Source organism: Pinus tabuliformis, chromosome 6 (genome assembly GCF_031772625.1).
Source record: "Pinus tabuliformis cultivar Carrire ecotype Pingquan chromosome 6, CPIR1, whole genome shotgun sequence".
NCBI lineage: Eukaryota > Viridiplantae > Streptophyta > Pinopsida > Pinales > Pinaceae > Pinus > Pinus tabuliformis.
Genome location: NC_142292.1, coordinates 1,509,571,513 through 1,509,643,601, shown reverse-complemented (window position 1 = coordinate 1,509,643,601; position 72,089 = coordinate 1,509,571,513). Strand labels below are relative to the sequence as shown.

Below are 72,089 nucleotides of genomic sequence, written 5' to 3'. Positions count from 1 at the left end.
CAACCTTCTTGAAATAATAAATGAGTTATTAATCCATTCAACCAGTTCTGCATGAAGAGGAGCTTACCCATGGCTTTTCTACTTCCTTTATCTTCTTGAAGATATGGTTGAAAAGGGTGGAGGAATATTATCATCAACTATTTCTCAGGTTCAATCGCATCATTATAGAGAAAGGACAAGATCACTGCAGCCATCTCCTTTTCTCGGTTAATCCTGTAAAAATAATGTTGAACAATATTAGAAGAAAATATTTGTCATCACTTTTGATTATGTACTTCATGGTTGAAGGCCTGTAATGGGATGCCAAGTTCTTGTTTTCAAGAAAGAATATTCCTAAGGTACTTCTCCCAAGATGCCAAAGAGAGAAATCTATAACATCTCCATCCTTCATGAAATTGTTGCTTCTAGGGAAATCTTTAGTAGCATATGCTTTTGCCATGTTTTGTGAATTGAGTGTTTCCTACGAGCTTTTGGAGATTTTTGGTCTTTCTTATCATCAAATAAGTGTTCAACCTTCTACTTTTCATTTCCTTCACTCTGAACATGTTTGTATACAAGGGATTCAACACTTGCTTTTAAACTCAATGCATCTTTTTCGCCAAGTGTACCTTGTAGAAACTCAAATCAAGTGTGTCTTGCTTGTTGTCTATCATTGCCATGCCAAAACTAGTGTAGCTTGAAAGTCAAATTGACAACACTGCATGAGACATAGTCGATTAAACTTGACATCCAAGCAAAATTTCTGAATGCATTGCCTCAGTACCATATGAACCTCAGAGAATTTGTCATCTGAAACTCTAGCTTGGGCTTGACTTCTCCTAGCTCTGATACCATGTTAATTTTTGAGTTAACATGTTCTTTGCATAGTACAATTACTTTAGGGATCCATATTAGCCCAATTTTCATTAGCAATCACATAAGACATTATTATCATAATAGTAACTGAAGAAAGAACATAGACAAAAGGTGCAGAAGACAAGCCAAGACAAGAGTACACATGGATATGGCACAAGCCAGGGAAAAACCCCAAGACGGGGAAAACCCTTGATCAATTCATCTTATTATTATTATCAAATGTTCAACAGAAAAAGAGAGAGAGAATACACTTGAAGTCAAATTGACTTGCCAATATGTTGAGCAATACCATTGTCCAGATGTCAAGGAATTAACCAAGTCAAGTCTGCACTTTATGTTTCATGATCTCATCAGTGATTCATAATAGATAATGCAACCACATAGGAAAATTTCAAAGCAGCTCGATCCTGGATACCTATATGTGACCTTCTTTACTAAAGATGAGGAATTCAAAGTAGATTGATCTTGGGCTGAATGAAGACATAGCTAGGGCATACATCTGCCTTAACCTATAACAACAAACTCACGATATTGACCTCAAAACCATAGGATCTTATTAGCAGTGAAAGCGACTCGGTTTAGGCTGATAACTTAGCCTCTTTTCTTCCATTCAGCGGAGGTTTGAACCTGCCATACTCCACAAAAGGTCTGTGGACAACAAGGTAAGATGAATACAGTCTAGAACTATCATAAGCACCCATCGATCTAGTTTAGACATGCCACAACCAGCCTTCGTCTTCTGCCTGAGATACTTAGCCTGATGAAGGGAAGGGTTTACCATATAAAACAAGCCTAGAATTCCATCATAATGACATCGACCTCCTTCTTGAGGAACTCAACCCATGAAGAAGACCAAACAAACCCTAACCTTTCCCTTGATACCCATGCTAGAGAACTTCCTCTTTTGCGACCATTTCAGAGAAAATGGATGTGCCAAAATGAGGGTGGAGGCACCCCTATTTATACAATTCGGTATGGGCCAATAGACATGTCTATTGGACTTGTTGAGTTGACATAGAGATAAGGTCGACCTTGGTAATTTTCACATGAGAGAATAAATTCAAAAACCCACTTCTACTTATCCAAATTTGATGATCTTTAGATCGATTTTGGTCCTCTAATGCCATAATTATCTTCTTCAAATGAGCTACCCAAAGTGGAATTTGTCCTTAGTTTCCAATTTTAACAGAAAATTTATAAAAGCAATACGCAGGAGATTCTTGTCACATGTGTATTGATACCAGGCTTGTTTACATTAATTCAATTATCAACTTTTAGTATCAAGTTGTAAGAATGATTATTGTGGCATCAATGATGAATTTGTTCCTCACCGTGATGTGCGCTTCCATATGACATATGGATGAATATTGATTCCTACCTGTGTCAGTTTGGCAAACAAATTGGGCAGAAAACTGAGGCACAACAACTTTGTAATCAACCATAAATTGTTCCTAGCCTCCCTAGCTAGATCAATCCATGCTTAACCGAAATAGAGTTGTCATTTAGGTTGTTTTCTTGCCTAGAATTGTAAGAGATAACTTGTCCTTCAAACCAATGTAAATCTAACATGCTATGAAGCTCGTCCTTCCTTGGAATGTCTTTTGGATCAATAATTCCAATAACAAGAGGGAAAGTGATATTCATATTTTTCATTTCCTTTAAACATACATGTACACGAATGAAGGGTTTGCTTTATCTTAAATGTCTCTCGCGGAAGATTGAAGGCTTCTCTTGTTAAATGAATGACACTCATTGCTATAGAAATGACATTTCCAATTTTGTAGATGTTTTTTGCTCATCGATCCAAAATGGATATTCATTGTTGAAATGTTGAGAAATCCGAGGCTTAATTTGAGTGGTTCTTGTGTGGATTTCAATGGTAACCTTAGGTTGCATCATGTCATAGTAATTATACATATTGAACCGAAAACATATGGTCCATGGCCATTACATCCTAATTCTATAATTTTGTTACCAACAAAGTCAAGAAGATAAAAAAAATTCTCCAAGAGTTTGCTCCATTCTAGTTTGCTGAACAATGTCAACCTCAAAAATATCTAGGAGACTATGATCACCAACTTCATCAATGATCATTGAGAAATGACTTTTATTTTCAAATAAAATAGTGAAAATAGAGCCATTATCTTGTTAATAATCTAAGGTTTTTAATTGTTCACCTAATGCAGAGTATGGTAAAACCTTGCGAAGACAAATATAATTTTGTATATTGGTTACAACAATGCATGACCTTTCATTATTAGTGCTCTGGTATGTAGAGAAAGTAATAGGAACTTTAAAATAGAGATCCTATTCTTCATGAGAATGTGCAACACTGACAAAAGGAAATAAAGTCCTTTGTGGCAATGGTGGAAGAAGAAGCTCCTTGATTAAAGACAATTTTTCATACATCTATTCAGGAGGTCTGTTTAGAGCAGGAGAAATTGAAATGCTTGAAAAAAAGACCAGATCCAGCAAAAATGCCTTTAAGAATACCACTACTACCAAGTAGGAGCAGCGTCTTTGTTACTACCAAGTAGGAGAAGCGTCTTTGTTACTAGAGTTGAGCCACTCGCACATGTTGAGAGTAGCCTGATCAGACCCATGTAAGTTGGAATGTTGAGAGATGCCTGAGCAACACCTGAACTATTAATTGATATAAGTTTTGTAGCCCGTGCCACCAATCCATGTTTTCAAAGCTCATCTAGCTTGTTAGGAAAAGATGAAAATGACTCCGCAATTCGAGTCGAGCACACGCAAACATGTTCTAAGACCTCAAAATTGTGATAATGAAGAACATTTGTGAGCAAGGGCACAATTTCCATCACAAAATCAATTACATCAAAAGGTAATTTATTGCATATATTTGTTGAAGTTGACAATGCTACCCTTTGAACACCAGTCGAGAAAAAGTCTAGGTATGAAAACACTTCCATAAGAGCCCTGCATGAAGTCATGCAGTTGGGTGTTCTTGAGAATTATTTTTCAGTGCTTGCAAGGATTGTTCTGCAAGATCCATGTACAAAAACAAGTAATTGTTCCATAATGCACAATTTTGGCGCACGACGAGGGCAACACATCACATAGATGAGTCAAGGCACGCGCTGCAAGAAGCATTATATCACGTGGTTGAGAAGACTCACAAGCACTGGAACAAAATAATCCACGGAAAAGTTACTCAACGATTCCTCCGTTCCAACGGATAAAAGTTCACACACTTGCATAAGAACTTGCCAGCGTTCTTCCCCATCAGCTCGAAGCCTCAACAAAATTATTTTTAATCGACTGCTCTAGTGTGAAGATAGAACATAAGAGGGCTAACAGATCATCGATATTTGTGCCCAATTTTCTAAGAAGATCCTGCAGTGAACTGCTAGCAGAGGGCAGGTTCTGATGGAGTAGGCTCATGCCCTCACTATCATTATCATCATTCGGGGCTATGCCAGAAGCCTCTCTGCAACGGGAGTCAATATCCAACTTAAATTTAGACTTGATAACTAGAGCATGGATTTGGTGGCCTTCCCTCAGAGCTATTTCATTAGAATATGTCTAGAGAATGACAACAAAGGTCAAGTGGTTTGGCATACCTCCCACAATAGATTTTGCAAAAGAGATTAATTGTCTCCATACCCTGCTCTTTTGAGCATCGCTCATAAGCATCACAATCCACAAGATCGAATTTTGAACCCACATTTTGTCAAACAATATCCATGCTTCCTTCAACCTACTCACTTTGGATTGATGCAATAACCATGACAGTCCACGTAACTACGTTTCTCTCAGATGTTTCTTCAAACAGATGGTGTGCATTTTGTATCATCGCATTTTGGCAATACCATGCAACCATAGACGTCCATGATCACACATCTCACTTAGGCGTTATTTCAAACAATAGGCATGCATCTCCTTCAAGTGTTTTTAGGTTAGCACATGCCTTGAGAATGCTTGCAAATGTGAATTGAGTTTGGCCTCATGCCCGACACTAGTATTCGGCAAAAAAGTTCCATCACTTGTTCACTTTCTGCACCTCCTATTTTCGCACACTAGGTACAATAGGGTGACCATATTGGATTGTCCATAGCCTTTACCATGGTTTTGATCACTTGACTTCCTTGAACTCGAGACTTAAGTGAAATCTCAAGAGCCCAACCAAGAACCATTTGCATGGGAAAAGGCCTAACATCACTCCTGAAATAAAGAAATTTAGCAATAAACGTTGCCACTTTCATTACTCCAGATTTTGCTCTGCTCTTTTTTCTTAACATAATATTCTCTTATTCATTACTTAATCAAATATATTTACATAATATATGTTTAGCTAGGAGAGCAACACCATAAAACTACTATACTATATTAAGTTAATAGTCAAAATCTGAAAAAACCTATATAACTATGAATCTAGGTCTTCAAAAACAAAGGATCAAACTATAAAATGAGATTGACATCACAAAACTAGGAGTAGCAAAAAAATCAATCACTGGACAATATCTAAAAACCATTGCCCTTCAACAAATATGCCTTCATAAAACTGGACAAAACAGGGCCCAAGTGACACCAAAATCATAACGATAAGGAGAATTAAAACAACTGATAGTGACTAGCGTGAAGACTTTCTTCGACAAACCATTCTTCTAGATGAATAGTCCCATGTTGCATTTGAAGACCCTTTTTGACAGAGAGTAACCCTGAAGATTGAATTCTCTATAGACGTGAAAGAAAGATATATCTTGAAATTCACTGCGCAACTCCTCCACCTTGTCCTTCCAACAATAAAGATTCATGACTTGTAAATTGGACTTCTCGGAAAGCCAATCAATGATAACCTTGGAATCTCCACCAATCATTATATTGGAGATAAATAAAGACTTTGCTATCAACATTAAAGCCTAGGCAACCGAGAGTTTTGCTTTTGTATTCGTACCCATACCAAAACCAATTATGGCTTTTATGACATGCTCTCTACCAAGAAGGATGATAAATCCACCTGCACACTTATACTATTGTGTTGCACCATCAAAAAAAGCTACAAGGAACTGAAGATTAATCGTTGCGCTGATAACATCTCTTCTGCGATGATCTTTGATCTTGGGAGGATACTCCCTCCAAAGGGAATAACTTTGGATGAGGCCAACAACATGTTGGTCCTATTGTTTTCAAAGATCAACTTATTTCTTACTCCCCAAATTTTCCAAGCTATAAAGATCGGAATTGAGTAGAATCTTCTCTTGTTGAAATCCCAAAAATAAAGACAATCTACAAAGAAAATAAAATGTTCAGATTACTTGATTTCGAGCGTGTCTTGCACAAAGGACCACATAGATTTTTCCACTTCACACCTAAGAAAAATATGATCTGTACTTTCCTCCTCGCCTCTACAAAGGACACAAATGTTACGGCCTTGAAAACCCCTTTTCTGCAAATTGTCCCATGTTAAATTTTTGTTCTTCATAACAAGCCATAGAAACGTTTTTAGTTTTGTGGGAATAATCCATTTCCATATTGAAGAGTACCACCAGAAAGCGCCCACCTAACAATAGGAAGTAACAATGGTTGAATAAACTGAATTGGCTAAAACACTTTCTAAGGAATTTCCCCAAGGCCACAAAAGATTGTCTTTCTGCCTAGAAAGGCTTATACTATTAAGAGACAAATTGAGAACAAATAGATCCCATTCAATAGCTAACTTTGTTAAAAATAGTTACAAGAAATAATAAAAATAGAATCTAGAATATTCCAATTTTAATTTGTCATTGAATTAAAATTGTGAATTAAAATTTGAATTTAGTTTCACCGGTTGCTTGAAAAATAATTAATTAATTCATCTTGAGTTAATTAGTTGGAGAAATTCAAGTTAGAAGTATTTTTGAAGTCATGCAACAACTATCCCTTAAATTAAGGAGATTATCCCTTAATTAAGGAGATAAGATTGAGTTATATTTGAGTTGTAATTAGTTAGCTCAGTTTACTGAGTTAAGTCCAGTTAAATTAGTTCCAAACTGTTTGAGGAACTAATTGTGAGTTATCAGTCAGTTGATGCATGCATGCACTCAACTAGCGTACTCCAGATAACTGAATATTCCCTCATCAGAAACTCATGCATGTCTGTTCTGAGAAAGACCCAGTGGAGCTAAATGTCAAGGACAAGTTACTATCAATTGCATGTGTTTTCCTATAAAGGAAACTCATGCATGCAGAAGGAATAAGGTTCCTTGAGGATTGTGCAGTTTTACAGGGTGTGAGATCAGTGTGAGTGATCAGTGTTACACTTGGTAACAGGAGGATCACCCAAGAGAAACTGCGCAAGGAAATAGGAGGCTTGGAGGGCAGAGGAGAAGGTTTGTGAGAAGCCTTGTTTGCCTGTGAGCATCCAGGAGGATTGTACTGAGAGTTGGCTAGCTGTGAGAGCTAAGGCTTTGTGTAATTCTGATATATTTCCACCTTGTATGATAATACAGATAGTGGGGTTTTTAGCTGAGGCTTTCCCCTGAGTATTTTATGTGTTTTCATGTGCATTGATTCTTCTCTGGTGATATGTGTTCCGCTTGATCTTGCTCAAATATTTTAAGCTTCTGCTGATTGATGATAGAAGTAGATTATAGTATTTTGCTTTAGTTATATTGCATTATCAGGTTAATCTACAGTCAGAATTTCTACAAACTCTCCTTGCAAATTAACAGATGTGAGCCAATGGCCCTATTACCCACCATTTTGTGGGTGATATCCCTAGGAGAATTTTTTTCTCCAAGATGGTCCTCAGCCGGCAGCCATAAGCCCCTTGCAACCACCAACTAGCTCATTGTGCCATTTCTCCACCACTTGATCCAACCATGTGGTCCCTCACCCATATGCCATGATCGTATGTTTGAAGTGGGCCTCCCGAACCTAAAGGTATGCCTTCTCATTTGGTAATTAAGTATTGTAGTTTGCTTATCATGGACACTTCTGGGAATGGATTAATGGGGGGATTCAGCGAAAATAATGGGTTTGGTCTGTGCTCTTGTCCCCTAGACCCCTTTTGGATGTTAACCTTGGATTTGTATAATTTCCTGCAAATTCTCTACAAATCTACCTTTGGGATCTATGTAGAAAATCTGACTGTAGATTAACTCGATAATGCAATATACCAAAGCAAAATACTATAATTTACTTCTACTATCAAAATTGCAGAAGCTTAAAGATCGAGCTGAATCAAAGCAGAACATATATAACCATAAGAAGAAGAATCAATACACATGAAACATAGAAAATACTCAGGGGAAAGCCTCAACTAAAAACCCCACTATCTGTATTATCATACAAGGTGGAAATATATCAGAATTACACAAAGCCTTAGCTCTCACAGCTAGCCAGCTCTCAATACAATCCTCGTGGATGCTCACAGGCAAACAAGGCTTCTCACAAACCTTCTCCTCTGCCCTCCAAGCCTCCTATTTCCATGCGCAGTTTCTCCTGGGTGATCCTCATGTTACCGAGTGTAACAATGATCTCTCACACCCTGTAAAATACGCAATCCTCAAGGAACCTTCCCTTGACTGCATGGATGAGTTTCCTTTATAGGAAAACACATGCAATTGATAGTAACCTGTCCTTGACATTTAGCTCAACTGGGTCTTTCTCAGAACATACATGCATGAGTTTCTGATGAGGGAATCTTCAGTTATCTGGAGTACATTGGTTGAGTGCATGCATGCATCAACTGACTGATAATTCAAATTAGTTCCTCAAACAGTTTGGAACTAATTTAACTAGACTTAACTCAGTAAACTGAGGTAACTAATTACAACTCAAATACAACTCAATCTTATCTCCTTAATTAAGGGATAATCTCCTTAATTTAAGGGATAACAGTTGCATGGCTTCACAAAGACTTCTAGCTTGAATTTTTCCAACTAATTAATCCATAATGAATTAATTAATTATTTCCAAGTAGCTGGTGAGACTAAATTCGATTTTAATTCAAAGACAAATTAAAATTGGAATATTATGGATTCTATTTTTATCATTTCTTGTTGTTATTTTCAACACTCCCTCTCAACAAGAAAGGAATTCGACTCGATCCCGACCCTGAACCTTTGGAATGTTTTGCATGTAACATTTCTCTTGAGTGTTGTAGCTCCATCAACTCCATAAACAAAAAAAAAACATCCAACCTGAATCAGTATGATGCATCTGTCATCAAAGTCTCTGACTGCTATTGCCTCTGTTGACTAAAAACTATGCGCTTCTGTTGACTCATCCTTTTTGCATTGTTGTCAATCCTTCTCTGCACTCTTCAATATCTTACTGTTGTAGCCTCTGCCACTTTGATCTCTGGCTGCATCAATCCGACTGAGTCCTCCCGCTACATCCTTGTTGTTGTTGGTCCTTTCTCCCAGCACTGCACCTCCTCTCATCATGTTGCATCGTGTTGCCCACTGCTGCATTACAACTCAATTACTGAGAAGTAAGTAACTAATCTCCCAACTGACCTCCCTGTTGGACTAGAAACACCCTCTGATGCTAAAGCTCCCTCTGCCGCTCCATCCGCATTTGTCTCTACCCACTCAGCCAGTCCTGCTACTCCTCGTCAGGGCTCCTGTAGCAAGGTCTAATCAAAGAGGCTGGGTACCTCAAGGATCCTGCCCCTATTTCAATCTTCTTGGGACTATCACTTCACATTGCCCCACCTCACACCTGGAGGTATGGCTGCATGTGATCCCCCTGCCCACTTCTCCAATTGTGGCTCCTCCACAATTGTCTGAGACTTCTTTTGGGACTGCATGTTGAGAGGTAATTTACTTTCCCTCTCAACCACCAAGTCTCTAACATTTGCCTTGCTCCTCAAGGCTTTGCATGCATCTTGAACCTCAAGAGCATACAGGTTCTTGACTCGTGAACCGATCTGTTTCACTTGTCTCGTGGTGATGTGTCTAAGGAACACCTTTCCTTTATTGAAGACAACATCGTAGCCTTTGTCCTCCAACATCACGACTGATACTAAGTTCTTCTTCAGTCCAGGCACATACTTCACATCCGTCAAGGTGATAGAAGCTCCATGCTCCCTCTGAAAAGCAACCGTGCCCACTCTTGAAACACTATACCTTTCATCGTCACCCATCTCTATGCGCATCTTGAGGTCTTTCTCCTCCAAGGTACTAAATAAACTTTTATCGCCGGTCATGTGGAATGAGGCTCCACTGTCAAGATACCAACCACAACCCATCATCGATGACACCATGCATGCGATGAGGGTAAAGTCCATTTCGAACTGAGAAGCTAATGCCTCACCTTCCGATCCTTCCGAGGATCCCTTCTTGGACTTCTTCGATGGGCAATTAGTCGCATAATGTCCCATCTTGTGACAATTTTTTTTTTTTTTGGTATGATATGAATTCGATTTGCATCTGCAACACCGAACTTCAAACTTCAAATTCTCTTCTACGTAAACTGTTCACAACTTCGATAAACTTGGCTCTAATATCATGTAGAAATTTCTCTATAGATCAACTAGCTTTGATACCATGTAGAATTTCCTACAAATTCTCTACAAATCTACCTCTGAGATCTATGTAGAAAATCTGACTGTAGATTAACTCGATAATGCAATATACCAAAGCAAAATACTATAATCTACTTCTACTATCAAACTCGTGGAAGCTTAAAGATTGAGCTGAATCAAAGCATAACATATATAACCATAAGAAGAAGAATCAATACACATGAAACACAGAAAATACTCAGGGGAAAGCCTCAGCTAAAAACCCCACTATCTGCATTATTATACAAGGTGGAAATATATCAGAATTACACAAAGCCTTAGCTCTCATAGCTAGCCAGCTCTCAGTACAATCCTCGTGGATGCTCACAGGCAAACAAGGCTTCTCACAAACCTTCTGCTTTGCCCTCCAAGCCTCCTATTTCCTTGCGCAGTTTCTCCTGGGTGATCCTCCTGTTACCAAGTGTAATACTGATCTCTCACACTCATTTCACACCCTGTAAAACTGCGCAATCCTCAAGGAACCTTCCCTTGACTGCATGGATGAGTTTTCTTTATAGGAAAACACATGCAATTGATAGTAACTTGTCCTTGACATTTAGCTCCACTGGGTCTTTCTCAGAACAGACATGCATGAGTTTCTGATGAGGGAGTCTTCAGTTATCTGGAGTACATTGGTTGAGTGCATGCATGCATCAACTGACTGATAACTCACAATTAGGTCTTCAAACAGTTTGGAGCTAATTTAACTGGACTTAACTCAGTAAACTGAGCTAACTAATTACAACTCAAATACAACTCAATCTTATCTCCTTAATTAAGGGATAATCTCCTTAATTTAAGGGATAACTGTTGCATGAATTCACAAAGACTTCTAGCTTGAATTTCTCCAACTAATTAATCCATAATGAATTAATTAATTATTTCCAAGCAGCTGGTGAGACTAAATTCAATTTTAGTTCACAACTTTAATTCAAAGACAAATTAAAATTGGAATATTTTGGATTCTATTTTTATCATTTCTTGTTGCTATTTTCAACATGATTATAGTCTCATGGGATCTCTTTTACCGACCATTTGGCTTTAGCGATACTATTTCACGGGAAACCCTGATTTTGGTTGCATGGTCTCGCTTCTCCATCCACATATATTACCCCATTTCCACTCATTATTACCTTATTCATCATTTATCCCACCTGGATCCACATTCCTCCATTGGGTCCACATAGGGATAGCTCTCCCCTTCCCCTTGCTCACACCTTGGGTCAAGCCTGGAAATGATGGCCTAGAGGTTGATGCAACTAAACATAAAAGTAAAAGCATATTTGGCCACACTTAACAGGAAAATGTACCACAAAATGCAAAATATGGTCAAGACAAACACATTTAACACGTGGGAAAAAGCCAATACATGAGCTCTGCCCCATCATCATGCCCATCACCATAGTTCCTATAGGTTCTATCAACCTCCTTCATTAAATAGGAACCCATAATTTTCCCAACCCCTAGTGGGCGATGAACCACCTTACCTTAAAAGGGGGCATCCACTGCTACATCTCATACATCATTCTCTTAGCCCTTGAGCCTCGAGCAGTTAATCAAAGAAAAATCATAAAAAGGCAAAAGACATATAAACAAGGGTGGAAAAATCGAGGTTGGGGCACCTCATGTACCACGATTTCTCCCTTCTTTACATTATATACCCAAGTGTGGGCTTCCCTTTCATTAGCTATCCTTGTACCCCAACATGTGGCCCAAGGACGCCCCTTCTCATCCCCTACTTCATTCACCTCTCTATCACATACCACCACCTTTTGAAGGATGTACCTTAAACATATTATCCCCTTTAGAAGTAAAAACCACCTAATAGGATACTTGGTTAACCCCATTTGGAGTTTGGGAGACATTAACACATCTTGAAGCCCATTATGGAAGGCTAGGCCATTATGAAGTCCCCACCTGTGGTCCATGGTTGGTAAGCTCATTTTCTCTATTTATCTAATGACTTGTTGTACTGGAAGGTTAGGGGACACATTAGATCTTATGCAGGATTGTAGATGATCTCCATCTTGGGTTTGGTCTCCCTATACGGGGTCCTAACCCAAAGGGCTACATTGGTGCATGTAGGGTGTGTGTTGAGAGCCACGGGCCTCCACAACAGTAGAAAACACTCCATGGATCCCCAGGGATGTTTAGTGATTGCTTGAAATTCACCTATTAGACGAGGAAGATGCACTTCATTCACCTTTGCCCAGCCGGTCCCACAGATGTACCATGCACTTGATAGCGAACCTAGGACTTGTAGGATGATGTGGCATCATCTACACCATCATCAGAGCCTTTACAAATGATCTACAAGCATCTTTGACTCATTTGGAGACCCATGAGGTTATTATTGTGGCCCCACACCCACTAGGAGCACCACAAGTTTATTGTTTGGAAACAAGGTGCCAACGCCTTGTCCATCAGTTTTGAGGGTCCTATTCTTCATTATGGCACCCATGGACCTCATTAGGCCTCTTGGAGGGCCCTACAACATGTATTATTTATCATTTGACCTCTTAAGAGGCTTATTATTTCATTTGTGAGCTAGTTTGGTGGGCTTGTCACCAAAAGTTAGGTTATTAGCACATTATTTTATTTTTGGGGCTTATGTAGGCCTAAGAGACTAATTTGAACTCCTCATTAGTATATAAATACAAGTGAGATTAAATCAGTTTCTCGTCATCACTTTGGATTGGATCTCTTCTCTCTCTTGAGAATTTCACACATTTTCTTAGAGGATGAATTGAAGCTTTATGGATGAGTTTTGATGTTTAGATCTTTTTTATCTTATCTTGGAGATTCTTTATTGTCAAATTGTGGATGGTTGGATATGTTCTATTACATGTAAGTACATGCTTTTAATGCTATTCTTGTTTTACTTTGTCATATACATTGGATTGGGAATTTCGCTATTTTTAGGGCTAATTGTTGCATGCATTTACTGCTTAAATTGTGGAATTTTGTCTCTATATAGCATCTCTCAATGTATGGGCCATGTAATTTTGAATGAAATTTCCTAGGGATAATTCTATCAATGAATTCATCTTGACAAGCCATCACCTTTTGCAAGTCGAAGTATAAAGTTGTAAGGTTGCTTCCCTTTGCCCTAGAAGGCAAGCGAAGTAGTCTTAAGGCCTCCTTGACTAAGAAACAAGGTCCTCATTCATATTTATCCTAGACTCCATTCTCCCAAGACTAAGGCATTGATCTACCAAGAGTGGCCACTCAAAAATCAACTATTTTTTCACCTTCTTCTATGTCTAACCAATTTGGGTCACCTAGGGCATCATTTTCCCGACAAAGTAGCCCTCCAAAAAGTTTGATCTCCTAGCCTCTCCTGCACTAGTGTGTCCTCATGGCATCCTCTAATTTTGAAGCCATTCCGACGATGGAGTTGTGAGATAACCCAAGCCCTAGATCCAAGATCAAACTTTACCCTGGTATCCCTAAGGCTAGTGCCTCATAGGATCAATTTGACACCTTTAAGTAAAAATTCTTGCTTTGATCCTTTCCCCCTCCTTGTTTGGGCTAAGAACATCACTGGTTGCTAAATTATTGCCTCTTAACCTAGGCTAGGCCCACTTGGTCCCGTGTGGTCCCACTCCTTTGGAAAGACAATTCTTCAAGAACCATCTTGGATACCAATTTCAATAAGGATTTTCGGGATTGGGAAACCCTTTCACAAGTCATATTCCCTAAACCTAACCCTAAAATACCTGTATCCTTCTCCTAGAAGATATTGTACCTTGCTTAGAAAGCAAGAAAGCCCCATTCTTGACTCTCTTCTGGGAAGGGATTGTTTGGGTCACTTTATATCCATTTGTTGATTTATCCTTCATTTTTGACTCCATATATATCGAGTCTCCTCCCATCGGTGAAAGTCCGTAAATAGTAGGGAGCCTTAGCTGAGGTGACAGTGGGCTAAGTCTCCATTTGTTTCCCTTGGTCTAGCATTTGACCCTTTAGGAATCCCCTTTAGGTACCCTGCTAGTTTGAGCAGTAACAGGCCCCTTGAGAAATCATAAGGGAAAGAACTAAAGGCTTGCGTCAACATAAGCATGCCTTTGGAGTTGAGAGAATAGATCAAAGGATAAGAGAGAAAACATAAATGACTTCCACCGATAAAAAGATCTTTACCAAGACGAACTTGACACCCATTAACAACCTTCCACGATAATTAATTATAAATCCAAGGAAATGAAGCCATAAGACTTTTCCATGGTACATATCTAGGAACTTAAGAGGTTATAGCAATTGTTGTCGATTTACGGACCCATTCATGCAAAGATAGATATTTTAGGTACTTTAATGGTAGAGTTACATAAAATGTTAACTTTGAGAACTCCCCACATGCTCTTAATAGTAAGAGCTTTCCTAAACCGAAAGAGATTTTAAAGTCCTCGACCCCCCAAATCTCTTGGCTTCAAAAGAGACTCCCACCTAGTTAGGTGGATTTTGTCTTAATTTGCCTTACCCGACCACAAAAATTGAAACATTGTTTGCTTGATTATATTAATCACAAAGGAAGGAATTCTTATCAGACTCATCCAAAAGAAAGGGACGCTCTCGAGCACCGATTTGACTAACACTAATCGACCTCCGAGTGATAACCACCTATAACACCAACAACTAATTTTTTCTTCTCAACCTTCTTAAAAAGCCAAAACCAATCTTCTTTCCTGTAGTTATTAGGTTTGAGCCAAGGTATTTGAATATGGAGTCCATGTTTTCCTTCTTGCAGGGCCAAATACTTAGTACACTTTCCATAATCGAATCCTCAATCTCATGAAGAAGGAAGCATGATTTTTCTAGACTAACCTCCATCCCAGTTGTCAGGAAAAACATAAAGATGATTCCCTTGTAAACAATCCATTCGTTCAGGGAGTCTTCCTTCAAAATCAACACATCATCAACAAAAAGTAAATGGGAGATAATTATACTAGCTAAAAATTTGATTCCTTTTAATGTTCCCTCCCTTCTCTCCTTCAAAATAAGTCAACTAAGCCCTTCAAACAAAATTTTACCTTACCAATGTATTTAGTCATAGATGGCCAATTACACTGCAGCCATTAATCATCATGGTCCCAAACGAGTAATTTTAGCTTTGAAATTTTGTCAAACAATTTGTGAACATACTTTGTAGTTTTCACTTCAACACTTTATGCTTGGCCTTGGCACCATGTTTTTGGTCCATGCAAGCCTAGTGTTGGAACATAATGATCCCACAAACATATTGATACCACAAACCGGGGTGAATGCCACCCACAAACTTGTTGATACCACAAAGTAAAACAACATGTATATGCAACATAACCCAAAATAACATAATAACAAGCATGAGAATCATAAATTGTAAACAATAGAGATGTTGGCCGCTTATCTAATAAAATCTATTGAGTAGTTGTAGGTCTCAGGTGTACAACCCAACCATATACTATGTTGCTCCAACGCTCTTAGTAGTCGATCACTCCTTGAGTTGGGGCTATGACTCCAATTTGGCAATGCTTTTTTAAGACATGTACATATCCAGTATCGAATGCAACAGGGCCAAGGTACCAAACCCCAATAACCTCCAACCAATAGGCTCACATCTCCCATTATCCCCTACAACTAATTAGTCCACCCCCTTCTCTACACTTGTAGTTCCTTACACTGTGCCACTAGCTCCAGGCATTGTTATCAGAATTGGACTGAATCAATTAGAATTAGTCGATCTGATCGGTTAGAGGGAAAAACTATTTTAGATCTACGACCAAACTATTTTTGGTTGGTTTGGTACTGAATTGGTCAGTTGTTGTTCCGAATCGACATTTTGTCACTAAACCAATTGGTTTGATACTGAACAAGCCAATTTTGTACACTACTACCAAAGACCCTTTGAACACATTTTTTTTTTTTTTTAAATCAATGATTTATGACTGGGAAAGCCCAGTATTTAACCATCTTACCCTACTAATGCTATGTAATTAATGGTAATGTTAAATTCTTAAAATAAAAGTGACATTCTCTTTTATCTTTCATTTTCATCATTTTACTTACATTTTCAACATTACCATTAATTGACTGAGGATGTTTGAGAATAGTTTCAAACTCATTGGATTCATATGGACAAAGTAGAATTTTAGATCTCACTCAAAATCTAACAAATTTAACAGTTGTTTAGGATTTTAGAATTGGGGGGATTGTAATGTTTCCATTGGATTTTGTCATGTATGAGGGTATGGAACTAGCATTTAATCTGGAGCACCAACCCCTCTATGTACCTTGACGTTAGTGGCATTGGTTGTAGAACTCCTCTATCATGATCCTATTAAAAATGTACCTATCACTCAAACAAAGTCTTGACTTGACATGTTGAGTTTTTTCTATCTTATCTTAACGCTTAGAGGGTAATATTGATGACAAAGATCCCAATATAGACAACGATTTTGATGATATGTAGATATTTGTTGTAACATGATTTTATTTTTGGAGGTTAGAGGCCATCTAAGGCCTGTTTATTGACATATATTTAGTTCAAAGATGGATTGCACTCAGTGCTAATTTGTTATGTGCACCCTTACATGCTATATAAATGATAACTTTTGCTTACTGGAATATAAATGTTTTGGATTCATATGGATGCACATTTATATATACATTTTTCTTATTTGAATATGTTATGTGTTTTTGGTTGACCAGTTTTTTGGTCTGTTTTTTTTACCGGTTCTAACCGTTCTTGGTCTAGGGGATCCACCAGTTTGGTTATGATAACATTGCCTCTAAGGTTTCTAACTTAGGCTAGATATGGATGTGTCAAAGCCCGGTGGCTTCTAGGAGTTCTTGTTAATCTCAGGGGTCTCCAGGTATCGTCCAGACCCTCACATAAGGACACCTATCCCTTACTAATCCCCCTGTCCAACTGAATGGGGAACCACTTTTTTATAGGCATGGTGCCCCTTACTTTATATATCAGTAATATATATGTGATATTATATTATAATATTTATAATATATTTTCATATCAAGATATTTTTCTTATCGTGGAGCCCCAACCTCCCATGCTCTTTTTGTTCCCCGGTCCACAATTGTGGCGTTATTGTGTTAATCTCAATATATTTACATATTACATCTGCTAGGATCATTTTCCTTTTACCACATAGGCTCTTTGACCTGACCATACATGTACTTCAGCCTTAAAACTCATAAGTACTATGGCCCATCGGCCTAACACATTTTATACATGTATAGTCATGCAAACCTCAATAGAAGTTGGCCCAACGACCTATTTCAACTGCACCAACTCACTAGCCTAAATATCATATGTAAAAATTGATTACAACTTAGGGATTTATCCGGGGTATTGCATTACCCTTTTGCCACCTGCTAATTCAAATTCTTCTACCTGCAAAACTTTTTCACCTTGCATCATTTCTTCATTCGAGGTTTTATTCCATACCATTGATCCCTTTTGACTTTGACTTTGGTGGATCCTCATGGAATCAGGGTCCTCATAGGACCATAATTGTCACTTCTCTTATCCATGGTTCTAGATCGATTTAATTCTTGGTTCTAATGGGTCCCCATGGAACTAACTCGAAGGTAAAGATTCCATCAATCCACAAGGTTCCATAATTTCTAGTTGTCACTTGATTTACTAATTTGTCTGCTTTTAAATTTAGATTTTTAATAAAATACTTTACACTCGGAGAATAGATCAAGATATTAGATAATTTTTTAATAAATTTTAAGGTTCTCAAATTTACTAGTAATGTGTGCTAAGGTTCCATGCCTAATAACATTATTAGAGATTCCTATTATGATTCTGGACTAATTTTAATTCTTCTCCTAAAACATATAATTCTTCTTCATAGTTGGATCCTTGCCTAGACTCCATAGGATATATTATATATATTCCCATTTTATTTTTGATTCCCTTTTAAGTTTATTAATATTAAATTATATTACACCTTCATAATAACGTTTCAATGGAAAAACCTTTAATACATGTTTCATAACATAATTAAAATATTTTTCAATAATATTTATGGGAGAATCTAACGAATATAACAGCCTCCATCATCCACAGTTCTACTTTTATCAACGGAAAATTCCACACCTTTGATTTTCAACGCATATTTCTAAATTCCACCCACGAACCTTCCAAGGTTGACCAAGACTCTACAGTGATTCGAATAATGTCTTGACAAAGATTGCGAATGCACCAGATAAAGCAGGAGCTGCTACTCATCTGTATGTATGTGATCCAGACTTGGCTTTTTATCAGCCTTGCTGGAACATTTATACAAAGTTGTTTTTTCCACTAATGGAGACGATTGCCAGGAACATGCTGCCGTTTACCCAAAACTGCAGACTTTTAAGCAGTTGTAGAGATGAGGGTACGATGAGCACTGATTGACCAATTACCAGTTATTACACATTGTAACTACTGTCTATGGTCATAACGTTGGCATGATTTGGGAGAGCCCAGATTGCTTCGTATCCACACTTTCAGGCTGAGCAGAGAATATCGGCAATAGGAATGAAATCTTTGGTGGTTTGGATTTTCTTCCTATCTTCATTCTGCTTCTGAGGGTCAGGTGGCTAAAGATAGGCGGCCCGGAGTAAAAAATAGTTTCCCTGTACATCATTTGTCTTGTCTGCCATTGAGTCAGCTTCCGAGTTATGCTCCTTGAAGACATGCAAGATTTCATATGTTTAGGTTTTAACTCTTATATGAAGGAGGTTTAGGGTTTAAGAGTCGACCGGGGAGGGTTTTGCAGTTTTGTCCTCTGTGCGTGATGGGTGTAGCATTTTTCAAACAAATCATATTTGTTTTCCTATTATTGTTTTTGTGAATCCATCAACGAAGCTTCGCTTGATTGCTGCCGCGAAACATATGAGGTAAAACTGATCCCCATCGTCCTGTTATTTTTGTTTCGGCTTCGTTATAGTTATTACCATCATGGTGGTTCCAGCAACAACAAGTATACAAAATAATTCAGAATCAGTAAATATTCAAGCTGAAACTGAATCCAAAACGGATAAAAAAGACGAAACATCTTCGGTAGAAACGAAGAGCAGAAATCCTGAAGAAACGGATCAAAACCCCAAGGTTGGCATAATGACAGAGGGCAGCTATGAAGCAAATCAAAGCCCAAATGAAGCGAAAGCGGGCATTTTGACAGAGGGCAGCGACGAAACGGATCGAATCGAAAATGAAGGGAAAGGGGGCACTATGACAGAGGGCAGGCATGAACCAGATCAAAATCCCAATGAACGAGAGGGGGGCATTATGACAGAGGGTAGACATGAAACGGATCAAAGCCCCAATGAAGGTGAACAAGGAGGAGAGGAGGAGGGAGAGTGCGGGTTTTGCTTATTCATGAAGAGTGGGGGGTGCAGGGATCAGTTCATTGCTTGGGAGAACTGCGTTGAAGAAGCAGAGACAAATAAAGAAGACATTGTTGAAAAATGCTACAAAGTCACGTCGTTGCTCAAAGAATGCATGGACCTTCATTCAGATTACTATGAACCTGTACTCAGAGCTGAGAGGGCCATGGATGAGGAAATAGCAGCAGAAATGAAGGAACAGGAATCACAAGAAACTGCACAAGCCAAAGAACTGGAGTCACAGGAGGATAAACAAGAGTAAATATCATGTCACGTCATGTTATTCTTTTAACATCCTTTGAGATCTGCCTGATCTACACAGCATCTTCTCTTAGAATTATAATTGAGAGTTGAATTTAATCAGATTTCAATCAAAATTTGATTAGAAATTTGAAGTTATTACAATTTTGTATCTGCGGATAAATAAATAAGGAACTCTTAAGTCATATATTACATGACCAAAGCTCGATCACACATTTTCCATTGGTGGTGATAAGATCAAATAATAATTTGTGTTTTTACTGAATTCAAGCTTCTGTGATCCATAATGAATTAAGTAAAGTCTTTTGGTAGAAATCACATAAGAGAATTTTTGGTTCGAAATGCGTCGGCCAAAAAATTCTCTTATGTGATTTCTACCAAAAGACTTTGCTTAATTAATGAATTTGTGTTTTTATGTGTTCTTTAACTAGGTTAGAATTTATTAACCAAGGTCAAGGATGTTAGTAGCGGTAGGCACTCCACAGATACACAAATAGTTGTGATGCTCAGCCAATTTTGATTTGGTTGTGTAATTTATTTTTTGTGCCTTTGATGGCTCATTATTAAAGCACACCTGTGCAGATATAGTGACTACACAGCTTGACATAGCCCATTCATGTGGTCGGCTTGTGCCACGACTTAAGAATATTTTTTTAGCCCTTTAGGCATTCAATATGAGCAAGAAAATATCCACAATGGTTTTTTCTTCTTAGCAGAATGACTGATTTGCTGCAATTTTATGTCAAATGCAAAGAAGTTATGGGCTGTATTTGTCAAATAAAAAGAAACAAGTATATCTAGTATCCTGAATTCAAGCTGATCTATTGTGCTTTGGGTGTCAACATGTTTGCAGTGAATGTAATCATGTAACTTTATGTAGGGTCATTTGAAAAGGAACTTAATTTTATTGTTGTATCTTTGTGTGGCTTTTGCAACAGGTATATATCTTGAGGTTTGAGAGAGACCGCTGCCTCTCCATAATAGAACAACCATCACACCACAAAATAAATCATAAGTTAGCATGGGTATCCTTTGCATATGATTCCACTTATGCCATTTATCTATCTAGCTATTCTGGCATTTTACTTATAAACAACATATCTTGTTTTATTGTAACCAATGTCTTATAGCGATCTTTTTACAACTTCTGTAGGGTTCTGCTTGACTTGTCAAACAAATAGACAGAACATCAAGTGGCCTAGTTTTCAGCAATCTAAACCTTATGTTTCATTCAAACAATTGATCACCAAATTCTTATGATGGTCTTGCCATTTCATCCGAGTCATTTAGTAGAGGTTTCAAGTTTGGGCTTTCCCATTTGGTTTCATGTCCTTGAGCAAGTACATACAAGCATGAAACATATATGTTTGTAATTGTGTTCCATGGGGAGGCATCCCAAGGTGGGGGCCACACCCCCCATGTTTCCCATGGTCCAAGGGTGAGTGGGCATGCCCCCCATGTTTTCCATGCTCCTGGGTCAGGGGTTGCTTGGGGAAATGTTTCCCTAGGGGAAACTTGGGAAAACATGTGAGGAGATATTTCCCTAGTGTGGGGGATGCATTTCCCTAAAAGGAGGGTGTCTGGGTGCCCCCTCCCTCAGAAGGGGGATGCCTGGGCATCGCTGGCTCCCCCTACACCCTTCCCCCCGCTTTTCCCTTCGAGGCATCATTGACACCTTGATTTTTTTCTTCAATAACACTTTAAGATAAAACAAAGATAGGGGATGGAGCTTTGAGGAGTCTGTGACCTTGGTAATTGTGTCATTTTCCTTGATCTTACTTTTTCTATCATTTTTCTTAAAATTTTAACATTACTATTAGTTGTTTCAGGATGTTTTAGAGTATTTCCAATCTCATCGGACTTCATATGGAGAAAGTAGATTTCATATCCCATTTAGAATTCAGCAGACTTAACAGTTTTTGGTATTTTAGGATTGGCAGGATTATAGCATTTCCATTGGATTGCACAATGGTGAATTTGCATGGGATGAATTATTATTGTTGGGATTTTATCATTATTATTTCTATTTTTATATTTTTCGAGATGGGGACCCCTATGCTAGGCACCTTGACGGCCCCCTTTACCCCTGAATTTCCTTAAAATTTAGGGGTGCTCCCACACTTCTCCCTTGTGTGTCTTCCTGCTCCCCCGTCCTGGAAACTTTTGTAACATAGGTTTATAACTGAACAAACATAAATGGCTGTTCTTGTAGCGTTTTTCCTTTGTGTTCTTGTTGACACTTTTTCTGTTATCTTGTCCCTGACTTCTTCATGTTCCCTTCTCTTGTCTCTAGTAACTTTGTGCACAGTTATACGTATTTCATATGCCTGGTATGCCTCCATGTGAGGCAAAGATCACAAATGTGGCACCCTGCGCTGAGGTTCTTAGCTTGTCAATGTTTCATCCACTTGAAGATTATTAACAGACACAGGCTTAAATTAGGGATATAAGCTATTTGTACGGCACAAAATCTCTTCAGGGATTGAATGTAATATACAATACTATCTTATTATTATTATTGTTGTATTTTGTATTCAGTGCAATTTACCTTTCTATTAATTCGTGTCTTTCCGTCATCCTGGCCATTGTAAATTTGGGAGTATGCTCTAAATGACAAACGCAACATTCAGTTTTATTTCTGTTATCAGCCTACATATCTTACACGAATGGGTGAAATTTAAGGTGTCAAAAGTTTGTTTGGGCAATGTTTTTTAAATTATGATATTTTTAAACGTTAGCCCATAAAATATTGCTGGGATTGAAATCAAATAATATACAACTAATATATTTATATAGAAGGGAAACGCATGCAAATTTTTCAACCTCAACTTTCCGTCATTGCAATCTGCATACACCCTAAATATTTTGGAAAGCTTGTTTCACTCGACCTAAAATTTCTTATGAGTTTGTTTCACTTGCTGAAATTTTTGATGAGTTTGCTGCATTCATCCTGAAATTTTTGACATATTTGCTGCGTTTTAATGGAGTCTTCTATGGCATATTGTTAAAATTGGCAACTAGGGCCAAACTCCATGTGGGTCATCTTATTAATGGCAGCTGATATTTTTCTTGGATCCCTCTCATCGAGAGGTGCAGGATTGATCTAAAGATCATCCGATTCCGATAAGTATTCATGGAGATATGAATTTATTTGTGTTATGGGACAATTCGTCAAGGTCGGCCAGCAACTAAACTGCCCCACTTGTGCTCCACGTTTTGGTATAAATACAAGTGCCTTGCAAGTCATTTGAACACACGACTCTCTTGAGATTTCTTCTTCTCCACTTGTTTTGGGTTTTAGTGGAAAGAAGAATCTCTAAGGGAAAAACGCAGTCCTAGAAGATGATGCCCTAGCTGCAGAAGGTGGTCTAGCTGCAGTCCAAGAAGGAGATCTAGCACGGTGAAGGAGGCCTAACACCTGACCCTAATGCAGTCCTATCATGCCCTAGTCGCAGGTGTTATCATGCCCTAGCTGAATGTAGCCATGCCCTAATCCTATACGCTGTTTTGAAAGGGTTTGAGACAGCCCTTGGATGCAGCAAAAAAGGATGCCCTAACCGCAGTCAAAAGAGGCTCCTAGCCGCAGCAAAAGACAGATCATTGAAGCGAGATCTATCCACGTTTATAGGAGCTTATATACACAGCCTAAAGAGGCTCCTATACGCTGCCCAAACCTGCCCTAATTCGCTGCCTAAAGAAAGCCCTATTCGCAGTCTAGAGAGACCTAATCCAAGGTCATCGATCCACAGTCTAAAGACCCTATTTCGCTATCCAAAAGGAAGCCCTAGCTGCAGCAAGGAAAGGACTGGACAACGTGGACATTTGAGGGCTATTTCAGGGGTCTGGTTAGAGGACAGTATGACTGATTGGAGGAGGCTGCGACAAGGAGGGTTTGCTGGAAGGGACAGCTACTGTTTGAGGGTGACAAGTCCATACGTTAGGCCTGAATCTGCCCTAAAGGAACAGCGTGACAGCAACAACTAGGAGTATTCAGCGTGGAAGCTATTTCAGGAAGACAGTGAGGCTATTTAGGAGGGCAGAATTAGGGGAGCTTAGGATCAGATCCGTTGAGGTATCATTGGAGGATCAAGGATCATATTTGTGCTGCTTAGAAGCTACAGGAAGACTGTGTGTCAGGCCGCAGGCCATGACACCACAGTCAAGGATTTGATGACCGTTAGATAGGACTGTCTTGACATAATGAAGGCTGCCCTATCTGCTGTTAATGCAACAAATAGATAATGATGGGCATCATGATGAAGTGTAGTGCAACATTGATAAATAAATGCTACAATGAGATGCAGCATGATGGGCACAGTGAGGTTTAGTATGAGGCAACACTGGTGGGTGCAGTATGATGATAAGGTACAGCTTGATGATGCAGCAGTATGATGTGTGCAGCATGGTAATGAGGTCCAGCATGATGATTGAGTGCAGCACAGTGAGGAGCAGCATGGTGATGGAGTCACCTTGGATCAGTGGAAGCAATATGCCTTTTACTCAGCTCAGATCAGCTACCTCATATGCTATCTTCATAGAGAAGATCTCTGCTCTTATTTAGATAAGTCAATATGTTGACTTCTGATGTATATGTACTATCTCTCTCTCTGCTGTACTATTGAAGATCATATAAGAAGAATTGATCAAGGGTTTCCCCACATTTGGGTTTGTCCCTGGCTAACGCCACATCTTATGTTTTCTTGTCTTGGCTTGTCTTCTGCAATTTATATTTATGTTCTATTTGCAGTTTACTTTAATGCTGATGTGATTGCTAATCTGGAAAAGATATTGAGCTAACTGTGAAAATTGAAATAAATTGCTCTAGCATAGAACATACCTAAATTTAACATGGTATCGGAGCTGAGGTGAAGACAATGCCCAAAGCAAGAGTGAAAGAGCAATCACCGAAGACTGTTAGGAAAGGACAAAAGGATCAACGAGTTCCTCATCCCTCTTCAAATTCACCAAGGGTGAAATCGAAGCAGATAATATTATTAGAATGGCGTAGCGAAATATGGCCTACCTAAAGATCACGTCATTGGGAAGACCAGATCTCAGGGTGGAAGGAGAGGCAGATAACTAGTTCGGCCATTATGCGAAGGAGTGTCCGAATGGCAGGGACACGTCACTTGATGATGATAACAATCATTCCAGGGACATCTTCAATGGTTAGAGGAATGACAAGTAATGCAGGTCATCAAGGAAACGACCGACTCTTCAGAGAAAGCAAGGAACCCTAGGTATGAAGAATCAAATGTTGCTTCTGATAAGATAAAGAATCGCTATCTTGTATTGGCCCTCTCCTTCAGATTCTTTGAGAATCTGGCTTATCGATTATAGTGCTTCAAGGCACTTCATCAAATAGAAGGGTGCTCTCTCTAATTTGGTAGAGATGGAAACAATTGCGGGATTATACTTGGAGCTGATGCCACCTATCCCGGAAAGGGTGTAGGGAATGTTACCCCTCAATTGAATGCGGGAACTCGATTCATTTATAGAATCTCTTTTATGTACCTGATCACAAGAAGAACCTGGTGTCCATTTCGGCAATGGAAAACAAAGGTTACAGGGTGGTATTCATCGATGGAAAGGTACGTGTTTGAAAATGAAATTTTCAAAGATGCTTTTACTGATGGGTTTAGCTTTGGCAGTTTGTGTCAAGTTGCAGGATGGAAACAAAGGTTACAGGGTGGTATTCATCGATGGAAAGGTACGTGTTTGAAAATGAAATTTTCAAAGATGCTTTTACTGATGGGTTCAGGGTTGGCAGTTTGTGTCAAGTTGCAGGATGGTCCATTGGGGATCATGACATATCTTATCTATAACACCTGAGATCTACTTTATGAGGCCCTAACTGATGTGAGTCAGATGGTGACTCGGATACCTGAATTCAAGAAGAGCATGAAGGTACATGTCTGAGATGTACTGAAGGAAAATCTTACAAGGGGACCATTCCCCTCATGTAGCAGGTCCACAGGTTTGGAACAACCCGAGGGGTTTGAGGTTCATGATTGGGAATCTCATGTATACAGGTGGAAGAAAGCTCTCTATGGCTTGAAGTAAAACACCCCGGGCCTAATATGAGAGGATTGGTAGTTGTCAGATGAAGCTGAGATTCACTAAAAGTGAAGCCGATCCAAACCATTGTTTGAAGGTTGTGGATGATAGACCTCTCATATCATCAGCGCCTTCTGAGAAACGACCTATTTCAGACAGGTGCAGAGCCTCTCACTTGCAGAAGTAAGAGGGAGTTGGATTCTAGATATGGAATGGTAAACTGCAAGCCCGTGACTACCTCGAGGATCTTAACTTTCAGAAGTTATATGGTGGTGATGCTAGACCAGATTTGGGAAATGCCTCTGAGTTTCATAAACTCATATGCGTTGATGTTCTTGGTGAACTTCCGTCCGTATATATGCTTTGCAGTTAGCATGGTGAGCTCATATTTGGTTGAGCCTCACTAGATTGGTGCCAAGAATCCTCCGAGATATCTTCAGGGCACAATCTCTCATGGATTGAGATACATTGCCGGAAATATGAAGCTGCATGATTATTCGAATGCTGACTAGGCAAGCGTGTGGAGGATCGCTAGAGCACTTCTCAGTGTTGGTTCTCTCTGGATTCTGCTTCGATATCATGGATGAGCAGGAAACAGAAGTCGGTTGCTATAAGCAACGCCGAGACTGAATACATAGCTACGAGTATGACCTTGTGTGAAGCTGCCTGGTTGTGGAAGCTCATCAATGAGCTTACACATGATGAATACCACTGTGATCCTTTGTGACAACCAGGGGGGGATTCGATTATTGAGGAATACCGTATTCGATGATTTCTCTAGCAGATAGACATCAAATACTACTTTATTTGGGATACGGTAAGTCGATGAACGAGGAGGCTCCATCGCATTGAGACTGATGTACAGGTCGCAGACACTTTGTCAAAGCCCCCTGGGCAAAAGTCAAATCTGTGATTTTCCTGAACGACTTGGAGTCGTTGAGAGACCTTCATATAAGGGTCCTACATGTTGCATGCACTGAGCCCCGGGAGCTCTGGGGGGCTTGGGGTACTTACTGGAGCGACATACGACCACAGGGCGACTCACCCTCCCTTGGTGGTGCGTTATGTACAGGGTGGCAGGTTCAACCTTTCCTTGTGATACCTCGTGGCGACTATGGAACAGAATGATTAGTTCTCCTATGGGCCGGGATGATTAGTTCTCCCGTGGCAACTATGGAACAAGATGATTAGTTCTCCTGTGGGCCAGGATGATTAGTTCTCTCATGGCGACTATGGGCCAGGATGATTAGTTCTCCTGTGGCGACCAATGGACAGGATGATTCGTTCTCCTGTGGACAGGATGATTAGTTCTCCTGTCGAGGCATCCTACCCATGCAGTATGGGACTCATGGGAAGTACCTCTCATCTGATCAATGAGCAGGGAAATGGGGTTAGGGACCATAGTAGTACTATCGATGGACGCATCGTTGTATCTACCGTACTCCCTATGCTAGGATGACCTCCATTGATCTGGGATCAGTATGAGTGGTTTGAGACACTCTCTTGTGATATTGATTTGGGATTAATAAAACTGACTTCGGGTCAGTAGAGAATGGTATGAGACATTCTCGATCAATTCTTCTTCTTCATGGTTTAGCAGAGCAGAGCAGTGCAGGGCACTGATGGCAGAGATAGTACAGTCAGACATATGGATCAACGGATGGAGTTCTCCCTAGTTGAGAGGGAGTGTTAAAATTGGCAACTAGGGCCAAACTCCATGTGGGTCATCTTATTAATGGCAGCTGATATTTTTCTTGGATCCCTCTCATCGAGAGGTGTAGGATTGATCTAAAGATCATCCGATTCCGATAAGTATTCATGGAGATATGAATTTATTTGTGTTATGGGACAATTCGTCAAGGTCGGCCAACAACTAAACTGCCCCCACTTATGCTCCATGTTTTGGTATAGATACAAGTGCCTTGCAAGTCATTTGAACACACAACTCTCTTGAGATTTCTTCTTCTCCACTTGTTTTGGGTTTTAGTGGAAAGAAGAATCTGTAAGGGAAAAACGCAGTCCTAGAGGATGATGCCCTAGCTGCAAAAGGTGGTCTAGCTGCAGCCCAAGAAGGAGATCTAGCACGGTGAAGGAGGCCTAACAATTGACCCTAATGCAGTCCTATCATGCCCTAGCCGCAGGTGTTATCATGCCCTAGCTGAACGCAACCATGCCCTAATCCTATACGCTATTTTGAAAGGGTTTGAGACAGCCCTTGGACGTAGCAAAAAGGGATGCCCTAACCACAGTTAAAAGAGGCTCCTAGCCGCAGCAAAAGACAGATCATTGAAGGGAGATCTATCCACGTTTATAGGAGCTTATATACACAACCTAAAGAGGCTCCTATACGCTGCCCAAACCTGCCCTAATCCACTGCCTAAAGAAAGCCCTATTCGCAGTCTAGAGAGACCTAATCCAAGGTTCCACAGTCTAAAGACCCTATTTCGCTATCCAAAAGGAAGCCTTAGCTGCAACAAGGACAGGACTGGACAGAGTGGACATTTGAGGGCTATTTCAGGGGTCTGTTTAGAGGACAATATGATTGATTGGAGGAGGCTGAGACAAGGAGGGTTTGCTGGAAGGTACAACTATTGTTTGAGGGTGACAAGTCCATACATTAGGCTTAAATCTGCCCTAAAGGAACATCGTGACAGCAACAACTAGAAGGAGTATTCATCATGGAAGCTATTTCAGGAAGACAGTGAGGCTATTTAGGAGGGCAGAATTAGGGGAGCTTAGGATCAGATCCGTTGAGGTATCATTGCAGGATCAAGGATCATATTTGTGCTGCCTAGAAGCTACAGGAAGACTGTGTGTCAGGCCGCAGGCCATGACACCACAGTCAAGGATTTGATGACCGTTAGATAGGACTGTCTTGACATAATGAAGGCTGCCCTATCTGCTGTTAATGCAGCAAATAGATAATGATGGGCATCATGATGAAGTGTAGTGCAACATTGATAAATAAATGCTACAATGGGATGCAGCATGATGGGCACAGTGAGGTTCAGTATGAGGCAGCACTAGTGGGTGCAGTATGATGATAAGGTACAACTTGATGATGCAACAGTATGATGTGTGCAACATGGTAATGAGGTCCAGCATGATGATTGAGTGCAACACAGTAAGGAGCAGCATGGTGATGGAGTCACCTTGGATCAATGGAAGCAGTATGCCTTCTACTCAGCGCAGATCAGCTACCTCATTTGCTATCTTCGTAGAGAAGATCTCTGCTCTTATTTAGATAAGTCAATATGTTGACTTCTGATGTATATGTACTATCTCTCTCTCTGCTGAACTATTGAAGATTATATAAGAAGAATTGATCAAGGGTTTCCCCACATTGGGGTTTGTCCTTGGCTAGCGCCACATCTTGTGTCCTCTTGTCTTGGCTTGTCTTTTGCGATTTATATTTATGTTCTATCTGCATTTTACTTTAATGTTGATGTGATTGCTAATCTGGAAAAGATATCGAGCTAACTGTGAAAATTGAAATAAATTGCTCTAGCATAGAACATACCTAAATTTAACATGGTATCGGAGCTGAGGTGAAGACAATGCCCAAAGCAAGAGTGAAAGAGCAATCACTGAAGACAGTTGGGAAAGGACAAAAGGATCAATGGGTTCCTCATCCCTCTTCAAATTCACCGAGGGTGAAATCGAAGTAGAGAACATTATCAGAATGGCGCTGCGAAATATGGCCTACCTAAAGATCACTTCATTGGGAAGACCGGATCTTAGGGTGGAAGGAAAGGCGGATAACTAGTTCGGCCATTATGCGAAGGAGTGTCCGAATGGCAGGGACACGTCACTTGATGATGATAACAATCATTCCAGGGACATCTTCAATGGTTAGAGGAATGACAAGTAATGCAGGTCATCAAGGAAACAACCGACTCTTCAGAGAAAGCAAGGAACCCTAGGTATGAAGAATCAAATGTTGTTTCTGATAAGATAAAGAACCCCTATCTTGTATTGGCCCTCTCCATCAGATTCTTTGGGAATCTGGCTTATCGATTATAGTGCTTCAAGGCACTTCATCAGATAGAAGGGTGCTCTCTCTAATTTTGTAGAGATGGAAACAATTGCGGGATTATACTTGGAGCCGATGCCACCTATCCCGGAAAGGGCGTAGGGAATGTTACCCCTCAATTGAATGAGGATCACTCGATTCATTTACAGAATCTCTTTTATGTACCTGATCACAAGAAGAACCTGGTGTCCATTTCGGCAATGGAAGTCAAAGGTTACAGGGTGGCATTCATCGGTGGAAAGGTATGTGTTTGAAAATGAAATTTTCAAAGATGCTTTTACTGATGGGTTCAGGGTTGGCAGTTTGTGTCAAGTTGCAAGATGGGCCATTGGGGATCATGACATATCTTATCTATAACACCTGAGATCTTCTTTATGAGGCCCTAACCGATGTGAGTCAGATGGTGACTCGGATACCTCAATTCAAGAAGAGCATGAAGGTACATGTCTGAGATGTATCAAAGGAAAATCTTACAAGGGGACCATTCCCCTCATGTAGCAGGTCCACAGGTTTGGAACAACCCGAGGGGTTTGAGATTCATGATTGGGAATTTCATGTATACAAGTGGAACAAAGCCCTCTATGGCTTGAAGTAAAACACCCCGCGCCTAATATGAGAGGATTGATAGTTGTCTGATGAAGCTGAGATTCACTAAAAGTGAAGTCGATCCAAACCATTGTTTGAAGGTTGTGGATGATAGACCTCTCATATCGGCACCTTCTGAGAAACGACCTATTTCAGACAGGTGCAGAGCCTCTCACTTGCAGAAGTAAGAGGGAGTTGGATTCCAGATATGGAATGGTAAGCTGTAAGCCCGTGACTACCTCGAGGATCTTAACTTTCAAAAGTTACATGGTGGTGATGCTGGACCAGATTTGGGAAATGCCTCTGAGTTTCATAAACTCATATGCATTGATGTTCTTGGTGAACTTCCGTCCGTATATATGCTTTGCAGTTAGCATGGTGAGCTCATATTTGGTTGAGCCTCACTAGATTGGTGCCAAGAATCTTCTGAGATATCTTCAGGGCACAATCTCTCATGGATTGAGATACACTGTCGGAAATATGAAGCTGCATGATTATTCGAATGCTGACTAGGCAGGCAGTGTGGAGGATCGCTAGAGCACTTCTCAGTGTTGGTTCTCTCTGGATTCTACTTCGATATCATGGATGAGCAGGAAACAGAAGTCGGTTGCTATAAGCACCGCCGAGACCGAATACATAGCTACGAGTATGATCTCGTGTGAAGTTGCCTGGTTGTGGAAGCTCATCAGTGAGCTTACACATGATGAATACCACTATGATCCTTTGTGACAACCAGGGGGGATTCGATTATTAAGGAATCCCGTATTCGATGATTGCTCTAGCAGATAGACATCAGATACTACCTTATCTGGGATATGGTAAGTCGATGAACGAGGAGGCTCCATCGCATTGAGACTGATGTACAGGTCGTAGACACTTTGTCAAAGCCCCGGGGAAAGGTCAAATCTGTGATTTTCCCGAACGACTTGGATTCGTTGAGAGACCTTCATATAAGGGTCCTACATGTTGCATGCACTGAGCCCCGGGAGCTTTGGGGGGCTTGGGGTACTTATTGGAGCGACATACGACCATAAGGCGACTCACCCTCCCTTGGTGGTGTGCTATGTACAGGGTGACAGGTTCAACCTTTCCCTGTGATAACTCGTGGTAACTATGGAATAGAATGATTAGTTCTCCTATGGGTCGGGATGATTAGTTCTCCCGTGGCAACTATGGAACAAGATGATTAGTTCTCCTGTGGGCCGGGATGATTAGTTCTCCCGTGGCGATTGTGGGCCAGGATGATTAGTTCTCCTGTGGCGACCAATAGACAGGATGATTCGTTCTCCTGTGGATAGGACGATTAGTTTCCCTGTCGAGGCATCCTACCCATGCAGTTTCGGACTCATGGGAAGTACCTCTCATCTGATCAATGAGCAGAGAAATGGGGTTAGGGACCATAGTAGTACTATCGATGGACGCATCGTTGTATCTATCGTACTCCCTATGCTAGGATGACCTCCATTGATCTGGGATCAGTATGAGTGGTTTGAGACAATCTCTTGTGACATTGGTATGGGACCAATAAAACTGATTTCGGGTCAGTAAGAGTGATATGACACACTCTCTTCAGATGAAACTGACTTCGGGTCAGTAGAGAATTATATGAGACATTCTCGATCAATTCTTCTTCTTCATGGTTCAGCAGAGCAGAGCAGTGCAGGGCACTGATGGTAGAGATAGTACAGTCAGACATATGGATCAGCGGATGGAGTTCTCCCTAGTTGAGAGGGAGTGTTAAAATTGGCAACTAGGGCCAAACTCCATGTGGGTCATCTTATTAATGGCAGCTGATATTTTTCTTGTATCCCTCTCATCGAGAGGTGTAGGATTGATCTAAAGATCATCTGATTCCGATAAGTATCCATGGAGATATGAATTTATTTGTGTTATGGGACAATTCGTCAAGGTCGGCTAGCAATTAAACTACCCCCACTTGTGCTCCACGTTTTGGTATAAATACAAGTGCCTTGCAAGTCATTTGAACACACAACTCTCTTGAGATTTCTTTTTCTCCACTTATTTTGGGTTTTAGTGGAAAGAAGAATCTGTAAGGGAAAAACGCAGTCCTAGAGGATGATGCCCTAGCCGCAGAAGGTGGTTTAGTTGCAGCCTAAGGAGGAGATCTAGCACGGTGAAGGAGGCCTAACACCTGACCCTAATGCAGTCCTATCATGCCCTAGCCACAGGTGTTATCTTGCCCTAGCTGAACGCAACCATGCCCTAATCCTATACACTGTTTTAAAAGGGTTTGAGACAACCCTTGGACGTAGCAAAAAGGGATGCCCTAACCACAGTCAAAAGAGGCCCCTAGCCGCAGTAAAAGACAGATCATTGAAGGGAGATCTATCCACGCTTAGAGGAGCTTATATACGTAGCCAAAAGAGGCTCCTATACGCTGCCCAAACCTGCCATAATCCGCTGCCTAAAGAAAGCCTTATTCGCAGTCTAGAGAGACCTAATACAAGGTCATCCATCCACAGTCTAAAGACCCTATTTCGCTGTCCAAAGGAAGCCCTAGCTGCAACAAGGAAGGCACTGGACAACATGGACATTTGAGGGTTATTTCAGGGGTCTGTTTAGAGGATAGTATGACTGATTGGAGGAGGCTGAGACAAGGAGGGTTTGCTGGAAGGTACAACTACTGTTTGAGGGTGACAAGTCCATACATTAGGCCTGAATCTGCCCTAAAGGAACAACTTGATAGCAACAACTAGAAGGAGTATTCAACGTGGAGAAATAAGGCTGCTCTGAAGCTATTTCAGGAAGACAATGAGGCTATTTAGGAGGGCAGAATTAGGGGAGCTTAGGATCAGATCCGTTGAGGTATCATTGGAGGATTAACGATCATATTTGTGCTGCCTAGAAGCTACAAGAAAACTCTGTGTCAGGCCGCAGGCCATGACACCACAGTCAAGGATTTGATGACCGTTAGATAGGACTGTCTTGACATAATGAAGGCTGCCCTATCTGCTGTTAATGCATCAAATAGATAATGATGGGCATCATGATGAAGTGTAGTGAAGCATTGATAAATAAATGCTACAATGAGATGCAACATGATGGGCACAATGAGGTTCAGTATGAGGTGGGTGCAGTATGATGATAAGGTACAACTTGATGATGCAGCAGTATGATGTGTGCAACATGGTAATGAGGTCTAGCATGATGATTGAGTGCAACACAGTGAGGAGCAGCATGGTGATGGAGTCACCTTGGATCAGTGGAAACAGTATGCCTTCTACTCAACTCAGATTAGCTACCTCATATGCTATCTTCGTAGAGAAGATCTCTGCTCTTATTTAGAGAAGTCAATATGCTGACTTCTGATGTATATGTACTATCTCTCTCTGTGCTGAACTATTGAAGATCATATAAGAAGAATTGATCAAGGGTTTCCCCACATTGGGGTTTGTCCCTGGCTAGCGCCTCATCTTGTGTCCTCTTTTCTTGGCTTGTCTTTTGTGATTTATATTTATGGTCTATCTGCAGTTTACTTTAATGCTGATGTGATTGCTAATCTGGAAAAGATATTGAGCTAACTGTGAAAATTAACATAAATTGCTCTAGCATAGAACATACATACCTAAATTTAACACATATCTTTTGTCCTTAGATTTGTGACAGTCATCTATGGAGAATTTCTCACCATTGAAATTTAGGACTATCTTTAGGGATAAATTTTTTGTGTTGCATCACAAATCAAGATTCAAAATGAAGTTTTATAGTTTCTGCCCAAATTTCATGGTAAGGAAGTTTTTTATTTTGTTATTCTTGAATCATAACCATATTTTGTTATTTCATGAGTCATAAATTGGGGCATTCCATAGGGTTTTCTCTATTCTTCTTTTTAAATGTTGTGGGTCTTATTTACATCAATTTTCTGGTGGCGTTTTAGTGGATTTTATTTTAAAGTAGATTTTTGTGGATGATAATTCCTCCAGGAGATGCATTCTTTGGCGATCCCTGGTTAAACTGTATACCCAACTATTTTGTGGTCCTTATTTAGAACAATTTTCTAGTGGGGTTTTTAGTGGATCTTATGAATTGATTTTTGTCACTGTCAAAATTCCTCTAGGAGATGCATTCTTTGGTGACCTTTGGTTAAATTGTATGCTTGAAGAATTAATTAAAAAATAACACACTAGCTAAATTAGATTACATTAACAAAATGCTTCCTGTATAGCAATTTGTAGAAATTGCATGTCTTGGTCGTGTCCTCTCTCCTCGCAAGGAATTTTGGTTGTAGTATTGACTCTGGAGATTGTCATAACAGTCAATGTTGTGATATACTATAAAACATTCATGGAGACCAGAAGACAAATTTACAGAGAAAGCATGTAAGATGCTCACAAAAACCACTATGATGTTTTCTTCTCAGAACCTCAGAAGTTGCTGACAACCTTAACCCAGAGTGAGTAAATTGAATTTTGGTCAAGAATGTGGTAGGCATTGGTGCCATATCTGTTGGATTCTTTATGGACAGAAAAACCACTAGGGTTGTGCTCATTACCTCAATTCCTTCTGCATTCTCCTTCCCATGTTAGCAAATACAAACACGTTAGAGCTCTCAATAGTATGCATAGTTTAACCAGACCCAAAAACAAAAATAGCTCGCATTATCATGTTAATAAAGCAGTGGATGCTCTTAGTCAGGAATGCAGGAAAGACTGCATGTCCTCTGTTGTAGTATCAAAAGCTTTGATTCAAGCCTTTGTGGAGTCTAGAATGGTTTTAGAGGCTGTTGATATATCTGATAAGATACTTGAGAAAAATTCAAGGTGAGTATAAGGCCTTGCAATAGTCTTTTGAAAGCACTATTGGAAAAGAACTGGTGTATTGATCTAGGGCAATTTTTACTTAGGGTTCTCATGAACTAGGCATCTCTTCAACATAACACATTTATTCATTCAATAGTGAAATCAGAATTAATACAAGACAGACTAGTCGCACAGTAAATAACGCTGATCAATAAGAAACCCCAAACACAGAATTTGTACTAAACAATAGCTCTATTACTTAAGCAATTTACCAACAACAATGATCGAAGTTTAAACAAATTTGATAAATTCTGTTACGCTCTTATTAAAGCTGTACTAGTCCCCTAAAGCTAAGTTACCAGGATACAGATACGGATCCGGATCCGAATCCGTTAGTTTTTTGAAAATCCAGGGTCCGGATATGGCAAGGATATGTCAAGTACAAAAAAATAAAATATAATAATATTTTTAAAATTTTAAAAAACACTTTAGAGTTCAAAAATCAAATACTCCCTGAAACCATCAAACACTTTTAGAACTGAAACGATTAGATATATATTATAAATATCAAGGCTGAAACACTGAAATGATGCATCCTTCCTCATACAAAGTAACAAAGAGGATCATAATATCATAAATGATAATAGTAAATACATTTACATATCTTCAAATGGATCTACATTATCTTTTGCATTTTGCAACTCTACATCATGAATAGATGATGGGGATCTTGGAATGTAGGAAGTTGCATTAGTAGGCTGGATTGGTGGTGGAAGAATATCCTCAAGTAGGTTGAGGTGAGTCATGACATTCAGTGTTAGGTTCAAGTCAGAGATCTCAGGCTCCACATCCCACATCCTGCTCAGACCTTTTTTATACTCTGGTTCAACATGTGATAGAAGACGAAAGTTGGAATGAACATACACAAGATCCTCAGCCTTTGCTGCTCCCAGGCTGTTTCGCATCACTGAGTGGATGAAGCCATATGTACTCCAATTCCTCTCAGTTGATGAGGAACTAGCAACCTGTGATAACAACCTGGTGACTAGAGTGGAGAGATGAATGCTATCCCCACCATGGAAGCCCCACCAAGTAATACGATCAAGATGCCATCGATCATCCATAGCTACTGGATCTGAAAAGCTACCAGTAGATTGTACAAACCCTCCAAATTGTTGGCGTACTTCCATTGCAACTCCCATATCTCTATAAGTTTTCCTCAAAGTTGTCTTGTATCCTTGTACCACTTCAGAATCCTTGTTTGACGTTGTTCTATCAGGTAAAGACAAAATTTTGGAATGATAATATTTAGGGTGCAATGCATAGGCCAAAAGGTGTAATGGCGTGGTCATTTTGTTCCACCTTTCTATAACTATGTCCTTCACTAAATAATTGAATGTTTCATAAGGCTCATTTTCACTTTCCCTGATAATTTCCCTTATCCTTTCCAACATACTATCAATGTTTTCATAAACTTCCCCCAAGCAAGGTGTATCTGTGTCAAATGCTCTGATCAAGGTCAAGATTGGTTCAGTAAACCGCAGAAGGTATTGGACCTTGTCCCACCATGCATCATCAAGAATGATGGACTTGATTTTTTGCCCTCTATCAGAAGTGGAAGTCCTCCATGATTCCCAAAGAGGGTCAATGACCATTGCTTGTAATGCTTGTCTCACGTTCACAAGCCTCTTTATGACAAGAGTGTGGGAGGCAAAATGAGTTTCAGCAACCTACAAGTTTCAAAAAGTCAAATCTCAAATGAGAAATCATATATAAATTTGTAATTAAAATTAAGAATTTCCAATACAAATAATATTGATTAAAAAAATAGTACCTTCAGTAGCTCCAACTTCTTAAAACCCCGATAAATGGCTTGGGACATTGAATGATTGGTTATGAACATTTGGATTTCTTTTGGTGCTACATATATTTGATTAATCCATTCAATCTCACCAATTTTGGCAAACATAAGGTTCAATGAATATATTGCACATGGAGTCCAAAAGATGTGATCATATCGACCCTCCACAATAAAACCTGCAACTTTACAAACCTGTGCGTTGTCCGTAATGACTTGGACAACATTATGTGGCCTCACACTTTCTATTGCATCAATAAGGATTGTAGATATGAAAAATGCATCTTTCTCTATTCCACTGCAATCAACAACCTTAAAAAACATTGCCTTTTGGGGGCATACTGCAACAATATTAATTAATGGACGGTTTCTTTGGTCTCTCCATCCATCAGAAATGATAGACACACCTGTTTCTGCCCATGTATCATGGATTGCCTGTCGCTATCTATTCACAGATTGTCTGTAGCTGTCTATCCACGGATTGTCTCTCTGATGCCAACAAAGTAGTGCGAACCTTTTCATATCTAGGGTTTTTGTACCCTTTTGGTGCTTCATTAACAACCTTAATCATTTGTTGCCAATAAGGGGAACGCACCAAATTGAATGCTAGCCCATTTGCATAGATGCAACGAGCTACATGTTCATCGACTATGTCTCTACCTTGATTATTGAAAGCTGCTTTAAGAGGGCCTAGAGTGGGCCTTTTATTAGTTGTGGTAGTAGGTCTAGATGGCAATGGAGGCCTAGTTGTAAAGCTTTGCACAGGGTGTTTTCCCTTAGCAAGTTTCCTATCAACAACTTCTTGCAAAGATGCATAGAATTTCATTTTTCCAGGACCGAAACCTTTTCCAGGTTTGCCATTTGCATCTTTTGGCCCAGTGCATACTTGCACCTCTGTGTTAGTTTGACTAGTGAGATGGGCCTTTACTCTAGTATATGAGCCATTTTTGATATCTTGGCATTCATTGCACTTCCATTTAAAGGAACTGCTTCCGAGATTTTTTCCAATAATCTCCACATACTGCCAAAGAGGAGATTTTGGGTTTGTTTTGATGATTTTCCCTTCACTCTGCTCATGCTGTGATGGTTCCATAATGATAGGTTACCTTACTGCATATAAAATTCAAATTATAATATATTATCAATATGAAATTAAAAATTAAAATACATAATGATAAAAATTAAAATACATTAAAATTTCACAAATAATTTTCTAATAGTTCATAATAAGATAAATATAAATCTACTGATATTTTAAAAAGGGATATTAAAAACTAGTTAAGATTCACTTAATTTAAAAGTGAACTATTTAATTCTAAGGTTTTTAAAGGGGAAATATTAATTGAAATTACTAAAGTAATATTGAATATTAGCTGTGGCATTAACTCATTTATTTGACAAGCAATATATTGGCAACAACAACAATTGAGTCATTGACTTGTGCTTCTTGTTGGACAAGAGCTGTGGTTCTAGTTATACTAAAAGGTGAATGGTTGCATACTACCAATATAAACGACAATTATATTTATAATAATCATTGTATAATATATACGATTATACCCAATGTTGTAGCATCCATTGTCATTTAAATTTCGTTTTCAATTTTATCGCAAAAAATAAAAAAATCAAATATTATGTTATAACAGAATTAAAAGACAATGCGGAAGTCTGAAAGAAAGGGTGTGTTTTATATTATTGATGGCTTTCGAATGCGAGAAAGCTAGGAGAAGATCTGAGCTGTTCGATCGACAGGCAACATATCTAACGGTAATTGCGTGCTAATAAGCATGGAAGATAACCCCAAAATCGGACGCAAGAAGTTATAAAACTGAGTTAAAACCTCAGTTAATCGGGGCTGTCCGCTTGAAGGATTCAGATTCGACGGTAATCGCGTGGTTAACTAGGATGAGGTTTAATCCAGAAAACAGACGTGATGGTTTATGGAATGTGATTTAATCTGTTGAAGTCCGGATCAATCTCTGCCGCTCATCAAGAAGGGACGAGATCCGACGGATATCCCATCAAAAAGTGTGCAGGTTTTATTATAAATTTTGGACCCGAGAAGTCTATGAACTAAGTTTTGTTTCCTTTCGGTTCTGTGGGGAAGGTAAAGGTTTGTGGAAAAGGCGGACGTAATGAGATTATGAACCAGAGTCTTAATTCCTTTGGTTCCGTGGTAACTGAAGGTTTGCCATATTTCACGTAAATCAACCAATTCTGCTGTTTTAGTAGAATAACTAAAATTAGAGGCGGATGACTATTGGTCGGGTTTCTTTGTGGTTCTGCCAATTAGAACGCTTCCGATGTATACGTGGGCCCATAACCCACAAGTCCACGCACGAAATTTTGTAAAGATGCAGTTTTGTTGCGTTAAAGCAGTTTAGCTATCATCAAAACATCTACAGGGAAACTTCATCAGCAGTCAAGCCACAGATTCAAACAGCGAGCAACACTCACCAGTCATATTCTAATTTCTGTTACTTCTTGTTATTTTGTTTTCTTGAGAAGAATGAGGTGTCTTTACCCTCCACTATAATATTCTGTAATGACTTTACTTTAGATAGTTAGGAGATAGTTAAGCAGTTTGACAGTTTTGGTGATTACCAACTGTCCCATGATGTATAAAAAGAGGCAAAATTATAGAAAAAGGGTTCGAATTTTGAAGAACCTGGAGACTAGGCTATTGTATTCTTGATAAAACTGATGATTAATGAAAGAATCAGGAGTTTTCCACACATTGTTGGGTATGATTTGTAATTTCTCTGTTATGTGTCATCATGTATCTTCCTTTCTTTAAGTATGGTAATGAAGCTGTAGGTCTTTGTTTACTTATGTGAATGAAGTTAAAATTCCTTAAAAGAGCGCTCTTGTACTTAAAGTTCCTACTTCTACATTTCTTCTAAGTTACAGATAATAGTTTCTGTGAAAAACAACATATTGTCTTTAACTTCTCAAAGCGTTACAGATAATAGTTTCTGTGAAAAACAACATATTGTCTCTAACTTCTCAAAGCATTCTTCACTCAGCATTTATATTCAGCAATCATATGGCATTCTGAGACTTTCATATCACCTAAGTATTAAGGGTTAAAAGTCAGGTCCTTCAGGCCCTTCACTTGAGGATACATCAAACAAATAAGTGACAAGAATAATAAACATTAATGTCTTAAGCACAATTTCTACACAGCCAAGAAATTGGTTTCTTAAGGGACAACACCCAACATGAACCAAACAACAATATATAACCAAACAACAATATAAATGACAGAGCCATACTATTCAACGAGAAGTTAGAACAGACATTTTAATTTTATTCGATGGCAACAAGCATAACGAATAGCGGTGACGAATGCGTGATTTTTTAATTTTACCTGGTTGTAAAACTCTGAACTTTGAAGTTGTGCTCCTTTTTGCGCGATTGTAGCTTTGTCGGTTGTTGGGTGACGGGTAGACAAGCTTGAGCCCACAATTGTTGTCTGAGTCGCTTGTTGGGTGCTGAGTAGACAACCTTGACCCCACAATCGCTGTTTGGAGCAGGCCCATTGCTGACAACCTTGTGCCCACTTGTGGAATGGTGGAATGTTCGTCGCTGGTTGCGGCTTGCTTTCTCACTGTCTGGAGTGAATAATCTAAGAACTTAAGAAGACTCGAGAGAGTTTCGCAGCTCGCCTGCTCCTCAAGAGTTATGAATAAGGGTGCTGCCGACAAAGAAGAGCCCTACACTTTAAAGTTTAACCAAAAGTCAAAAACCTAAAACCTAAATCGGATTTGCTTTTCAATGAAAAGTTTTCATTTTCGCGGGTTCCAACAAACAAACTCGGGATCTGTTTTCGCAGACGAGATCCATTTCCTTAAAAACGCAAATCTGCCACCTTGCCGAATTTGCCATGTATCCAGGCGGATCCGGATCAGATCCGCGGATCTGTGGATGTTGGCCCTCCCTCTATCGGATCCGAAAGTTACAAAAAAGACAGGAAGAGATCCCCACATCTCATTGATTGAGAAAATGACCTTGCATATACTTCCAAAGTTCATGCAATTAACAATTTTTTTACTTTGCCTTATACATTGAGCTGGTGCTTTGTAGTGGACGTTGGATTGCCTTCAAACTTCTTTGCTTAGTTCTGGATTCCAAACTTTGCTTCTGGAGCTTGTCCTTCTCTTTAATGCCACAGAGTGGACAGAGAGGAATTAACCCCCTGCAAGAACTCATAAACCAAACCGTATTTGCCTCAGCGCTTGATCGATTTTGCGTCAGATCTGAATTCGTTATCTGTCTCAGTCCTCTTCAACAGTACCACACGCTTCCCTAATTAATCCAGATCCGTAATTCCTCTTTCCGCCTTGACCACAACAACAATCTCGAGTCTGACTTCCTCATAAAACCTTCCTATCCTGTTGAGTCACACTCTATTCCAAGTCTCAGATCTTTGGAGTGGGTTGCAAATACTTTTCGCATGGTAACACCTAACATTCCAGAAAACTAACAGAACAAGAAACACACCAGTGAACATAATCAGTCGTCGGATGTAATTGAAACGGGGTTGTCCAGCCTAGTACTTGGGGGAGGTGGTGGGCGATGCATGCAGTTGACGTGGTGCTCAAATTTAGCGAGCCAGGTTTCGAGGTTTTCAACCTTTTCAGTTAGCAAATTTTGGTCGCGCCAAACTGCGACCACCCTCTCACGAACATGGCACTGGAAGTGTTGGAGCTGCTCGAATTTCGCCATGACAGCCTCGTGCTCTTCCCTGCGAGCTTAATCATGGGCATCCAGACGAGCAGAGACAGAGTGGAGCAGTTCAAGAAATACCGAGGAGGGACCTGACCTCTTGGAAGGCGTCCGACCCATGAACTTAGAACGACCTTGGCTGGAGCGACCCCGTGTTGCCGAGCCACGAAGATGACCTTGCCCGCCACCACCCACACCTACATCACGACTGAGTTGCGAGACCATTTGACGACGACAACCCGACCTGGAAGCAATTGACGAGCTACAACCCCCACAAGCACCTTGACCCCCACGACTAGAGCCTCTTGCTCCTTGCCTGGAGCTTCTCTCCCGAACATAAACAACATCACCTCGAGACCCAACAGGGGGGCTAGTACCTTCCGACTTCGCCAGAGAAATTATGCGTGAAGAGTGGGGGTTGGGTTTCATAATGGAGCGCAAAAGGGATCTGCAGAACCGAAGAAGAGGGACTCCCCCAGAAATACCACCTGCCACCCAGAACCAACCAAGACCAGCCACAGACCAGAGAGAGAAGGAGAACCAATGCCAAGAGCCTCGCCACCCTAAATTCGCCACCTGAGAATAGCCAAACCAGGCCAGAGAGGATAGAAACTCGAGGGGAGAGAGTCGAGTAGAAAGAAACAAGCACCTGAGACGAAATTGAAAGGCAATAAAAAGTCAGCACCCGAGACGAAGCAGAACAACAAGGGGTGAGTTAAGACCAAAATCCCCAAAAAACAGGAGCTAGAATGCGAGAAAGCCTAGAGATCATCGACACCCTAGACCCAGAGTCACCACCCCAAGAACAACAACACCACCCTCAGACCCGTAATTGCGAAGGCAAGAATCATAGATTTGGCACTGGTCGCTCCAGAAACATCCCCTAAGCGGCCAAGGCGGAGAACCCCGGGATCAAAGGGAAATGAAGATAGGAGCTGACCAAAACCAACGAAGGAGCGTTTGCCAGAGAGGCTTGAAGAAGGAAATTTTCTCGGGTAGCTGGAACGAGCGAGAGGGTGACGCTTGGGGCGCGCCTGTGGCGAACCGAACAGACCACCACCTTGGAGCAGAAGCCGAAGAGGATGCGAGCAGGGAGAGAGGCACAAAACACAGAAAAACGTTTGACAACCGGAGGGAACTACCATCGATAGGATATAGCTAGAGGAGGAACGACGCCATCGCATCAAAACAAATGCAGGCCGGAGGGAATGAACGGTTCAGACACGTGAACTCAAGCGAATTAACTATGGCATGGTGGAGGGGCTGCTGCCTTGCCCTCCCGCCTTAAATACTGAACATCCGACATCTGTCACGTGACAGGTGGCTGCCTTGGTTCGACACCCCCATTGGGGAATATTTGATCATCTTTTAATCTCTGCCGTCGGAAGTATTTATTTTTGAGGAATTTTCGAATTTCTCATAAAACCATTTTTTATTAATCCAAAAATAAATATTTTGGATTAATTTCCTAAAAAATTGGACTTTGACTTAACCACCAAGGTCCAAGGGCGTAATTTTTCTTAAAAAATCCATTTTTGCCTTGGTGGGGGACCTCCAAATTTTAACTTCCTTTTGAACTACGAATTTTTTGGTCATTTTCCACCCTCAAATACTTTATCCATGGTGTCTGATTGCGAGGGACCATGCGCTACAATATTTTTTACATCAGATAATTACAAAGTCATCCCTCAAAGGGGGAATACCCATTCGTTATAGACTCATAATTTTTACCCAATTCTGCGACACAATATGATCTAGTAGACCAAGTGATTTGTAATAAAATAATTTAGCCAAGCTCAAATTATTCCCAAATCACTTTTACAATAAACTCGACTAAGAACACTAGGACCCACCTAAGACTTTGTCAATAAATTTCACCCTAGCTTTGGGGTTTAAGCTAGAGGGAAAAACCTCTTCCGATTTGCTGTGTTTAGAAACACAGGGAATCGGTGAGGTTAAAAAACATCCTAGGATGAAATTTGCTGCCAAAATCATAGGCATAGTTGTTACATAATTACATGGTCATACTAGCATCATTTACATTACAACTTACAGAATTTGGGTTTACAATGACATGATAACTGGCTGACTGATGATTCTGATCTTTGAAAGATTTTGTACAACTGCTTCCTTGGAATTGTGACAAAATGGGTGCAACAAAGTGCATGCTAGTTTTTTGGTTAGGAAACTATACTGGACTCTAGAGTCTCATATTATGTTAACAATCAAGAGTTTAGTTCATTGTTAGATGCATAACAAGATTTACTTGTTCTCGTTTTTGGAGGATGGGACCTATTGTATAGCTTCAAAAAATGCATTTTGACACTATATTGTTTTTTATGTGCTACTTGTGAAATTCATAGTAATACAACAATGAAGTGGAAAGTGTTCTTTTATTAGACCTTTTTAATGCATTATATTTGTTAAGTGGCCTTCATATACTATTTTATGTGCAGTTTATGTTTTACTAGTGGATCTACTACATCATATATAATGCCTTGTTTCTGTGATTGTGTTCTATCCAATATGGAAAAATTCGAACTCCGGAATAAATCGCCAAGGGTCCGGAAATTGAAAAAGTCGTTAAAGTCGGGAGAAAATTGAAAAAATCGGCAAAAACTCAGCAAAATTTAAAAGTACAAAAATATCCATTTAATTTTTTTTTAGCATCTAAAGTATCCACAACATAAGATAAATACATTGCTACATAAATATGAAAAGAAAGCTAACATATAAGATGTATAATAAGTCTAGTGCTAAATCACATATCAACAGTGAATCAAGTCCTGGATCCTGAGTCTTGACTTAGTCTCAAGAGTCAAAATATCAACAAAAAGTATAATAAATGTATACCGTAATCATGAGTCATCTACATGTCATAAACTAATCAGTCACTGAGTTCCTTTGCCCTTTTTATGGGAATAGGGAATGGCTTTGCCTTTTCCTCTAGAGGAAGAAGGCCCTGCCCTTGGGGCTATAAAAGAACTCTGATGTCCTCTAGAAGCAAAAATAGGTCACCTCTGTCCTCTGCTACTGCCCATGCTAGGTGGTGTCACCTCATCCTCCTCCCGCTCTTGCTCCTCCTCCTGTTCTTGCTCCTCCTCCTCTACCTCTCTCTCCCCTGCAATTGCTATCTCTTCCAGTGCCTCCAGATTCACTTGTAACCAATCAGGGACAGAGTCCATGATAGGCCTCTTAGTCTCAACCCTCCATGCAACAGTGGTGTCAATATGGTCCAATGAGATGGCTTCCACGTCACGGGTTTTCTGAAGTTGTCTCACCCACAATTGGAGATTGTAGTATATGTAGACCATGTCATTGAGGCGTTGGGACTCCAACTTGTATTAGGTCATAGATTGTAAATTAGTACTTAGAAAATTTAAATATAAAAAATAAAAAATTATAATTTATAATGAATTCAAAAATTTAATTGGATTTTTTTTCTTGTTGTGCTTTTTGGTGTGTATTTTGTCAAATACACTCTAGTTGCGCTCACATCCGGAGAAACTACATGTTTGGTTGGGCACTCGAATGGCAAGTTTTTTTAGATGGGGTACTCTACCACCATAGCGCAGGTACAAGTTAAAAGAAATAAGAGAAACATAAGAAAAAACATTGAAATTCTAAACTTGAAGCAAATTATGAAGAGACAATGAATTATGAAATTTGAAACAAACTGAAGCTTACCTGGCATTTTGGTCCTCCTATCCTTAATAGCCATGGTAAAACCAAACGTACCACCTGCCATCCTATATATCTCCATTTCTTTAGAAATATCTCCATGTTCTTGCTCATATGTCACCATCCTCTCAACTCAAGTGAGGAATCTATCCATCACCTCAACATCAAATCTGAAACCATAGGAGTAAGAAAATGCGGGGTTGAGGTAGATACCTGCAGCATGAATGGGTGTTCCATTGCTCATCAATCACTCGCCATAGCAACTGTTGTTTCTCAAACCCCTCATCCCCCTTATTTTCATAATAGGCACGAATGGCGATTTCTCATGTTTCTCAAACTCGTGATTTCCAGATGCTATCAGACATGGACATTTCTTATGTCTCAAATACTATGTTGCACGAAACTTTTAGGAACTCGACGTTTCGGGACGTACCCGTACCCGAAACTCTGAAACTCGACCAAAACTTGACCGAAACTCGACCATTATGTAATCATCTATGAGAGTTAATATAGACTTGGTTTTCTTTCGAAATTGTTATCTATGGGTCTTATTCCCTTTTTTCTTGCAAGATAATGTGTTATTCACTTATTTATAAATTTCTTTTTATATATATAAACATATATGGTGTTTCAAACAACGTTTCAGTCGACGTTTCCATTTTTGGGAGGTGACATTTCTAAGAGTACCCGTTTTGGAAACTCCGAAACGTTTCGGCGTTTCATGCAACTTAGCTCAAATATAGTTGGGAGAATTGACCTTGCAACCACAATCTACTTAATTCAGGTTACTGCATTGGCGAGGTCCTTGATGGTGGTTATGAAGTTATCTAATGGTAAGGGTGTATTCTCAGATGTTGTTTAGGCAAAGGATCTTAAGGTTGGGAAGGGGGAGCCCAAAGTGGTTGTGCTTAAAATTATCTGCAACAATAAAACTAATTTGTTTTCTATTTTCTCTTGGATGAGTTTCTTCTCTTTATATTGGAGGCATTCTAATTTTAATATTTTTCTGATATATAGGTAAAAGGTAGGTCAAAAAGAAACTGATAATATTGAAGAAACACGTTGGCGCTGATCCTGAAGATAAATGCCAGTTTCAGTTTATCTCCAGCTTTAAGTACATGAATCATCTTTGTTTAGTGTTCAAGTGCCTGCATATGAATCTTCGAGAGGTTCTTAAGAAGTTTTGTCTTGGTTATAAATTAACTGCAGAGCAAAAAATATTTTTTCACACGGAAAATACCTTTATATTGCATTTGAGGAGTATACATGTTACGGTCCTCGAGGGGCTATTCATTCTCAAGCTATTCATTCTCAAAAATAAGGCTCGAAGCCATTACTTCAAAGCTCATCATGTCACCTGCGGGAATTGAACCCGGGGGGAGGAGGATCCCAATCATTCCTCCCGACCACCCGAGGTAAACCCAATGGACAGCAGATTGGAGCATATGCGAAGCATTTCTATTTTTTTGGGAATGCTGCTTATATTAGCTTACAGTTGTCCTTTGGCGAAGCCACTGTGCTGAGGGGCATTTCTATTCTGTCAAAAGCACCCAAGACTTGTAGTGGGTCTCGTTCACACCTACTTTGGGGTTTCTGAACCTGGATGTTGGCGTAAACACAAAGCCCAATCACCTTGATGCCTACCACTAGACTACACACCCCTGGGCAGCAATTGTTCATTGCATTAAAACATATGAACAATTTTGGGGTTTTACACTTTGACATAAAGCCTGATAACATGCAGGTATGCTTTTCTCTATTGTCGCAGTAAAAGGGAATTTGACTATTTTAAATTGGCATGGTATTGAAAATTGGAGTCGTATCAAAGTTCAAGTCTGTTAACTTGTCTTTCCTCTAAGATTCTTGTTTATATTTTTGCACGTGAATGAAGCAAAGGATGTTTAAAACTCTGATTTTGGTAATTTAATTTTTGCTGGTAAAAATGAGATTATGCCTTGCCTCTTTAGCTGCTTCTATCAGGTCGCATAAATAAGCAAGTCAACAAGATTTTACCTGCGTGCATCTTTATCATCATCTGTTATATCATATCATGTAAAGAATACCATGTGCAGTGTTTTGTGGCTTATGGTTTGTGCTTTTATAGTTTTGTTTTTTATTATTGCCTTTTTTACCTGCAAAATCAAACACATATGGGCATTAATTCAAGTCTTGCTTGGTATTTCCATGATGCAAGTTTTATGAAATGTTGGGAGATATATGGATAGCAATGCGTGATAATTTCACTGGGTACTTTTAACAGTTCTGTTTGCTGCTATCTGCAGTTCTATGTCTACCCTGTTGATTTTTTGTAGCATCGGGAGGTATTTCCCAATGCCAAAGAAGCCTTTTAAGTCGGCCAGAAAGAAATTGTACAAAATGAAAAATTAAATTTACTGTTTTGGGCTTAATGTAGGCCCCACCATATGAATGGGTGTGACCCTTGGTCAAAACCCACCTTGTTTGACCTCTATAAATATCCATTCGACCTCCAACATTTGGAGAACTCGGATCACCCATCATCTTCTAGTCTTCTGTTTGTTGGAGAATCTTGTAGGGCAGCCATTTAAACCAATTCTCCTTATTCTTAATAATTCCTTGTGAACGTTAGTTATCTTCTTATTGTTCTTTATTAGATCTTTTCATCAAACAATTATCAAGAGCAGAACATAAAGACAATAGACACAAGAAGTAGGCTCCAAGCCAGGGCAAAATCCCTCCAAGGGGAAAACCCATAAATAATTTCTTGTCTTCTTATAGAATCAGTTCAAATGAGAATTCCAAGATCCAAAGACCAAAGTTAAACCTTCCTCCAAGCACCAAGTCAGCCCTCTTTCTAAACCCTTCCAAAAAGTCAAAGTCAACTCTAGTTAACAAGAGTCAAACCTTATTCGAACGTGCTCCAAACTTAGATTTTGGCCCCCAATTTCAGAACTTCGGGTGTGCAACTCTCGCCCCCTGCAGCAGAACAAAAACCCTAATCCTTGCATGTGTCACTGTGTGCAGAAAAGTTAAGATTTCAGCCTCTTTCCTTTGCTAGGGTTTTTCTTGTCTTTGCTCTTGTTTTCCTTCTTGATCTATTGCAGATTGAACTTGTGAGAATGTGTGTCTTCAAGTGAGTCAAATCTCCTTTTATATATATGCTTTTCATGAGGTCCAATAGCCCTCTTTAGGCCGACTTCTCATTGGCAGGGCCGCCTTGTGCTTGGAGATTGTTTAGACTTTCTAGGCTCGAAAATAAAATCCTTTGCATGTTACAACTTGCCCAATAGGGTCTTATACAAATGATAGAAACTTTGTTGACTCAAAAAAATATTCTTTTGACTTGAAAAACCCTAGGACCATGAAATGCATGCTTGACCTGTTGACCAATAAAATGGAGCATGAAACCCATGCTTAAAAAAAATAATTTTCTTTCTTCTTTTGCTTGTAACATAAGATATACATAATGACATGAGTACAATGACAATTATGAAGACTGAAACTAGTTACATTTTCCAACACTGTTCACATTTGCGAAGAAAAAGGAGGAGAATTTCTGAGTTTTTGACAAGTAATTGAAGCTGGTTGTTGACCATCTTTGACCTGTCTGTTTTGACTGAGATTCAGACTTATGTTTGACCAAGTCTTGGACGAGTTTTGACTGCTAAAGAAGACGAGTTTTGACTGCTAAAAAAGGCTGCGTTGACCACTGAAATTTGGACCTGTCAGACTGTAGTTCTGGGTACTTTGACCACAGTTGACCGCAGGGCATCTGATCACAATTCTGAGCTGGCCTCAGGTTGAATTTTGGCCCCCTTTGACCAGAATTGACTCATGCAAATTTTGAGGTTTTGACTGGTAATTTGAATTTGGATTGGGCACAAATTTCTAGAAAGATTCTGATTTGTACTTTTGAAGAATTAATTCTCCTTTAAAAGAAAAATTGCTAGGGTTTTTCCAGGGTAAATTTGTTATCTCTATTGTGCTTGGCTGTCTCTTATTGATCCTACTGTTATTATTGCATTACTGTTGAAGATTTTCTAAGTATAATTGCTTAATGATACATGTGGCATGTGATAAATTAAACGGAAAAATCATTGGAAGTAATTATCAAGATTAGAAGATCAGATTCTACTGTGTACTATTGTAGAAAAATCAACATACTCTTATGACCATGCTATGAATATTTGGTATGTTGGTTGCTGCCTATTTGATCTTTATCTTGGAAAGATGCTCTTTCCAGGGACAACGAACAATGAGATGCTTAGGCTTCATATGGAGTTAAAGATTCCCTTTCTGAATAGGATGCTAAAAAAGGTGAGGACAGTTCCTTTTCTAGGAATCTTAGGTTCTTTTTTCAAAAAATGAAAATGAGTTTCTGCACTGGATCTTAGCTTTCTTAGCAGACTCTTAATGTGACAGGTGGAATACTAAGCAGTAAATAAACGAATAGGCAACTTGTTATTTCTTATTGGTGAGCTGCATGTTAGTTTTTCCAATCTGGAAGTTCATTTTAAGGGTGCATGTCCTAAAACAGGCGATTCACTGATTAGCATTCATGTCACTGCTCATTCCACTCTGGTACTAACAAATGCTTGGAAGGCGTTAAGCATTAGACTATTCATGTGTGTTGATTTTCTCATGAACATAGCTTAACAAGAAAACCAATCAGGCCTTGGTCCATTGGCAAGGTCGTTGTTCCTAATATCCTATTTACCTTGGTGCTGCACTTCCTGCTTAAGTTGGAAAATGCTTAGAAGGCATTGAACACTAGACTATCCATGTGTTGATTCCCTTGCAAACATGGCCTAACAAGAAAACACCAATCCCTGTTCCATTGGCAAGGTCATTGCTCCTAGTATCCTAAGTGTTGCACATCCAACTTAAGTTGGTTAAACCGATTTGGAAGAGAGCTTTTAGGGTGCAAATCACCAAAATCGGGTGATTATCATCCTTGTTTACTCCTCGTTCTATTCCTGTACTAATGAATATCTAAAAGGCATTGAACAATGGACTGTTGATGCATGGATTCCTTCATGAAAATAGCCTAACAGAAAAACCAATTGGTCCTTGGTCCATTGGCAGGGTCATTGTTTGTAGTACCCTTTTGCTGCATTTTCTACTTAAGTTGGTTAAGCTGCCTTTAAGGTGCAAGTCCCAAAATGAACGATCACCGTTCACGCACACTCCCTGTTCCACTATGGTACTAACAAATACTTAGAAAACATTGAGAACTGGACTGTTCATTTCGTTTCCCTCATGAGCATGGCCTAACAAGAAAGGTAATTGTGCCTTCATCCATTGGCAGGATTATTGTTCCTAACTTTCTATTACCTTTAGTGCTGCACTTACCATTCAAGTTGATTAAGGTTGTTCGACATGCAACCTATGTGAATTGTGTAGCTTCATAGGGTCCAATTTGTGCAATTGTGCTGCTCTTGTTTTGCTTTCCAGAGATGAAATCTTGAACCTATTCTTTTGAACACAGATCTGTGATATTTTCTTGCATGTTTATTGAGAATGCCTGTGAATCTAGTTCTAAATTTCTAATAATGTCCTAAAAATCAGTATCTACTTAAAGTGAGTAATTCATCTAGTATTAGTGAGTAGTCGATGTCACAGTTCCAAGAATTTGATTTCAATAATAGTCTTAATCTTTGTTCTTTGATTTTATCTACAAGGAGCAGTTACAGATTGACAGCTTGATCAGGACTTTAACTTCCATGCCACAGAATAGGACTCTGTTACAAAGAAGTTAAATACTTCATTTTCCCTTGTTTTGCACTCGTAAAACTTATGCTTGAATTTTTTTATCTGTAATTACCTACCCAACAACTAGGGAAGCAAGGTATCAAATCGACCATAACATCTCAGGCAGTGTTGTATAACTCATATTTCTTTTCTTGTGTGAATAGGCAGACAGTGAGACTGCTTGTTAGTTTAAACCTAGGGATATCAGTAGTCTCATGGCAAGCTCTCCGTGGGAGCAACGATTGGTATTTTCTGGCACAGCCCGTCCCTCAGAACTCTAGCTTGTTCACATGCTCTCTTGGTTCCATCAACCGAGACCCTTCATATCTCCAGTTCCTTCACATTAATTCGCAAGCTGTTCCTTAGATCTTGAACCTGTCTCAGAGGTGGTCAGCTGCAAGAGAATTATAGTGCAGTTAGCCTACGGTTGGGAGGAGAGTGGAAGTCCCTCCTTCAGTTGCCCATAAAACCATCCAGATAAGTAACATGGTCTATGCTCATTAGTTATGAGTGCTGAGTTTAGTTCTTATGTATATGTTTATGTGTAATCATGCCTGAATGTTTAAATCCTTACTCTGTCTGGGTGGTGAATAACTGGCTGAGGCATCTGCATAGTTTGACTGTGTATGGTTATGTGTATTTGACTGAATATGTTATGGCTATTTTACTGTATGCGTTATGGTTACTTAACTGTACTAGGCATTGAATGGAGGCGAAGACTATGTTGTACATATTCTGCGTGGTTGGGCTAAGGAACCGGTACTTCATTTATGAATTGGTAGGACATCCCAGAAGCTATACTCTGTGTATGAAACAGTTAGATATTTTTTTACATTATGATTAATGATGTGTGGAAGAAATGACTTGTAGGTTCTCAGATTCCCTCATTTATATATATATAGACTTAGTATGCTGCCGCTTTCTTCTGCCATGTCGTAGTATATATCAATTTTCATTAATTGGTAATGCACATTACATTCCTTGGTTGAAAATTCAAATAGTTTGTGTAAATAGCCACTGTAGCTGGGCGGCATCTCATGGACAGTTTTTCATATAGATATCTTGTGCAAATTGGCACATTTCGGTGTTTGGTTAGATTTTGAATGGTCTGCATAGACAATTACTGCAAACTGGGCGGTATTTCATGAAACAACTTACACACATATATATCTTATGAAGATTTGTTGGGCCGCGCCCTCTTTTCTAAGTAAATAAGCCTGGAAAAAATAGTTTAAAAGAGTTCACAAACTGATTTACATGAATTCTTTAAGAGCGAGGCTACCATTTCATGGCTATGACTCGATCGATATGGGTTTTGATGGATCATCAATTTAACTTTGCATTTTTCAGTGCTAAATGTTTCATAAAGAAGATTAAATTCAATTGATTAAATCCTTAGGTAAATCTCATTTCTCCAGTTGCACAATTCTGAATTTATTTGCACTTTATATTTCATGTTGAGATGATCCATGGATCGAATATAAAAATGGAATTTTTGAGCCGAGAGGCTCATTCTACAGCTCGGTATGGGGGATGTGTAAGTTTCTCCGTCAATCCGTCAGTCCATAGAGTTGACAGGTGCCTCTTTAAAATAAAAATAAGTATATATCATGAAAAAAATAAAATTTTTATGGTTAAAATGTTTTTTTGGTCCTATATAGCATTCAAAAATACAATTTAAACCTAAGTCACATGACACGAGGACACGAGATACGGAGGACACGTAATTACGAGTATTCGACATGAAACGCAGCGATCCGGAAATAGGACATGAGGGACACGTTTTATATATACATATATATATACCGAAATATAGTTCTTGATCCATATTAAATTGCAGGCTGCAGCTTATCTAATCAAATTAAAATATAATTACTTCAAATTTCATAGTTCATTTAAAAAAAAAAAATAGAATCATAATTTAGAAATTAGAATGTGATATGCTTGGTTTTGATTCTTGAATGTTCAATGTTCATTGTTATGTACAAGCACATAAGAAACTACTAACCATAAATTTAGAACTTAGATAGTAAAACCGTAAAATGCAGATTTTCCATTAAGTCATCAAAATCAAAATGTATTATTGTTTACATAGACACTGACTCCTGAGAGAATGCCACTGGAAAATACAAAAGAGTAGATACAAAATAAGTAGGAATATCATAGCTCGTCACTGTCGTGACTCGTCAATGGTATTGGTCATGACTCACGAGTCACTAGCCACTAGCCAGTGAGCCACGAGTCCATGACTCATCACTCTATCAATAGTCCATGTCCTCTATGTCATAATCACCATCACTGCCACTGCCATCTGACTCTACTCCATCCTCCTCCTCTATGCCCAATCCAAGATTTGCTGCTGCATTTGTTGGTGTGGAGGATGACCCCTCAAGATACTCTGGCTCATCATCAAAAGTCACTGGCTTTAGCACTGGGTCATTAAGATCCATGTCGGCTAATGCCAACTCAACGCAGTCGTCCAAGCCCATATCATCAGGAAACACATCCCACAACTTTGTCTTTCCCTTCAACCACTCCTGCCTCTGCCTGTAAATAAGACGAAGGTTGGTGTGCACATACACCATTGTCTCCGCCCTAGATTGCTCAAGCTTGCTCTTTTTCAAACTATATAGATTCCCATAAGTGCTCCAATTCCTCTCACAACAAGAAGATGAAGTAATTTGAGAGAGGACCCTCAAGGCTAATTGTTGTATAATAGGGCATGATGCCCCATGAGCTGCCCAACAAGCATAGGCATCTTTGACCCCCTTGTCTCCAAGTACATCATACCCCCCAAATCTCCTGGTGCCAGTGGAGAACTCTACAAAGCCTTCCTCCACCTCAAGAAAAGATGCTCTATCCTGAAATATCCTTCTGAATGCTATCTTCCTCCCTTGTGAAATCTCTCCATCCATGTGAGGAGGGTATCTGTGTGAGGTCCCACCACGAAGCCACTCTTAACTGTAGTACTTGGGATTCAAAGAGCGAGCTAAGCAATGCAAAGGTGTGCAATTCTTATCCCACCTAGAGATAAGAATATCTTGTATGGTGGACCATAAGCTCTCTGCTAATGTCTCATATCCAGGGCACTCATTGTCCATAACAATAGTCTTCACAGATTCAATCATGGAATCCCAACCCTCATAAACCTCTCCTAAGATGGGCTGGTCTATGTCTGCAAACTACAAGAAAGAAATGATAGGGTTCATGATCTTTATGGTAAGATCCACCCTCTCCCACCAACCATCATCTAACACTATGTCCTTTACCTTTTTTGAAGCAGTTTGATCCGTCTTTCTCCAAAGAGACCAAAGATCTGAAATAACCATGGCCCCAAGAGCGGTCTTCAGCTCCTTCAACCTCTTACGCATGATGAATGAGGAAGCAAACCGAGTATTTGCAATCTTCAACAATGATAGATGTGTGTACTCTTTATATATTGTGAGGCATTGGTATGGTTTTGTACAAAATTTCGGATATGGCGTGCATCCTCAATAAGATTGCCAATCCATGTCACATTTGAAGCAATAGATTTGAGCGTTAAATTCAACGAATGAACAATGCATGGTGTCCAAAATATTTGTGGATATTTAGTTTCCACAATCAAGCTAGCAACTTTGCAAACAGGTGCATTATCTGTGATGATTTGCACACAACTTTCAACGCCTACATCTTCAGTAACTTTAATAAACAACTCACCCATATATTGTGCATCCTTGTATTGTCCAAGAGCATCAACTGCTTTCAAGAAGACCGGTCCATTTTGAGAATATACCATGAAATTGATGAGAGGATGGCGTGTTGTATCTGTCCATCCATCAGAAACAATACTGACACCAGATGAGATCCATGATGATTTAATAGGTTGTAGAATTTTATCCACCTCCTTCCTTGCCTTAACCAACAACGTGGTTCTAAGCTTCTCTGAACTTGGAGGCACATACCCAATTGGAGCCATATCAACTAAAGCTCGACACATCTCAATAGACAAAGGAGACCGTGCAACATTAAAAGAAATGAAGTTGAGATAGAAAAAGAATGCCATTGTAAGATCAACCTCATCTCGCTTTTCACGCTGAATAATCTTGTCTATTGGACCACCACAAGTTTGGGCTGCCCTCTTTTTTGTTGGCTGAATTTCAGCCCCTCTCCCAAATCTACTACTATTAGCATTCCTCAAGAATGGAAGAGGATCTTCATTTTTTCTAATTTTCCGGCTTGCTGCCACCACATTCCCAAAGCCAGCTGCATCCTCTCTTTCCAAATCCATTCTTTCTTTAGGACTGATCTTTTTGCATGCTCCAATTCCACAAATGACCCCTAATTCGAAAGTAAGTGCTCTTAAATTCACCCTTGCAGAAATTACATGACCAAAGCACATTCCCTCCCGCACCAGCCTTTGGCCCTTGTTTCTTGGTTACATACTTCCATAGAGGGTATTTTCTTAGTTGTGCTTGTTGTCTTGCTACAACAACATCATATGTTAATGTCGGCTGAGAAGCACCTAAAGCTTCACTTGAAGCACTTGGGGCACTATGACCAACAGAAGGTGAAACAGAAAAACTTGGAGGGGGGGACCACGAAAAGCACCACCGTTGTCTTTCCTTTGACCTCTGCGAGCTGCCTTGGATGATTGAGCCATTAATCGTCTTGCTGTTATAAAGTCCACACTCCACGGGTGTAATAAAAATGACTTGCAAGTGCAAGTTGTCAGTTGCAAGTTGGAACAGTCGCCAAATCCTTCACCTACAAAAAAAAACGATTAAACAATTAGCTATAAATATCATTTTGGGTTTTATATATGAATATATCAGACTTCAGTTCAAACTTCAGCAATTGAATGTTCTACTTTTGTTGGGACTACCAAATTTTTTCTACTTTTGTTGGGACTACCACAGAGTCAGACACTTATTGCTGCTTGCATGACTGTGAATAAAGGCACCCAGAAAGTTGGGACTGTAATCAATCAATGGAGTTTATAGTTACTGCAATAGCGACAAGGACTTTTAGGAATTTTGGAATTGCATTTTTTTGTAATTTTTTCAATTATTTTTTTCATGTGGATGCTTTTTAAAATTTTAATGTATTTTTTGGAAAACTTACACCTACCAGAGACCTATCATGTTCCATATAAGCTTCAGCATCACAGTGAAAAATTGAATGCTTTCAAAGTTCTGATAAATGAAGCATTTTCAATATTCGGGCGGTTTTGCTGCCTCTTGTTCAATGGAAATGGCCCAAACCCTCAGTACTATTACATTCATAAAGCCATCATGGTCTCTAGATTCTCCGCTGATCACAACTACAAAAGGCTAAACTATGAGAGCCGAAGGTCCTTTACTCATTCACAGTTCTTGCATTTATGCTTGTGATATTTGGACTTTGGCCTTCCCACTACTCTAATCATGCCTTACCAAGTTACCGCGATAACCACCCAAATGCAATGCTTCAGATTCCACTGTCCAGGGGTTTGTAAAAATTCACTAAGGACAAGAAAATTACAAATTGTTATAATTTTGGGCTAAACTTATGATGCAACTGTTCTCAAATATGATTTGGAGGTATCGCTTCTAATCAAGCTTTTGTTTGAAGGTAGAATAGATTTAATTAGAGCTGGTTTCCTACGAAGGAAGAAGGAAAATCTGAGGTGAAGAGAACAGTGGCATCTTATAATAAAGCTTTGTTTAAAGGTAAAATAGATTAAGTAGAGCTGGTTTGCTAGATACGAAAGAAGAGGGGAAATCTGAGGTGAAGAGGACAGTGACATCTTAAATCAGTCGAAGGCTGTTCATAATATAACTACGTGATTGCAACTTGCATGGTTGAGTTTGAGTTATGATGCAAATACTTCTTCAAATAAAACTTGATGCAAATACTAGTTCAAGTATTACTTCTATCTGGATAATATTTTGGTTGCTAATATTTGGCTAAAGATAACTCATATTTTTAAATGTAATATTTTGGTTACTGGTTAAGATAACTCTTTTCTCCAGTTTTTTTTGATCTTTTCTCCTTACATCAGTTGAGAAGACGGTTCATCAAAATAACTGCCTGATTGTAATTTGCATGGTTGAGAGTTATCTGCTCTCTTGAATATAACATGAAGGTATGTCTTTTAATAAATCTTTGTGCCATGTTTTCTTATTTCAACACATGCTTTTTTCAAATTTGTGTCTTCATACTGGATTTATTTTCAAATATAGGAAATACTTTGTTTACCTATCTTTTTTCAAAAAACTGAGATAAAATAGTTTAACTAGAAATGGTTTGCTAGATATGAAAGAAGAGGGAAAATCCTGGGTGTAGAGAATGGTGACATCTTATTTTATTATAGCCTCAGCTAGTCACTGTTACGAATCAAACGCTTTTTTAACGCGCTTAAGTTTTAACTGCGTCTATGGTCTATGGCTTACCTGAACCTCACACATGCTGCCAAGTTGCCAAACTTTCCAGCAACCAAACGGCTCCACGGAGATGACTCGGCTCCACACGAAGATTATACAGCGACGGAGACTGACGACATCAGAGGAAAATAGCAAAAGTACCCCGAAAAATCAATTACGTGGGCTTTAAAGCTATTGTTTTCGTGGGGTATGTATTCAACTGGAGAAAAACGTTAGGGCAACATTTTTTAGACTCAGAAAACTCATTTTCCATTACTAGGACATGATGAAAATAACAAAGTACGTTTTATGTTTTCCAGGACACGTTCAAAAACGTTTTCGGCACGTTTTAGGGCGTTTTTCGTGTGTGACATGTTAAATATGGGACACGAGACCTTGGAGGACGTGTCCTGTGACTTAGATTTAAACCATGCAAAATTACACATTGTATTTGCACTCTAAAGAAGTTTGCATGTGAAGAAATTTGATCCCTCTCTGCTCATGTTAGATCTGAATTTAAGATGGATCTATGCTGGTTTGAAGTGATCTTTCACAACTTGTTTAAACTCTGGAAATTACTTGTTGGAACTTCACTTAAGCAAGTTGATAATCTGATTTAGATGTTCCTGTTCAAAGTTCACCTTTTAGATTGGTAAATCATTTTCTGGTTCATCAATCTTCACATAAAGGCACTCGAATTTGCAATATTCAATTTATTGTAATCTCACGCTTGGATAACTTGAATTTATTTGTTGGCATAATTTGATTTCCTTGTTGCATCTTGATAAAAGACATTGATGAAAGACCTTAGTTTCCAGCAATTCAAGTACATTTATGGTTCATTGATTAAGGAATAAATCTCAGTTAATTTTGTTATACACATCTAAGCAATCTACATTTTCTTTTACGTCTGGAATCTAACCAACTTGCTAGCAGAGCTCTAACTTCATCACTGTTACGAAAACGTTGGATCGATCAAAGAATTGCCAGGAGATTATATATTGGATCATAAAAAGAAATTAGAAACATGTGCTGAAGAGGAACGTAAGTCATATCTTCTTGATATGGGCATCAAGACTTTAATATATGCAGGATTCTGTCATAATCCCTCAAAGGGCTACACTTCTAGTTACCTCTCTAGGAAAAAGAAAGTTGCACACTTAAAATTAAAACATATATTTTTCTGGCATATATCAAGAGTAGAAGGAAATTATAATACAAATGTTGCCAGTAACATGTGAATTAAATTTGATACTGCTGGGGTTAAAAATAGAAATTAATTCTTGTTGAAAATGTAACTAGTTTCGGTTTTCATAATTGTTATTGTACTCATTTCAATATGTATATCTTATGTAACAAACAAAAGAAGAAAGAAAAATTATTATTTTAAAGCATGGGTTTCATGCTTCTTATTGATGGTCTTCTAGATAAATGCATGTTTTTCATGCTTCTAGGGTTTGTTAGATCATAGGATTTATTGTCACGAGTCAAGAGAGTTAACATCATGATTATAAGACTCTTCTGGGAAAGATGTACCTTGTAAAAGAAATTATTTTGAGTCTAGAAAATCTTGGAAGCCTTCGAAGTACAAGTCGGCCTTGACAGCTACAAGTCGGTCTAAAGGAGGTGATTCGACCTCTTGGAAAGGTTATAAATACAGACAACTTCGACCTCATTAGTCACTCATTCAATTCTCTCTCATAAGAAGTTCGATCTGATGCTGGGAGCTAGAAGAAACGAAGAGCCAAGGTCTAGAAGACAAAAAGAATTCAAGAAGAAGGAAAAATTGTTTTTGGGCTTTTTCTTTCTCGCAGATGCGAAAACTAGGGTTTTTGCAGCGTCAAGGAACTAGGGTTTTTGCAGCTTCAAGGAAGGTTGAAATTGCAGGTCCGAATTACAGGAGATCAAGTTGTAGGATCAAGTTGTTGGAAGAGCGAATATTCTGATTTGACTTCATTGACCTTGGAAAGACATTATCTTGCTTAAAGGAGGATCCCTTGAAGAACTGTCTTGTGCCGAAATTAGGGTTTTTGCAGTAGCTACAAGATCGAAGTTGAAGCTAGTTGAAGTATCAAACCTTACTGATCTAATCCTATTAGAAGGGCTTCTTGGAGGGTTGACTTGGTGCTTGGTGGAGGATTTGGTCTAGGGTTTGGGTCTTTGTTGTCTCATTTGAAGCAGATTCTATAAGAATTTTTTTTTTTGGGTTTTCCCCTTGGAGGGGTTTTGCCCTGGCTTGGAGCCTAATTTCTGTGTGCACTGTCTTTACTATTTTGCTCTTGATAATTGTTTGATGAAGAAGAACTAATAAAGAAAACATAAGAAGATAAATAAAGTTCACAAACAACTATTAAGGTTAAGGAAAATCTGAATTATTAGTGGCCACATTGCATTTTTCAACATGGTACCAGAGCTAAGGTGAACAAGAGAAGGCACCTGAAAAGATCATCTTGTGGACACAAGAAGGGTTTGCCAAGGGAAATCACTTATAGAAGGATCAAGACTACATCAAGCTCTCATCAAGGAAGATTACAAGGTGGTTTTTGATCTCTCATGGAAGGATATATATTTAAAGGCTCACTGGAAGACATCTTTGAAGGAAGCATCAAAGGATCTTGGTATCATTCATCACTTTGTTGTGAAGATAAATCCCTTCTGCGGACAGAGGCGATCTCTCTAGCCCAATGGGTGGGTCTAGCAACAAACTGAACAAACTAATGCAAACTTTCCTAGCTTATGTTTAAAAATGTAGAGAGAGAGAATCCTACCTCGCTCTAGTGCTAATTGCTCAATCCTTTGATAATGACTTCGATCCCTTAGCTTCTAGGCTCACTCCTTGCTTGTTCCTTACGTTCGAGTACCCACAAAAGAGATCAAAGGACAATACAAGATACAAGAGCATACATAGTATATATCAAACAAACTACTTGATAGATCAAGGAGTATCAAGCTAAATGCATAAATATTTAGACATTTATGGAAAGTGAACATCAGATGTATATATTAATGAATAAAAAAGGGAAGCATACAACCATTGCCTTGATGTTGGAGACCTCCTTTTGGTGGATGTCCAAGTCCAAGCCAAGACTCTTCAAGCACTCCTTCTCCAAGTTAGATGGGCAACATTTAGGCATAATCTCAGCATAGGAATGCAGACAATCAATGACCAACCATTTGGGGATGGAAGGGATTTGATTTATAGGAAGGGAGAGGGAGTTAGGGATCCACAAAAGAGGGAGGAAGGTCCACATCTCAAGGGGAAGGCCCTTAAAGGTAGGATAAAGAGCTCCAAATGGGAGAGCTCGACCATATCTCTACCCAACAACATCCAACTCACTGTTTCTCGAAGTTTCTAGCATACAAAGCTTCTCCTCCATTTTGAGAAAACCTGCCAGAAGAGGTTCAACGTGGGATTTCATATCAAAACCTGTGCTGGCAACGCTAGGTCAAAGAACTGCAGCCTGCCATCAGCACAAGCAAGCAGTGGAGCAAAGAGCGCTGGTCCTGAAATTTAGGGTTTCAGTCAACCTTCTCCAGAATTGACTCAAGGCAGTTTTTCTTCTATTCTTCAGGGATGTTTCATGATAAGTACACTTCACAGTTGTTAACATTTTGGCACTTTGGGATGTGGAACAAGAAGTGAACAGGAGGTGTGACAAAATACTATGTAACACACTCTTGGAAACCGTTGAAGGAATCGTAGAAAACATCTTTCAAGGACATCATTGAAATCTCTTTGAAGATTTTGAAAGCATCAAGATAATAGGAGACATCATCAAAGAAGAAAGGGTTCCTGGTTGACATCTGCCATATTGTTATGTTATGTCTGAATCTACAGGACATATGGGTTCTTTCTGCAAGGAAAGCAATAAGCTTGCTGGCTCAACAAATTTCCTAGCATGGAAGAAAAGGGTTGACCTGACACTTACAGAACATGAAGTAATGGAATATGTCCTCGGTGAAGTTGCTGAACTTAGCAAAGACAAGACTCAAGAATTAGCAAAATGCAATAAAGGAGAAGTAAGCGCACAAAGGATCATTGTTGAATCCATTAAGGATCGTCTAGTTCCTTGTGTTGCTGATTTGAAGACATCTAAGGCTATGTATGATACTCTAGTAAAGTTGTACTCTATTAGTACATCAGGTCAAAGTTCACCTTTTAGATTGGTAAATCATTTTCTGGTTCATCAATGTTCACATAAAGGCACTTGAATTTGCAATATTCAATTTATTATAATCTCACGCTTAGATAACTTGAATTTATTTGTTGGCATAATTTGATTTCCTTGTTGCATCTTGATAAAAGACATTGATGAAAGACCTTAGTTTCAGCAATTCAAGTACATTTATGGTTCATTGATTAAGGAATAAATCTCAGTTAATTTTGTTATACACATCTAAGCAATCTACATTTTCTTTTACGTCTGGAATCTAACCAACTTGCTAGCAGAGCTCTAACTTCATCACTGTTACGAAAACGTTGGATCGATCAAAGAATTGCCAGGAGATTATATATTGGATCATAAAAAGAAATTAGAAACATGTGCTGATGAGGAACGTAAGTCATATCTTCTTGATATGGGCATCAAGACTTTAATATATGCAGGATTTCGTCATAATCCCTCAAAGGGATAGACCTAGTTACCTCTCTAGGAAAAAAGAAGTTGCACACTTAAAATTAAAACATATATTTTTTTGGCATATATTAAGAGTAGAAGGAAATTATAATACGAATGTTGTCAGTAACATGTGAATTAAATTTGATACTGCTGGGGTTAAAAATAGAAATTAATTCTTGTTGAAAATGTAACTAGTTTCGGTTTTCATAATTGTTATTGTACTCATTTCAATATGTATATCTTATGTAACAAACAAAAGAAGAAAGAAAAGTTATTATTTTAAAGCATGGGTTTCATGCTTCTTATTGATGGTCTTCTAGATAAATGCATGTTTTTCATGCTTCTAGGGTTTGTTAGATCATAGGATTTATTGTCATGAGTCAAGAGAGTCAACATCATGATTATAAGACTCTTCTGGGAAAGACGTACCTTGTAAACAAAATTATTTTGAGTCTAGAAAATCTTGGAAGCCTCTAAAGTACAAGTCGGCCTTGACAGCTACAAGTCGGTCTAAAGGAGGCGATTTGACCTCTTGGAAAGGTTATAAATATAGACAACTTTGACCTCATTAGTCACTCATTCAATTCTCTCTCATAAGAAGTTTGATCTGATGCTGGGAGCTAGAAGAAAGGAAGAGCCAAGGTCTAGAAGGCAAAAAGAATTCAAGAAGAAGGAAAAATTGTTTTTGGGCATTGTCTTTCTCGTAGATGCGAAAACTAGGGTTTCTGCAGCTTCAAGGAAGGTTGAAATTGCAGGTCCGAATTACAGGAGATCAAGTTGTAGAATCAAGTTGTTGGAAGAGTGAATATTCTGATTTGACTTCATTGACCTTGGAAAGACATTATCTTGCTCAAAGGAGGATCCCTTGAAGAACTGTCTTGTGTCGAAATTAGGGTTTCTGCAGCAGCTACAAGATCGAAGTTGAAGCTAGTTGAAGTATCAAACCTTACTGATCTAATCCTATTAGAAGGGCTTCTTGGAGGGTTGACTTGGTGCTTGGTGGAGGACTTGGTCTAGGGTTTGGGTCTTGGTTGTCTCATTTGAAGCAGATTCTATAAGAATTTTTTTTTTTTGGTTTTCCCCTTGGAGGGGTTTTTCCCTGGCTTGGAGCCTAATTTCTGTGTCCACTGTCTTTACTATTTTGCTCTTGATAATTGTTTGATGAAGAAGAACTAATAAAGAAAACACAAGAAGATAAATAAAGTTCACAAACAATTATTAAGGTTAAGGAAAATCTGAATTAATAGTTGCCACATTGCATTTTCCAACATGGTATCAGAGCTAAGGTGAACAAGAGAAGGCAGCTGAAAAGATCATCTTGTGGACACAAGAAGGGTTTGCTAAGGGAAATCACTTACAGAAGGATCAAGACTACATCAAGCTCTCATCAAGGAAGATTACAAGGTGGTTTTTGATCTCTCATGGAAGGATATATATTTAAAGGCTCACTGGAAGACATCTTTGAAGGAAGCATCAAAGAATCTTGGTATCATTCATCACTCTGTTGTGAAGATAAATCCCCTCTGCGGACAGAGGCGATCTCTCTAGCCCAATGAGTGGGTCTAGCAACAAACTGAACAAACTAATGCAGACTTTCCTAACTTATGTTTAAAAATGTAGAGAGAGAGAGAAACCTACCTCACTCTGATGCTAATTGCTCAATCCTTTGATGATGACTTTGATCCCTTAGCTTCCAGGCTCACTCCTTGCTTGTTCCTTACGTCCGAGTACCTGCAAAAGAGATCAAAGGACAATACAAGATACAAGAGCATACATAGTATATATCAAACATAAACTACTTGATAGATCAAGGAGTATCAAGCTAAATGCATAAATATTTAGACATTTATAGAAAGTGGACATCAGATGTATATATTAATGAATAAAAAAGGGAAGCATACAAGCATTGCCTTGATGTTGGAGACCTTCTTTTGGTGGATGTCCAAGTCAAGCCAAGACTCTTCAAGCACTCCTTCTCCAAGTTAGATGGGCAACATTTAGGCATAATCTCAGCATAGGAATGCAGGAAATCAATGACCAACCATTTGGGGATGGAAGGGATTTGATTTATAGGAAGGGAGAGGGAGTTAGGGATCCACAAAAGAGGGAGGAAGGTCCACATCTCAAGGGGAAGGCCCTTAAAGGTAGGATCAAGAGCTCCAAATGGGAGAGCTCGACCATATCTCTACCCAACAACATCCAACTTGTTGTTTCTCGAAGTTTCCAGCATACAAAGCTTCTCCTCCATTTTGAGAAAACCTGCCAGAAGAGGTTCAACGCGGGATTTCATATCAAAACTTGCGCTGGCAGCGCTAGGTCAAAGAACTGCAAGCTGCCATCAGCACAGGCAAGCAATGAGCAAAGAGTGCTGGTCCTGAAATTTAGGGTTTCAGTCAACCTTCTCGAGAGTTGACTCAAGGCAGTTTTTCTTCTATTCTTTAGGGATGTTTCATGATAAGTACACTTCACAATTGTCAACATTTTGGCACTTTGGGATGTGGAACAAGAAGTGAACAGGAGGTGTGACCAAATACTGTGTAACACACTCTTGGAAACCGTTGAAGGAGTCCTAGAAAACATCTTTCAAGGACATCATTGAAGTCTCTTTGAAGATTTTGAAAGCATCAAGATAGTAGGAGACATCATCAAAGAAGAAAATATTCTTGGTTGACAAGTACCATATTGTTATGTTATGTCTGAATTCTTTCTGCAAGGAAAGCAATAAGCTCGCTGGCTCAACAAATTTCCTAGCATGGAAGAAAAGGATTGACCTGACACTTACAGAACATGAAGTAATGGAATATGTCCTTGGTGAAGTCGCTGAACTTAGTAAAGACGAGACTCAAGAATTAGCAAAATGCAGTAAAGGAGAAGTAAGGGCACAAAGGATCATTGTTGAATCCATTAAGGATCATCTAGTTCCCTTTGTTGCTGATTTGAAGACATCTAAGGTTATGTATGATAAGCTAGTAAAGTTGTACTCTATAAGTACATCAGGTCAAAAGATTTCCTTGAGAAACCAACTATACAAAATAAGGAAATCAAAGGATGAAGACATGGCCTCCTATCTGATGAAGATTTTCACAAATAAGAGATCAGTTGCATGGGCTTGGGGAGACAATTTTTGACTCTGAAATGACCATCTGTGTACTAAATGCTTTGCCACCAGAATGGAGCAGTTTTGCAACTAGCATCTACTCTAAGAAAGATACTACTCCTTTTGATGAGTTGTGGGCTCAATGCATCTTGGAAGAAACTAGGATCAAGGAAAAGGATGGCACTGAATCAAATGAACAATCTCAAGCCTTTGTTGCAAGAACCAAGAAACTAAAGAAGGAAAAGTTTGAAAAGTCAATGAAGAAGCCAAATATGTCCAATTTTATGCTTTGGATGTAGTGATTATGGACACTTTAAAAGGGACTGTCCAAACAAGTAGAACAACAAAAGAAAGGAAAGAAGTGAAGCTCACACAACTGAAGAGAAGGGAGAACCTAAGAAGCCGAAGAGAGAAGATGTCAAAGATCTTTACTATTGAAGAAGGCATCCTCTCTGTCAGGTTCTTTATGAAGTTTATCTTTCCTTCATTTAGAATAACATGCATTGTTGTTTACTCTAGAAGAGTCTTGATTTTGTAAAAACATGGCATTATAGACAAAAGCATGTGATAGTAGAAGAATTAGAGTTGCTTTGATAAGAATCATCTAGTTTATAAATGAGAAGATTAGGACCATTTTGCATATTATTGTTCATCCAAGCATTATCTAACATTATGTTAGAGGTAGTCATTTTGCTAAGATGGATCATCAAGATCCTATAAGAACCATCATTTTGGAAGGTTCTTGGAAGAAGCATTATGACAAGGTTAGTATATATTCCATATAGTATGGAAACAATACTCTTGAGGGATGAAGGAATGCATTTGGTCAAGTTGAAGGTTAATAGTTAGATGACTGGACGAAAGCATAGGAATGCATATTTGAAGTAACTCTTCTCCTGGATAGGATTCATATGTACAAGAATCTTGTAAAAGAAGTTGGTCATAAAATATGCTTAGTATGGTTATATGATGCTTAAAAGAAGAATTTGACTTACTCTAGAATGAATAAAGGATCAAGACTTTCTCACTAGATTATATAGAATAAGTGATCAACATCCAGTATAGTCTCCAGAAGAAAATTGTAACTTGGTAATCAAGTTCGATCCTTGGGCACTATGATGCATGAAGGAAGATTCTTGTGGAGATGGACCATGAGGATGTTGATGTTTTGATGAGAAAGTCATCATGATGAGGTAAGTCTAATATTTTGTTATTGGTTATCTGGTTAACATATTGTTTTTTAACTTGGAAGGATATTGCAAGAATATATGATGAATGTTGAGGCAAGCTCAACATATGATTTTGGCAATTATGAAGTCAAGATGTTTTCATCTTGGGATTAAAAGGTAGCAGTGCAAGAAGATAACCTGAAGTTCAAGCTCATACAAAGGAGATCACTTTCATGAGGAAGCTATGATTAGCTTGAAGTTTGGTAAGGCTCAATATAATGCCTTCATTGATGATGACAAGATGAAAGTGATGTACAAGATTGATGACCTGAACCCTGTCACAAGATTGAAGGAAGAAGATGGCTCCATGATACCCAGGAAGGAAGAAAGCTTGATATAATGAGATACGAAGTAAAGAGGGATCCATGCAACTATCTCCCTAAAGAAAAGGTGTCTGATACTCTTATGGAAACAAGCTAGAGAGCTTGTGGTTATGACTTCCTAAAATTAAAAAGGAAGTCAGGAATCTCCTCTAGATTTGAGAGGGAGTAAAGGAGTCTCCTTGAACAGGAGCAAGGATCTATTCTCTAATCAAAAGGGAATGGGGATATCCTCTCTGATTGAGAGGGAGTGATGATGGACATCACATGTGCATTTTCTTCTTCATGTGTCATGCACTTGACCAGGATTAACAACCGTAAGTCTCAGTGAAAGCCATGGAAAAAGGATGGTGGAGGGTTGGATAAGCATCTGTGGTTTCCTTGAGGATAGATAATCCAATAAAGGAAAGGTACTGACATTCTTTGAGGATATCCAAGATAAGAGTGGTCGAAGAGGACTAATATTCTTTGAGGATTAAGGGTTAAAAATCCAAGATAAGAATAGTCCTAAAAGGACATACCTAGTGAACATCCAGATGGGGTATGTGCCTTAGAGGTAATGTGCTATCTCATGTAATGCCTCCCAACATAATGCTCTCGAATGGAGTTGAGATTGTCTAGTTAGGCCTCAAAGGCAATACTGGTTATAATGTTGATGCTTACAATTGGCTTAAGGGTTAAAAAATATTCTTTGAGGATTAAGGGTTAAAAATCCAAGATAAGAATAGTCCTAAAAGGACATACCTAGTGAACATTAGGATGGGGTATGTGCCTTAGAGGTAATGTGATATCTCATGTAAAGCCTCCCAACATAATGCTCTCAAATGAAGTTGAGCTTGTCTAGTTAGGCCTCAAAGACAGTGCTGGTTATAATGTTGATGCTTACAATTGGCTTATCAATCCGACTCTTCTTATGAGAACTCTTCAGCTTGAGAATGATGTTATACTGGGTGTACAATTACGAATGCCTTCCTAGTTAAGGGGGAGTGTTGGAAATGTAACTAGTTTCGGTCTTCATAATTGTTATTGTACTCATTTCAATATGTATATCTTATGTAACAAACAAAAGAAGAAAGAAAAGTTATTATTTTAAAGCATGGGTTTCATGCTTCTTATTGATGGTCTTCTAGGTAAAAGCATGTTCTTCATGCTTCTAGGTTTTGTTAGATCATATGATTTATTGTCATGAGTCAAGAGAGTCAACATCATGACTATAAGACTTTTCTGGGCAAGATGTATCTTGTAAAAGAATTTATTTCGAGTCTAGAAAGACTTGGAAACCTCCAAAGTACAAGTTGGCCCTGACAACTACAAGTCGGCCTAAAGCAAGGGATTCGACCCCTTGGAAAGGCTATAAATACAGACAACTTCGACCTCATTAGTCACTCATTTGATTCTCTCTCATAAGAAATTCGATCTGAAGCTAGGAGGTAGAAGAAAGGAAGAGCAAAGGTTTAGAAGGCAAGGAGAATTCAAGAAGGAAAGATTGTTTTTGGGCTCTCTCTCTCGCACGTGCAAAAACTAGGGTTTCTGCAGCTTCAAGGAAGGCCAAAATTGCAAGAGATCAAGTTGTTGGAAGAGTGAATACTCTGATTTGACTTCGTTGACCTTGGAAAGACATTGTCTTACTCAAAGGAGGATCTCTTGAAGAATTGTCTTCTGCCAAAATTAGGGTTTCTGAAGCAGCGACAAGATCGAAGTTGTAGGACGAAGTTGTGGGGTTCCAGTTGGGGTCGAAGTTGAAGTTGGAAGCTGGTTGAAGCAAGATCGAACCTTATTGATCGAATCCTATTTGAAGGGCTTCGTGGAGGGCTGACTTGGTTCTTGGAGGAGGACTTGGTCTAGGGTTTGGGTCTTGGTTGTCTCATTTGAAACAAATTCTATAAGAGGAGATTTTTTTAGGTTTTCCCTTGGAGGGCTTTTGCCCTGGCTTGGAGCCTAATTTGTGTGTACACTATCTTTACTATTTTGCTCTTGATAATTGTTTGATAAAGAACTAACAATGAAAACACAAGAAGATAAATAAAGTTCACAAGCAATTTTTGAAGTTAAGGAAAATCTGAATTAATTGCTGCCACATTGCATTTTCCAACAGGTCATCATGAAGTATGAATACTTTTCCTTTTATTTAGTATATAATTTGGATTTTATGCGCTGCTACATTGCATTTTCCAGCTAGTCATCATCAAGTATGAATACTTTTCCTTTTATTTAGTATATAGATTTGGATTTTATGCATCGGTAATATAATTGTAGAGGGACTGGTAAGAATTTTTTCAGTTATCTTATTCTATGAAGCTCTATTTTTGCACAGGAAAATTAGTCTGTATATTCCACAGAATATCCCATTGGCTTTGTATCCATCATACAAGATTTGATGTTTTGCTGAGAGGATTTCTGTTTCTTATTTGAACCAATCTTGGGCATAGTTTGCTCTCTCACCATAATATGCAGCATTTGCCGTATATCATTTACCTGCCTATGAAGTTTCCCGATAAGCTCTCAGTGAGCTGGACACGGTGATAACATTATTACCTATTTCCGCAAGTTTAAAAAAAACGGCATTTTTGTAACCCAGTGCATTGTTAAACATCGACACATTAAAGTGAAAACGTCAACAACACCTTCCACAGCCCATATTATTACACGCGGTGATAGGTAGCGTTACAAATAGACACTGTCAACTATTGAAAATTTATGTTGTTATAGTTGAACATGCAGCACCTAAGTGCTTTGCTTATTCTGTTCACCTGATGATGGGACATCTATCCCGTGATCTGTTTTTATCTTCACTCTACTGTGCCAAGAACAAGGCAAAATTTATTTATTTGCAAGGATCTGGAGGGGGAGCTTCTGAGTGGTTCTGTATAGGATTTCTGAGTGGTGCTTAATGCTTGCCCCCAGGAGCAAGGGGCACAGACTCCTTGGCATGGATGAACCTTAAAACAGATGGTGTTGATCTGGAGCACCTTTTTCTACTGGGCATTTCTTTCAGTGTATTATTTATGTTCTATTGTAAGACAACTTGCCAGCGCTGTTTTTCCCTTGTACAATGTGCCTTGTAGTAAATTTGTCGCAAGCTATATTGCAGCAAAGTTGTATTTACTGGTTGAACTTTTTATTATCGATTTTTTTATTATCTTAGTCATGGATTATATTCTACCAGATGTTAAAAGAAACATTATGGTGTAACGATAGACTGGATAAAAATTTCAATGCCCACTAATTTTAAGATAGATTAATCCTCTTTAATTCGGTTGTCCATATCAGGGAAAAAGAGATTTTTTTGCATGATTTAAATAGTGACTGTTTTCTTTAAAATGTATTTCAGAATTAACGTTTAATTTATATCTGAAGATTAACCAGCTTGGTCGTCTTCATTCTCTATACAAATAAATCAAATTTTCTTTTAATGTTGGTATCTTCCTAGACTTGTCTAACACTTCAAGCGTCTAGGAGAGTAGTTATCAATTTTGTTCAGGTTCCTGTCAGGCTCATGAGGGTAACCCATTTGGTGCTCTACGTGCCAAGTAACTGTTGCAAGAAGGTATATTGTCTGACATTTGGGATACTGGTGATGTGGTTTGTGATTATTGAAAATCTTGATTTTTGACATCGCTGGAATAATTTTGGGAGAACTTACCATTTGTTTTGGTTGTGAAACACATGGTTACGGTGGAAAAATTAGAAAAAGATAGCCTCCCATGGAAAAGAGAAAAATCCCAGGTCATATTTTTGGAGAAAGTATGGATTTTTTCACCTTTTCCTGAAATATCGCCATATCATGTGATTGCTTGCCACTGCCTTGCCTGTATTAAAGCCACATTTATATTCTGTACCAGCAGCTTACCCTGTACATTATAATATTTCAAAATGTGTTTATGCCAATGTGGGAGGAGACTTGAAATGCTTACCGATATTTTGAATTTATAACAACCCTGAAAACCTATGCCTAGTCTCTAGCAATTCTTCATCACATCAATGAGGTTTGAAGTGTGATTGTTTCAGGTCTCTGTTACCCAGGCACTCCAGTTCAGCTTCTGTAGCTGTTCTTTCTTAGAGGTGGTTTTATCTTAATTGCAGCTCCTTTAAATAAGTTGAAGCCAAATTAAGTAGTTGCATGATGACGATTTTAGTGATATGTTAAATTTTTTCCAGAATTGGTTTTGTACTTACTACTGGGCAACTTATATTTGGTCTGTCTTGTCAATATGGGGTAAGTTAATCCGCGGACAAAACCCACTGCCATTTGGGCAAAAATTCTGGCTTGAATTCAGCAGGGATCTGTACATGGCATTTGTCCATGGAATTTATATCAGGGATCCATATCCAGAGGGTTTGGCAGCTGGCCCATTTTAAACCACTCGGGCCCTGGAATTTGGGTCATTGTTATAATAATTGCAACGAGTTACCATTAAATCTTAAATTTTAATATGACATAATTTAAGAAATATAATCCCCCTGCACTTCAGCTGAGGACACAAATCCCATACATGGAGAGCATGCTTGCCGGGATTTGAACTTGGTCATTGATAAGTTGACTGCTTCAAGTTATAATGAGCATGCTTCCCAGGATTTGAATTTGGTCATTAATATGTTGATGGTTTCAAGTTATGGTTAAGTCACATGAGACACAACACACAACTCCAACTTACCACTAAAGTATAATAAATTATATATATAGTTAGTTAGTTACCATTACTCTATATGTGTTTTAGAGGTAATATATAATGTCTAAGATAATGGTTTTGGGTTCTAAACCATGTTTTTAAGGAAGAAATTTATTTATGATACCCTAAAATTTGGAATTAAATTGTATTTTATTCTCATTGGAATTAAATTGTATTTTATTCTCTGTGTAGAGGATGCTTTATTGTAAAAGGCTCTATGCATGATTCATGTTCCTTATATATACCAGTCGGGGTTTATTTCCTTAGTTTTTAGTATAAAAGGTTTAAGACAACTATTCTTCATATGCCAAAGCTTAAGAGAATCTCATATTCC

At 38.9% G+C, this 72,089-nt stretch overlaps 1 protein-coding gene across 7 annotated transcripts; it reads left to right on the top strand.

Moving 5' to 3' along the window:
- The first annotated feature begins 18,482 nt into the window (after positions 1-18,482).
- Positions 18,483-58,566, top strand: LOC149264386 (uncharacterized). Of its 7 annotated transcripts, none has more exons than XR_016259713.1 (5): positions 18,483-20,002; positions 49,930-50,003; positions 57,460-57,543; positions 57,875-58,028; positions 58,141-58,563. XR_016259713.1 is itself a non-coding variant. In XM_089428034.1 (2 exons), exons 1-2 carry the CDS (start codon positions 19,317-19,319, stop codon positions 49,943-49,945), a joined length of 702 nt encoding a protein of 233 aa, XP_089284160.1. In that variant the 5' UTR covers positions 18,483-19,316; the 3' UTR covers positions 49,946-50,008. The 7 variants fall into 7 exon arrangements, 2 of the variants coding, with proteins under 2 accessions (XP_089284160.1, XP_089284173.1); XR_016259711.1 differs by having other exon boundaries at positions 57,891-58,028; positions 58,141-58,562; XR_016259710.1 differs by having other exon boundaries at positions 57,460-58,028; positions 58,141-58,566.
- The last annotated feature ends 13,523 nt before the right edge of the window (positions 58,567-72,089 follow it).

Bases quoted from the DNA above. Each gene is read 5' to 3' on its own strand.
- LOC149264386 (XM_089428034.1), top strand. From the start codon at position 19,317: ATGGTGGTTCCAGCAACAACAAGTATACAAAATAATTCAGAATCAGTA.